Source organism: Mirounga leonina, unplaced genomic scaffold, assembly GCF_011800145.1.
Source record: "Mirounga leonina isolate KUSES-001 unplaced genomic scaffold, KU_Mleo_1.0 Mir_200, whole genome shotgun sequence".
NCBI lineage: Eukaryota > Metazoa > Chordata > Mammalia > Carnivora > Phocidae > Mirounga > Mirounga leonina.
The window spans coordinates 4,301,599-4,373,222 of NW_023270503.1; the positions used below are offsets into that span (position 1 = coordinate 4,301,599).

Genomic DNA, 71,624 nt, shown 5'->3' on the forward strand with positions numbered 1-71,624 from the left:
TAAACAAAAATCACTCAAAATTCTACCACCTAGAGATAACCATTGTTAACACTTTGGTACAGTTTCTCTCGGGCCGATTTCTATGTGTATGTGTGTGCAGACCCAAACACCCATATTATATATAATATATTATACATAACATATATACACATTATACAATATGTTGGTATATATATACAATACATGTACATACATATATATAATCCATATAATATATAATCTCTCTATTTAACACACACACATATATAATAGTTATCATTTACTGAGTATGCCAGATACTTTGGTTTTCTTCTTATGCATATTGTCTCTTATAATCTTCTCAATAGTTCTCTGAGAAGATATTATCATTCTCACTTTACAAGTGAGTAAATTGAGGATGAGAGTGTTAATTTGTTGGTCTAAGGTTATTAGTTGGTAAATGGTAGGTCTGAGTACAAATCTAGATCCAATTCTAAAGTTTATAATCAACCATTATGCTGCAGGACTGCCTGTCCATTTCTACACCTTCAATCAAATTGGAATTACTGTAGAAATAATTTTGATTACTGTAGAAATAATTTTGTAAAATATATAATTCTATAACATTTCATATCCTTTATTAACCTAATTTTAATGGCTTTATGATATTCCATAAGATTATGAAATAATAAATGAATGAAATACTGTTTATCATACACTGCTTTGGTAAAGGACATATTGAGTAAATGCTCTAATGTTTCAGACTCTGTCATCTTATATTCTTAATCTTTTTTTTCATATTCTGCATAATTTTCTCTTTTTCTTGTCTCTTACTACATGAACTATGTATTCTTTGCTTTTTAAATCCTGTTTAATGCTTTGGAAGTTATATATCCTGGTTTTTTTTAAAGATATTTATTTATTTATTTGAAAGAGGGGTAGCAAGAGAGAGAGAGAGAGCACAGAGGGAGAGTGAGAAGAAGAAACAGATTCCTTGCTGAGTGGACAGCCCAATTTGGGGCCCGATCCCAGGACCCTGAACTGAAGGTAGACACTTAACTGACTGAGCCACCCAGGCACCCCATATATCCTGTTTTTATTATAAAATTGTCTACCTTGGGGCACCTGGTGGTTCAGTCAGTTAAGCGTCTGCCTTCGGCTCAGATTATGATCTTGGGGTCCTGGGATCAAGACCTGTGTCAGGCTCTCTGCTCAGCAGAGAGTCTGCTTCTGCCTCTCACTCTCCCTGTGTGCTCTCTCTCTCTCAATTAAATACATAAAATCTTTAAAAATATATATAAATAAAATTGCCTCCCTTTAAGTTAAAGAAAAACACCTTCTTTTCAATATCACAATGAAATAATAGCTCTTGATTTCTCCAGTGCAAGTTGTGGTATTCAGCATACTTTTATTTCCCCTCATTCTCTTTTTTTTTTTAAAGTAAGGTCTACACTCAACACAGGGCTTGAACTCATGACTCTGAGATCAGGAGTCGCATGCTCTATCAGAAGTTGCATGCTCTACTGACTGAGACAGCCAGGTGCCCCTCCCCTCATTCTTTACCCTCATTCTTTACCTCCCACTGTCCACCCCTCCCTGCTTGGTTTTAGTTCATGCAATCTGGTCTTTTCTTTTTTTTTTTTTTTAAGATTTTATTTATTTATTTGACAGAGACACAGCGAGAGAGGGAACACAAGCAGGGGCAGTGGGAGAGGGAGAAGCAGGCTTCCTGCGGAGCAGGGAGCCCCATGTGGGGCTCTATCCCAGGACCATGACCTGAGCCGAAGGCAGACGCTTAACAACTGAGCCACCCAGGTGCCCCTTAACTAGTTCCCTATTAATAGCCTTCAGGAGATAATAGTGGTTTGGCACATTTGGCTTTGGAGTTGAGCAGAACTGTTTGAATCCCATCTTTATCACTATTTATTTATTTATTTATTTATTTTTGAGGGTTCATGAGCATTTTTTTTTTAAAGATTTTATTTATTTATTTGACAGACACACAGTGAGAGAGGGAACACAAGCAGGGGGAGCAGGAGAGGGAGAAGCAGGCTTCCCGCTGAGCAGGGAGCCCAATGGACGCGGGACTCCATCCTAGGATCCTGGGATCATGACCTGAGCCGAAGGCAGACGCTTAAGGACTGTAGCCACCCAGGTGCCCCGGGGTGATGATATATTTTACAGAAGTGGAATCTTGAACTGGCCCTTCCTTCTAATTGAGTCCTTTTACATTCTAACTAGCAGAAGTTCCTCAAAGTTTCTGGCACGTGGAAGGCTTTTCCTCTGCTTATTCCTTTGATCTTCTCTATGTAAATTTAGAATGAGGCAACTTAGAAGCCTGTCCTCACAAAGCCATTTTATTAAAAACCCCACAAAATAACATTTTCCCCCTCTATGTTAAGAGGGTGATAAAAAAATGCTCAAGACTCGTCATTATATGTGGTTTTGAAATGTTTCATAAAGGGTCTCAAACCCCATGTGGGAGTCAGGAGAATGGAATCTGATTGTGATAGGTCATTTCACTTGTGGCTTTGAACAAACGATTTGAACGTCAGGTTCTCTAATCTCAGATCTTCCTACGTCATAGTGTTACAGGGAAAGCACCAGAAAAAAACAAATGTGGAAGCTCTTTGAACTGTTCAAAGACAGACACTAAGGAAATCTGAGGATTTTTGGTTATTTGAATGCTATGATGGCTTTGGGGTTTTCAAGCTAGCCCAAAGGGTATCTGCTGGAGGGCTAGCAAAAGAGGTCTGGTTGCTGCGAAGCCCAGATATGGAAAGCATTTCTGAATTGTAGCTGGGAAGGAACACTGCTTTGGACCTGTGGCGTAAGACCCACGAGAGTAGTAAATGTGGACCCACTTTTCTATTAGGTCAAATTACCACGCATGGCTTATCTGAAATGAATTTGCCTCTCCTTTTCATGAAAATGAAAGCCTCTGGGTGGGTGAATCGTGCCTTAATAAACAACTTCAGTACTTCTGGCCAGCCTAGGCAGCACCTGTCTTTGTGAGATGATTTGGAAGTGTGCAAAAAGAAATATCCATACAGTTACCTGGGAAGCTTGAAGAAAATATCTTGTTGCCCCAGGGGAAAACTTTGCAGGTTCTACCTCTTCACAATGATTAATTCTTTTTGTATTTTATGATTCAATTTCTTTATGAAATTCCTATAAAATTCAGTATGAAATTTTCCGAATCATGGGAAAAAATATTGTCTTTGCTAAGATCCATGACACTGCAGCTGTTTCTGCACTATGGAGATAAATGGCTCCCTGTGTCATTTGTCTCAGACAAATGATTTCTTTTTTTTAAAGCAATGGACATGAAATGGAGAAATAAGAATTTCTCCCTTCTGTGCAATGTCATTCAAATTACACTTGTAACACATAGGCTAAAATAGAATAGGGCAGCTTAATCCGTTCAACAATTGATTAATCCCCTGCCAGGTATCAGACACTGCACGAGGAGCTAGAGGTACATCAGTAAACAAGACATAGTTCCTGCCCTCATGTAGCTTCACATCTAGTGGGAAAGACTAATCAAGTATTTTATTTTACTTTTTTTTTTAAGATTAAGTCAGGTGGTCTTTTTTTTTTTTTTATTGAGAGAGACAGAGAGTGAGAGAGAGCACAAGCAGGGTGAGGGGCAGAGGGAGAAGCAGACTCCCCACTAAGCAGGGAGCCTGACGTGGGGCTCGATCCCGGAACTCTGAGATCACAACCTGAGCTGAAGGTAGATGCTCAACCGACTGAGCCACCAAGGTGCCCCATTTTATTTTACTTTTTTTTTTTAAAGATTTTATTTATTTATTCATGAGAGACAGAGAGAGAGAGGCAGAGGGAGAAGCAGGCTCCCAAGAAGCAGAGAGCCTGATGCGGGACTCGATCCCAGAACCCTGGGATCATGACCTGAGCCGAAGGCAGACGCTTAACCATCTGAGCCACCCAGGCGCCCCTTATTTTACTTTTTAAAGATTTTTATTATTTATTATTTATTTGAGAGAGAGCACGAGAAGGGGGTTGGGGTTGAGGAAGAGGTAGAAGCAGACTCCCCACTGAGCAGGGAGCCTGATGGAGGGCTCGATCCCAGGACCCTGAGATCATGACCTGAGGCTAAGGCAGACGCTTAACCGACTGAGCCACCCAGGTGCCCTAATCAAGTATTTTAATTGGGATAAGATGCTATGAAGGAAATGTATGGGATACAGTAAACACAAATAAACGTAGGAGAGGAAAAATCTACTTAAATAGGGCAGGAAGGGAGTCTTTGAAGTGAAACTGACATTAAGGTTTAGAACAAGAAGGAACCTGCTAACGGGAAAGGCTGGAGGAAAAACATTACACCAGAAGAAACAGAATGTGCTAAGGTTCTTGACTTGTGCAAAGAAGTGAAAGGCACAACGGATGGTGTAACATGATGGTTGAGTAGAGAGTGACATTAACATGAGTTTGGAGAGAAATGCCATGATAGGATTTATATTTTAAGGTTACCCCACCTATTTTGCTAAGAACAGAAGTAGAGAGACCGGTAGCTTAGACTAGGAAGTAGCAGAGAAGGAAAGAAGTAAATGCAGTTCAAATATATTTGTAGGTCGAGCTGATAGGACTTGTGAATGAACTAACTGTGGGGGATGAGAGAAAGAGAGGAGTCAAAGAAGACTCCCGGGTTTCTGGATTAAGCCAATGGTGAATGGCAGTGTCCTTACAGATGGAGAAGGTCAGAGAGAAAGGGGTTTGGAGGAAAAAATAAGAGTTTGCTTTTCAGACATGATAAATTTGAAATGCCTATGGTATAAGGAAGAAGGTATAACAAGTAACAGTTGTGAGTTTGAGTTCAGAGGAGAGGACTGGGGACAGACATAAGGAATAACACCTGAGGGATAATATTTTAGTCTTGGAGATGGGGGAGATCTCCTAGGAAGGCTGTAAAGAGAGAAGGAAAGAGAGCTGAAGATTAAGTCTGGAGAACTAGCCAGGTGAATAGTTGGGCTACTAAAAGAAATACTGAAAGAGATTAAGAGGAGCAAGTGGTTTAAAGAGGAAATTGATGCTTTATCTTTCAAACTTGATAAGTTTGGGGTACTGACTGGATTCTTGTCATTTCTGGTATGGTGCCGAGACAAAATGTATAGGTCCCCTTCGTTTTTGTTTTTTTTTTAAATATTTTATTTATTTATTTGAGAGAGCGAATGAGATAGAGAGAGCATGAGAGGGGGGAGGGTCAGAGGGAGAAGCAGACCCCCCGCTGAGCAGGGAGCCCGATGCGGGACTCGATCCAAGGACTCCCGGATCATGACCTGAGCCGAAGGCAGTCGCTTAACCAACTGAGCCGTATAGGTCCCCTTCGTAACGCTAATGCTTTATTTATATTTTATTTTGCGATTCAGTCTTAGGATAACTGTGAATTTTCAGAATAAAACATTCCTAATCACGCCTAAATTAGGGTTTGGAAGAGGAGAAAACTCCACTAAGATCCATGACGCTGCAGCTGTTTCTGAATTATGGAGATAAATAGTTCTCTATGTCGCCAGTCTTAGGCAAGTGGCCATTTCTTTTTGTGTAATGGACATGAGATGAAGAAAGAATAATTTGTTCAATGTTTAGCAAGTGCACTTTACTGGTCGCATACATGCTGAGGAGAATGCAGTGACACTATGCATATATTGAGCACCTGCCATGTGCCAGGCACTGTGTTAGGCTCTGGGGATAACTCAGAGAATAAGACATACAGGACTTGGAGCTTACAGACTAATAAAGGAGATGAAATAAATTAACTTACAAATAAAATAACTACAAAGTGTGACAACTGCCATGAAAGAAACAAATATGGGAAATAAGTGCAGGGTGCCACTTGGAATCTAGACATTTAGGGAAATGTTCCTTGAGTAGGTGACATTTACTTAAATTGACTCCTAAAGGATGAGGAGTCAGTCATGCCAAGATTAGGGGGTGTGGCTGGCCACTGATGATCCACCAAATTGTTTTATGCAATACTTGGTCCTGAAAAGTTAAGGCAGGCTGAAGAGCTCATATTGGAATATTCAACAGTGGCATGCCAAGGGTAGGGGAGGTATTGGGAGTGGTCTGCCCTCATGGGGAGAATTTTATCACTGACATTGTTTAAAATTGCCTGCACGTTGTAATAATAAAAAGTAGACTGACATTTAGTCAGGTTTACTATGATTTTAAAATTCTTTACAGACAGTGCCTCCGTTGTGGGATGAATGGTTGCCCCCCAAAAGATGTGTCCATGTCCTAATCCCTGGAACCTATGAATAGCATCTTATATGGTAAATAGCATCTTATATGGTAAAAGAGTAAATGTTACCTTATGTGAAAAGATAGGATTAAGGATTTTGAAAGAGTATATCAGATTATTTTTTAGTTGAGCTGAATGCAGATATTAGACTGAGAAATTAAGTTACCCTGTTCTTAAGATAAATAGATATGTATTTTGATAGAGCTATAACTGTAGAATTTGATGCTGTGTTGTGAGAAATGTTTCTTACTTCTAAAGTTTGCTTACACCCAAGTAACTCAGCCTAACTTAAGCTACCTGCCTGGCCCATGTGGACATTTTATATTTCCATTCCTATTGTACAAGGAGGACCCCTGGCAGCTCACGTGGGCCCTCTCAAGACAGGACTACAGTCCTGGGCTGGTCCCAAGTTTTGGTTCAGTACTGATCAGTGTTAGGGACACTCAAACACACTAAGCAAACTAACAAAATTTGAGTGTTTAAGAATATTTACTAATTTAATGAAGAATGAGAAATTTGCGTATGCTATTAGTTTACTTTCTCACCTTAAAGGCAAGTCATATATAATATGCAATTATATTCAGAATATAGCTAGGTGATGACATCATAGCAAGCAGAATAAGTCTGAGGAATGCTTTTATCTCTGTAGTGGGAGCCTCCGAGTTGACCTTCAATGAGAGTGTAGTATTCATACCCTCCTGTGATCTTCTCCCCTTCTGTGTAGGTTGGACAAGAGAGAGAAAGAGAAAGAGAGAGAGCACAAGCAGGGGGAGCAGTAGGCAGAGGGAGAAGCAGCTCCCCGCTGAGCAAGGAGCCCGATGTGGGGCTCGATCCCAGGACCCTGAGATCATGACCCGAGCCGAAGGCAGACGCTTCACCGAGTGAGCCACCCAGGCGCCCCTTGAGTGCTCCCTCTTGTTCTATTATTGACTCGGAGGGAAGACAATTGCTATGTTGTGTGCTGCCTTTGGAGAGGCCTCCAGTCAACAGCCTGTGAGGAACTGAGGTCCTCAGTCCAACACACCATAAGGAACTGAATCCTACCAACAACCACATGAGTGAGCCTAGAAGGAGATGCTCCCAGTAATTTCCTGACAGTCAGAGGCACCCAGCTAAGCAGCATCTGGATTCCTGACCCTCAGAAATGATGAGATAATAAATGTTTGTTGTTTTAAGGCACTAGGTTTGGGGTAGATTGTTACACGGCAATACATAACTAAAAACCAATCATATAACTTTTGAAATGCAAATTTTAAAAAACACCAAAAGAGAGTGGGGGGGGGATAAAATTGATAAGTTGTCGTTTTCATGGCTATACTATTTATTTTCTTATAGCTTTTTAGGCATTCTAATCACACTGACTAGATTCCCTATTAGTGGTTAATTCCATCCAGTTTATGTGGAGTCTTACCAGTTTTATTCTTAGGGAGTGATGTTTTATACAACTTCTGGATGCATCTAATTATGGACTCCAACAAACTGAGGATACATACCGACAACTAAATATTTATTGATTCATTCAAACATAAATTCATCTACTGGGAACTCAAAAAGGAATCCAGAATGGCAGATTAATTCTCTTGGCCTTTTTTTTTTTTTAATGTTCACAGGATAGTTGGATATTGACAAACTCATTCATTTTTTAAAAATACTTTCTTCTTGGGGTGCCTGGGTGGCTCAGATGGTTAAGCGTCTGCCTTCGGCTCAGGTCATGATCCTGGGGTCCTGGGATTGAGCCCCCCATCGGGCTCCCTGCTCAGCGGGGAGCCTGCTTCTCCCTCTCCCTCTGCCTCTCCCCCTGCTTATGCTCTCTCTGTCTCTCAAATGAATAAATAAAATCTTTAAAAAAATTAAAAAAATACTTTCTTCTTTTCATAAAAGGAATAAATGCTCAATGTACAACATTTAGGGGCACCTGGGTGGCTCAGCTGGTTAAGCGGCTGCCTTCGGCTCGGGTCATGATTCCAGGGTCCTGGGATCGAGCCCCGCATCAGGCTCCCTGCTCCGCCTCGGTGGGAGGCCTGCTTCTCCCTCTCCCACTCCCCCCGCTGGTGTTCCCTCTCTCACTGTCTCTCTCTCTGTCAAATAAATAAAATCTTTTTTTAAAAAAAAGTACAACATTTAGAGAAAACAGAAAAGCAAAAGAGAAGAAAGTAAAAGTCCACTCTGCACGTGCTACTCCAAGAGGACTGCTATTGAGACTGAATGCACTATTGCTTTTAGTTGACATTTGCCTATCTTTTTTTCTTCAACATTACTAATAAGACTTTTGGTCACCATTAAAAGTCTGAATTTCAAACAGCTTCTTGGACTGGTGGCTCATATCTTTCAACTTCAGCACCTGTCTCATCCTGCGTCATTTTTTCATAACTACCACCTTCATCATGAAGCCCCATGAGTTTTCCCCATACACACTCAGGGTTTTCAGCATCTTCACTTTTCAAACAAAGACATCGTGGAGTGGAGAAACAGACTGGCAAGGCTTTTCTATGTCTTTTCCAGTGCTGTCTGGAATCACTTTATTGACCACTTCTTTCAAGTCATTTGTTTGCACCTGTCAGGTCATGATTTCCATCAACTTCTCCCGGATTTGGCAGACCTGTTGGTGCTTATCGGGAGAGGTCTTCCAAATCTGATTATTGAGATTTTTTTTTTTTCTTAAGGAGGCTCCATGCCCAGCATGGAGCCCAATGTGGGGCTTGAACTCATGACCCTGAGATCAACACCTGAGCAGAGATCAAGAGTCTGATGCTTAACTGACTGAGTCACCCAGGCACCCCTGATTATTGAGAGTTTTAGTAAAACCAACAACAAAATAGAGAAAATAACCATGGGTAGTCTTGAAATCAAAATGGGCTTCCACCATGGTCTGCCATTTTGACCACGGAGCACATTTTGTCACTGGTAAAATCCACTGAATTTTTGGAAGTTAGGCAGCTTTTGCCCCGAACATCCTCAGTAATTAGCTTGGATTTTCTAAATGCAACTTCATCGTTCTGCAGATCAGCAAGGCTTACTTCAAAAACTCCACCCTTGAGGCCATCAAATGCAATTTTGATTCCTTGAGTGCTCTAGACTAGTGTTTTTATTTCTTATATTGAACCCAGCTGGTGCTTTCACATCATGCCATATTCTAGAAAATGGATTAGCCACTTTCTTCTTGGCAACCTTTTTGCTGCCTTTCGTAAAGTGCTTGTTCTTGCGTACCGCCATGGTGCTGCTCATACAGCCAAAAGGGTTATTTGCCTATCCTTTCAAAAACTGGGAAAACACTCTATTCTTGGTTAACTTGCTAATTGATTTCTCTGAAACTCAGTTTCTTTAATGAAATATATCTGAGAGTTTACCTATATACGTCTAATATTTCATAATTTAGTATCACTAACATTTGATATTTGGTACCACTTACTAGTATTATAAACACTATACTCAACAACTTTGTTTATATTATCTTATTTAAACTTCACTATACCTTGTGAGTTAGGCAGTAATATTACTTCCATTTTTCAGCTGAGTAAACCAAGGCTTAGAGAGGTTAAATGATTTGCCCAAACAAGGTCACTAAGCTAAGCAGTCTCAGAATAGAAATCCCATCTCATTTCTGTCTGACTACAAAACTCAAACCACTCTGCTGTAGTTTCTCCCTCAAACTCTTCCCCTAATACTTTTCATAAAAGCAAAATGTCATTTTTAAAAAACTTTCATATTTAGAGAAGTTGTCATATTCCAGTTATTAAAAGACTAACCTAATTTACCCACACCTCTGTTCAATTCCTTTGAAAGTTTTTTGAAGTTAGTGTCTCTAGGCAAAAATATTAAGATCTAAAGGAAATATACATGAATAAAATTCTTTCCCTGCTGAAATAAAACAGTGGAGGTTACTAGTGATTTGCCTCATTTTGAAACTGGAACTATCATCAGAAAGCCAGTTTCCATTTATATAAAACTACATAATATTGTTTCTGATTATAATTTCTGTGAAGTTATAATCAATTGTTACAGTTGAAAAACTCAAATTTTATCAGCTAAATTTCCTGCTGTTGTATAGTTTTATTATAATGAATTAAAGGGCTAATCTGGGAAGAAATAGCAGAGCTCTATAATCATGACATGTTAGAATGGGAAGAAATTTGGAGGCCTCTTTGCCCATTCTCCATATTTTAGAGAGGAAAAAACTGAGGCCCAGAGACTTAAATATTTCTGTATCTCTTAAGTTGTCATAGTACACAAAGTGTAAGATTAAAGGTGTGTAAAAAGTGATTTCATTTGATAATTAAGACAGTCTTGCAAGTATATTTAACCAAGTTCCAAAACTGAATCAATAAGAGAAATGGATTAAAAAAACAAAACAAGGGGTGCCTGGCTGGCTCAGTCGGAAGAGTGTGTGGCTTTTGATCTTGATGTTCATGAGTTTGAGCCCCACATCGGGTATAGAGATTATTTAAATAAATAAATAAACTTTAAAAAATAAAATGACACAAAACAAATGACACCCAAATAACAAAAAGCTTAATACCTGGTGCATAAAAAATGCCTAGTAAATATTTGTGAATGAACAAATGAATAAAAAGATTTTATTGCTTTCATTTTTCAAGTTCCCTCATAGTCCTTGAATTCATATTTTATCTGCTATAATAATGTATATATGTAATTTGTTACTTTGCTTTTTGCACTTGAGTTATAGTGTCAATATTTTTCCATATCATTATATAATATGACTATAACCTTTTAAAGTACCTATTGAGGTTACAACACTTCTGAGATTCCCAAATGACTGTTAACCAGGGTGAACCTCAGTTTGGGAGCCCTCCCTCATTAAGGAATAAAATACAAAAATGTATTACTTTAAAAAATTCTTACAAAATAATGAAAAAATATCTAGCTCTTTCCACAGGTCATTTCTAGGGCTTTGGAGGGGCCTGTGCATTGAAGGGCCCTGAATCTTCATTAGCTTCATAGTATACCCGCCTCTGTTACTAACCATACTCCATCTTCATGGTGGTTATGATACAGCTTGAACGTTTTTCAGAAGTTTACTAAAATTTTAGAAATATACATCACTTTGATAGTGTTAGAAATTCTTTCTATCCAGCCAACCTGGAATCTATTTCAGACCTTGTTATAAACTTGGTGGCTTTTAATTATAAGCAAGTCTCTTAACTTCTTCAGGCCTCAAGTTCCTCATGTGTCGAATGGGCTTAGTGTCTATCTCAAAGACTTACAAACGAAAATAAAGATAAAATACTTGGTACAGTTCCTGGCACAGAGTAAATGCTCAATAAATATTAACAACTATGGTTATAGCAATAGTTAAAACATTAACTTACCACGTATAGGAAACTCCTATCTCCATTATAACTTCCCACGTTGACTGTAGGTAAAATAAGCTGTAAAATGAATTTCAAAGAATTGTGCAGATTCAATTTTTTATTACTTTAATTTTTAAAAATGTTATTATGAAAAGTAATAACTACATAACAGAACATTTGGAAAATAGAGAAAAGGAAAAAAAAAGCATCCATAATTTTACCAGACGTTATATTTTCTTGTTTTGTTTTTCTCCTTAGTGCAGATGTTATTTTAAAAATGCTTGAAATAAGTATACCCAATTATTATCTTTTCACAGAGGTTTGATATTATGGCATCATTGTTGTCATATACACGGCAGATCTCAAATATCTTTTACATAAAACTTTTAGAAAAATCAGAATGAAGAAAAGGTACATATTCTACTGCTGTATTTCCACACTTATTTTTAAATATTCATGTTTTGACAAGGTTATGATGGTAGCATACACAGAATTTAATATTCTGCATTTTTTTCTTACATTATATCACAAGCCTTTCTCCATACTGCTACATGCTAAGGCAACATTCATAGTAACCAAAGTACCTGAAGCCAAGGTTTAATTTCCCAAAATTCATACAACTGTATGTGAAGAAAGTAAGGTAGGCTAAGGTGTGGTAAGTCAGAAACTCAGAGTAAATGCTTTTGGTTTGCCTGCAACTGGAGATAGAGAAGTTAGAACTCAGGAATTCTTTTTTTTTTTTTTTTAAGATTTTATTTATTTATTTGACAGAGAGAGAGAGAGATAGCGAGAGCAGGAACACAAGCAGGGGGAGTGGGAGAGGGAGAAGCAGGCTTCCCGTGGAGCAGGGAGCCCGATGTGGGACTCGATCCCAGGACCCTGGGATCATGACCTGAGCTGAAGGCAGACGCTTAACGACTGAGCCACCCAGGTGCCCGAACTCAGGAATTCTTGCCTTCCAACTAAATGTCTAAGTCAGGAAAGGAATATATAGCCCTATCAACATAATTCTAACTTGTACATGCACTTTTATTTCTTAATTTAATTTAATTTCTTCATTTCTTAATAGATGAGAAAGTGGTGGAATACTACTCAGTGGCAAAGACTTACTTGTCACAATGCTATTATTGGGGTTTTAGCTCTCAAAACTGGGTAAATGTACTCCCCACCACACCCTAAAGGGTCTTTCTTCAAAATTTAGCAAAGCGACACAAATCCTCACTATAAAGAACAAGTCAAGATCTGGTCATGGTTGTCTGGATTCAGTGACATATGCTGTTGTAAAAAGGCTTTTACCTTTTAATTATGTTTTTGTGTTGATATTCATTAATTTCAGAGCACAAATTTTTCCCTTAAAGCTTCTTTATTCCTTTAATATTGTCCTGCCACAGTAAATCAAGCCACATTTTATTTATTTATTTAAAGATTTTATTTTGTTTTATTTTATTATTTTTAAAGATTGTATTTATTTATTTGACAGAGAGAGAGACAGTGAGAGAGGGAACACAAGCAGGGGGAGTGGGGGAGGGACAAGCAAGCTTCCCACTGAGCAGGGAGCCGGATGTGGGGCTAGATCCCAGGACCCTGGGATCATGACCTGAGCCGAAGGCAGACGCTTAATCAGTGAGCCACCCAGGCACCCCTAAGATTTTATTTTTAAATAATCTTCACACCCAACGTGGGGCTCAAACTCACAACCCCAAGGTAAATAGTCACATGTTCCACTGACTGAGCCAGCCAGGTGCTCCTCAAGCCACATTTTAAAAACTGTAAAATATACACTGAGGAATAATCCATATGTCCATTGCCAAATGAATGGATAAACAAAATGGGCCATATACATACAATGGACAATCATTCAGCATTAAAAAGGAAGGAAAATTTGATACATACCACAACACAATGAATCTTGAAGACGTGTTAAGTGAAATAAGCCAGACACAAAAGAATATTGTATGGTTCGACTTGTATGAGGTATCACAGAGACAGAAAAGAAAATATTGCTTAAAAGGGGATATGGGGGAGGAGAAAGGGGGAATTATTGTTTAATGGGTGCAGAGTTTCAGTTTGGGATGTAGAAAAAGTCCTGGAGATGGACAGTGGTGATGGTTACACAACAATGTGAATGTATCTACTGCCAATGAACTATACACTTAAAAACGGTTAAAGTGGTAAATTATACATGTTTTATGCTAAATTAAAAAAAAAATCCCCCCAATATAACATAAACTGAGAATAGTGTATTATACATACAAACATTTTCGGTTTAAGAAGTAATTCTAAAGCAAATACATGTGTCATTACCATCTAGGTCAAGAAATAAAATACTATCAAAGGGTACCCCTGCGCTCCTCCCCAACACAACCTTTCTCTTCCTTCCTGAGTAATCACTCTCATAATGTTTCTAACATTTGCTTTAAAAAAATCAGGTTGTGATGTGATAATGCAGGATAAATTAAGCCAACATTACAAAAGCAATAGAGTATTTAAATTCCAATATTTTCCATACATGGAAAAAAAATTCTTTAACTTAATAAGTTTTAAAGTGCCTTTTCTCCTGTCTTTCGCTCTTGAAACTTCATATTCTACAACTTATCATGGTTCTATAGTTGACCTCACCTGGAGTTAACAACAACAACAGCAACAACTCAACAACAATACTACTTCACTGTAGATTTTAGATTTTCATTCCTCCCGCTCTCCCTTGCCTCCAACTACAAAGAAACAATGATTTAAACCCTTTGTGCCCTTTTAGAAAATTACACAGATACCCCATTGTGGAACCCTATAATCCCTTCGTGGAAAGGAAGAGATTAGCATATGAATACAAAGCAAAATGAATCCAGAATACAAAATGATCTACTGAATTGTGAAGCTCTTGTATTCTTAAAAAATGTATTTATTTCCTCTTTTTGTATCGCCCCTTTAGTGGTCTCAGGGTTAAGGGAACTGATCTTCTCCTCCGGTTACCCGGAAAAGGATTTAAAAAAAAAAAGCCAACAGATTCTAGGAGGTGCAAAACCAACAGATGGCTCCCAGAGCCAGTGGAATTGCCAGTGGAATCGCCAGTGGAATCTGCTACACTCGACGTGAGTTTGCTTGCGGGGAGGAGTGTAGAAAGTGCTGTTCGCAGACTGCGCGGTGAAGGAGAGACAGCGACAGCAGAGAGCCATAGTGCTGACGTTGAAGGCCCGGCCCTGTGAGGTTGCACAGGGTAAGTGGCGTTGGCCAGGAGGCAGTGGCGAAGGGGAAGGAAAGAGGATTTGGGCTGGGGGCGGGGCCTGCGGCGCAGCGCGGCTCCTGATTGCTGGAGCGCCGCTGCCAATCTCGCAGAATCGCTCGGTTAACCAGTGCGCTGGCTAGACGCGCTCAGATATACTGAGTGAGCCCGGAGAAGCAGTCTCAGATCCTGACGGTGCAGCAGCCCGCAGCCTCAGCCAGGGAGTCCCAGCCGCTTTCAATGGAGGAGAAGCCCGGCCAGCCACAGCCTCAGCACCATCACAGCCACCACCATCCGCACCATCACCCCCAGCAGCAGCAGCAGCAGCAGCAGCCGCACCACCACCACCATTATTATTTCTACAACCACAGCCACAACCACCATCATCACCACCATCACCAGCAGCCTCACCAGTACCTGCAGCATGGAGCCGAGGGCAGCCCCAAGGCCCAGCCTAAGGCGCTGAAACATGAGCAGAAACACGCCCTCCAGCAGCACCAGGAAACGCCGAAGAAGAAAACAGGTCTGGGAGGGAGGACGAGTGGGGGAAGGGGAATGGGGGTGGGGGGCAGGGGAGATGGGGGTGGGGCTGGATGTGGAAAGCGCGGACGCGGTCCGAGTGGTTGTGTGTGTGTGTGTGTGCGTGTGTGTGTCTCTGTGTCCTGCGGGGCTGGGGAAGCCCCCTTCCATTCTCCCAAAGCCCGGCCTGGGCCGCGGGCTTTGCAGCGCCCTCTCCTTCCCCTCAGCACGGGAGAGGCCCAACCAGGCCAGTGTGACCTTCCCGGCCCCCGCCCGGGCTGGAGGGAGACCCGGAGGGTCGGCCTTGGAAGTCCAGCCTCATCATTCCTTTCCCGTTTACCTTCCCGAGGCCCCGGAGGAACCTTAATTTGGTAGCCCTGATTTGGGGTGTCCATAGCTCTCCCCCCCCAAAGCCTTCGGGGTGTATCTCAAGAAGGCCTAGCGAATCCCGACTTGGGTGGTGTCGCGAGACCCTTTTGCAGGCGGCGAGGCGAGGGTAGGTGGGCAGAGTTGAGGAAGTGTCCTCCCTCACCCGCCACCCCAAGCCCACCTGTGGCCTTGGGGTTCCCCGTCTGGGGGGGGCGGCCGGGACCCCTCGTCTCTCGAGTCATTTCCACCTCTAGACGCCCCTTTCGGGCACCAGACCCCGCGGTCAGCCCTCGCGGCTCCTCGCGAGGCCGGCGCCCGGGCCCGCTCCCCCCAGAGCCGGCGCGGCTGGAATGTTCTCTCCTCCTCGCGGGGCCGCTTCCTGTCCGCCATGTTGGAAGCCGATTCCTGTCACCGACTCCGGCCCACTGAGGAGCGGAGGGGGAAGGGTGCCGAGGGGGCTCGGCGCGGCGGAGCTGGGGGGCTCGGGGTCCCCACCCGCGGCCGCCTTGCCCCCCGCACTGCGGGGGCGCCGTCGCCCCCGGCCCGTGGCCGCCCCTCCCCCCGCCGCCGGCCGGGTTGTGTAACCCGGTGGCGGCCGCGCGGTCCCGGGCGGGTCCCTGGGGTGAGGGGCGGGGGCGGTTGGGGTGGGGGAGGGAAGCGGCCACGAGGGGAGCGGCCTGCACCGGGCCCCGCGCGCCGGCGGCCGCGTTTCCCGCTCCCGGGTGCGGCGGGAGGCGCGGGCGGTCCGGGCGGGGAGCCGGCCTGGAAGTGGAGCCCGGAGCAGGAGGCCGCGGGCGGCGGCCGCGGCGCTCCTTGGGCAGGAGGGCTGGGGGGGGGTACATTTTGGGTAGAGGCGGTGCCTGAAGGCCGGGTGGGGTACCCAGCGGGAACCAGGCTCCCCGGTCACGAGTTTCTCTGCCACAGGAACCTCGTCTCCTGCCAGGTTCGCTCACGACTCCGCCTCTCAGGCTTTCACTTGGGCCCTTTCCCTCTAGCAGCTCATTTTTACAAGAAAAGCTTGTTTCGCTCCCTCAAGCCCCCCAGCATTTACCTTCCGGGCTTGGGTAGTGATTTCGAGGAGAGCGATTAGAAAAATGATTGGATGGGGGGAGAGGGCGAGTTTTTCTTGACCCCTGTTTCTTGTCCTTAAAGGAGAAACGAGGTGGCTCATCCATGAGGTTGGTTCACTACCATCTTGCCTCGGACGAGGCTTTTTTCCATGTAAGAAGGAAAGGTGTTTTTCTATTTTCAAATTGATGGCGAGCCCCAACGTCTTGATTTGAACAAATGTTAAATTGAGAGTAAAAGTCATTTTAGAAAACATTTGAGAAGAAATGAACTTAAAAAGTTTGTAACCAGGCAGATTTTTACAAATTTAAAGACTCCTTATAAATTGAAGAGAAATGAAGGGAATGGTAAGAAAATGGATGTTAAACCCAGCATATCAAATGTGATACAAGCAGTTACTGAGAGCTGGAGAAAAATTGCTGCTCTGTTGAAGACTTAATGTAATTTGAAGACTGAAATTGGAATGCCAGATTTTCCACTTTTGGGGGCAGGGACATCAGGTGTGCAGTAGAAGTGAACATATATATTATTTAATCTTAACGGATTTGGAACAGCTTGAAAACTATTAGAAAGTATACAACACTAAATGTTTTAACTTTAGGTCTTTTTCAACTTAGAGGAAAGAAAATCTTACTTCATTATAGTTGCTTGGAATATAAAGCAGTATTACTGTTCAGATTGGAAAATTGTATTTCGTTGGTCAGGTATTAATATACCCCTGCAGGCATCGTCTCTGCATATAGAAGCAGCCCCTGAACCATTCAAGGTGGCATTCTTCAAATTAGTATGTCTTATCCAGGAAGAGGATAGAGAGGGGAAACTGGGCTTAGCAGTTTTGAGAGAATGTAAACAATTTGGGATGAACAGTTTTACATGTGTGGCCTGGTTACAGTATTGTGACTTCAACATGTATAATGCTAATTTACTAAGAAAACTAGGAGCATTTTTGAAATGTATCTGTAATATGTTGAAGTGGGCTTTTATGACTCATTACCCACAAACCTATAAAGAGGAACCTGTTTTCTTTTTCCAGAAGAGGGCGCAAGAGAGGGCCAAATGTGTTCAGTAATTCCGGTTTCTAATCCAAAAGCTAGATTTATCGGGACTGAAGTTTTGCAGAGTCCATTTGAAGTAGGGTTAGATGCTTTAGCATGACAAACCTGAATAGTGAAAGTGCAGAGAGCTCTTTGACTTCTCTCAGTGATTCTGTGGTGTTTGCATTTTTCTTAAATACCTAAGTTTCTGAAAGAAAATGTCTCTGGTACGCTTTGCATACCAACAAAGTTACTATAGAAAAAAAATTTTTTAAGACTTTATATGAGAAAGAGGGTAGCACGAGACTCGGACCCTGAGATCATGACCTGAACATAAGGCAGACGCTTCACCGACTGAGCCACCCAGGTGCCCCTGGAAAAAACCTTAGTTAAATGAGAAATGCTATTTGTTATTAAAACTTGGGAGTAGAAGTATAGTGGCTTTTGAGCTGTTATTAAATTGTTTGGTGATTCCTGATATTGGAACCACTAAATACTAGTAATTTTAGGAAAAATTATCCTGGTTCACTTAAAAGTTTTGGCTTTGGTCCAGGTTAGTTTGGATATTGGAATTTTTTTAAGACTGCTTGCTTACCTTTGAGAAAGTTACGACTAATGGGCCCAAGAGTACAGACCTTTGTTTAGCCTGTTGGCATGTTAAATGGTATATGTAGTTTTTCTTTTTAGTCTAGAGTTGTACACAGGTAAACTTGGATCTGTTAAAAACGTTGAGAGCCTCTATTTAGGAACTTTTTTAAGAAAAAAGGAACCTTTCAGAAAACACCCTAAGCAGTGATCTCTTCTTTACTTGTAGTTTCATAGTTAGAATTTTTCCACCAAAGTTTGATTTGATTGGCTGTCAAAAAAAAAAAAAAAAAAAGTCAAAAATTACAACTCTACAGAAGTTAAGAGCTTTAACAAAACATTTTTTATGGTACAAGTTTTGTGCCATTCAGTCTTAGAACGATTATAGTCTTACTTTCTGAAAGTTAATACAGTAGAAGAAAATGCCTCTATTTGTTCATTCTTAGCGTCCTTATCTTTTTCTCTGATATGAAATGAGTGCCTTAAAATTATAGTACATCCTGTTGTACATCTTCCCAGACTGTGTTCTATTCCACATCAAATTCTTTTAAAACAATGGTTCTCACACTTGTAAAAAAAACAAACAAAAAAAAATCCTAGATCCTTTATGTTTTTAAAATTCATAAAGAGCTTTTACTTTGGGTTATATATCTGTTGATTACCATATTGGGAATTAAAACAATTTCAAAACAAGAATATAGTTCACATTCCTTTTAGCCTTCACAGGCTAAAGGCCCACAATAATGAATGAAAGTGACAAAGGCAAATTACTTGGTATTCTTATTGGACACCTCTCCCCCAATCCCCTGAAAAGCTGCCTTAAATGAATGTGTGTGTATTCTTCTATTATGTATCTGTTTCTAATTATTTCTAATTACTTGACCTCAAAATGCTTTTGGGAACATTTCATAGAAAGGTGGATAACTAATACTACTATTTTACGGGTAAGGAAATGGGAAAAGCTGTTGTTAGCCTAATTGAATAATGTATAGTAGTAAACTCTTTATGGTAGTTGAAGGTCTTAAACTTGAACACCATAACACTTTTTTAAAATTTTTTTTTTTTTTTTTTTAGATTTTATTTATTTGAGAGAGACAGAGATAGTGAGATAGAGAGCACAAGTGGGGAGGAAAGGGAGAAGCAGGCTCCCCACAGAGCAGGGGGCCCGATGCGGGACTCGATCCCAGGACCCTGGGATCATGACCTGAGCCGAAGGCAGACGCTCAACCGACTGAGCCACCCAGGCGCCCTAAAATTAGATACCTTTCATTGTAGTTTTGTTTAGTAAATAATATTGCATCACTTGTAGGCAGTATTACATAGTGATAGGATACTATGTTATAGGCAGACTGGAGTTCAGATTTCCAGTTCTCTATGTTGTGACTTGGGCAAGTTAATTTCCCTGAGAGTCTGCTTACCCAGATGTAAAATGAAGAAAATATATTTTAAAAGAGTTAGAAACATTGGTACATAGCTGTTTTGGTTTCATACATTAACAGTATGATCTAATGTCTGGGAAATGTCAAAATAAATTCAAGACCACTGTAGAAAGATTTCATGAGTATTAGATTTTTGTTCAGCAGAATGTAGTAGAAACTGCTTATGGTGACTACCAGCCATTTATGGTTGCATAGAAAGGGATTTTTTTTTTTTTTTTAAGATTCTATTTGAGAGCGCTCAAGAGAGCACGAGCAGAGGGGAGGGGCAGACAGGTGGGGGGGAGAAGCAGACTCCCAGCTGAACAAGGAGCCCAATGATATGGGGCTCAATCCCAGGACCCTGAGATCAGGGCCTGAGTTAAGTAGCTTAACTGACTGAGTCACCCAGGCGCCCCTGGGAAGGGATTCTTTAATTTCCATGTACAATTAATGTATCAACATAACTTGATTTTTGCCCAGAGGGTAGCTCTGTTCTTAATTGTAAAGGAAATTTTATAACAGCTTTGTGAGAACAATGGGGAGGTTGGTTCTTTTAGGTGAGGGGTGTTATGGCGTGCTGTTAAGAGGTCTTGTTCTTTCTGACCTCAGACTTTGGTTTGAATTCCAGCTTGGTTCAGACTCTTGCTTGGTAGACTTCTGATTACTAATATGGGGCTCACAAGTGTTTTCTCGTAGTTGTGAAATAATAACAGATCGTCAAGCTAATGCTCATAGCATAGTGTCTTTAAATGTTAGGTACTACTGTAATGTATATATTATAATTGTAAAAAAAAAAACCAACACCTTTTTTTTCCGCCCTCTCTAGGCTATGGTGAACTAAATGGTAATGCTGGAGAAAGAGAAATACCTTTAAAGAGCCTGGGTTCTGATGAAGCTACCAACCCTATTTCCAGGGTCCTCAATGGCAACCAACAAATTGTAGACACTAATCTGAAGCAGACTGTAAAGGCCAGCACCTTTGGGAAAGCAGGAATTAAAACCAGGAATTTCATTCAGAAAAACAGCATGGACAAAAAGAATGGGAAATCTTACGAAAATAAATCTGGAGAGAACCAGTCTGTAGACAAGACCGATACAGTAGCAATTCCAAATGGTGTTGTAACAACTAATTCTGGCTATATTACTAATGGTTATATGGGCAAAGGAGCAGATAATGATGGTAGTGGATCTGAGAGCGGATATACCACTCCTAAAAAAAGGAAAGCTAGGCGCAATAGTGCCAAGGGTTGTGAAAACCTTAATTTAGTTCAGGACAAAATAATGCAACAGGAGACCAGTGTCCCAACCTTAAAACAGGGACTTGAAACTTTCAAGCCTGACTACAGTGAACAAAAGGGAAATCGAGTAGATGGTTCGAAGCCCATTTGGAAGTATGAAGCTGGGCCTGGAGGAACAAATCGAGGAAAACCTGCTGTGGGTGATATGCTGCGGAAAAGCTCTGATATTAAACCTGGTGTGAGCAGCAAAAAGTTTGATGATCGACCCAAAGGAAAGCATGCTTCTGCTGTTACCTCCAAAGAGGACTCATGGACCCTATTTAAACCACCACCAGTTTTTCCAGTGGACAATAGCAGTGCTAAAATAGTTCCTAAAATAAGTTATGCAAGCAAAGTTAAGGAAAACCTCAACAAAACTGTACAGAATTCTTCTGTGTCGCCATCTTCATCTTCATCCTCTTCATCATCTACTGGGGAAACTCCGACCCAGTCTTCAAGTCGGTTATCCCAGGTCCCTATGTCAGCGCTGAAATCTGTTACTTCGGCCAACTTTTCTAATGGGCCTGTTTTAGCAGGGACTGATGCAAGTGTGTATTCTCCAGGGGGTCAGCCACTGCTAACTACTGCTGCTAATACTCTAACACCCATCTCGTCTGGGACTGATTCAGTTCTCCAGGACATGAGTCTGACTTCAGCAGCTGTTGAACAAATTAAATCTAGCCTTTTTATCTATCCTTCAAATATGCAAACTGTGCTGTTGAGCACGGCACAAGTGGATCTACCCTCTCAGACAGATCAGCAAAACCTGGGGGATATCTTCCAGAATCAGTGGGGTTTATCATTTATAAATGAGCCCAGTGCTGGCCCTGAGACTGTTATTGGGAAGTCATCAGATCATAAAGTGATGGAGGTGACATTTCAAGGGGAATATCCTGCCACTTTGGTTTCACAGGGTGCTGAAATAATCCCCTCAGGAACTGAGCATCCTGTGTTTCCCAAGGCTTATGAGCTGGAAAAACGGACTAGTCCTCAAGTTCTGGGTAGCATTCTAAAATCTGGGACTACTAGTGAGAGTGGAGCCTTACCCTTGGAACCCAGTCATATAGGTGACCTGCAAAAAGCAGACACCGGTAGTCAAGGTGCTTTAGTGTTTCTCTCAAAGGACTATGAGATAGAAAATCAAAATCCTCTGGCGTCTCCTACGAACACTTTGTTAGGCTCCGCCAAAGACCAGAGATACCAGAGAGGCCTAGAAAGAAATGATAGCTGGGGTTCTTTTGACCTGAGGGCTGCTATTGTATATCACACTAAAGGTAACTCATTTGTTCTTCTATAAAGATTCCTATTGGTTGATTTAACTTACATTAGCTGGTGTATTAAGGGTGAATTTTGGAAATTACTATGAGATTCTTTAAGAATTTGGAAACTAAGTTGAGAATAACAGTGGATAAGCAGCTGATAAACTAATTCAGGGTCTTTGGAAATAGTACTATTAAGAAGGAATGTTTACGTTTTCAACTTAAAAGCATTTTTTTTTTAAATATGTACAAGTATATTTGACTTCCTACACTTGGTTCAAAGAGTGAAGAGGGGTGGGGTTGTGCCTAAAGGGATGACATATTTTCTCTTGGGTTCTTTTTAAAATTTTTCTTTGAACAGATGTTCGCTCTTCTTTGCTTTTTATATCATATGCTTCTTTATTAGTGAGCTCACTTGATAGTTCTAATTTGTGTAAAATGAGTAGGAGCAGTGTTTTTGAGGAGGAGTCCAAAAAGATGGAGTGTCAAACTATTTTTCCTCTTATACGAAGAAATAGTGGGTGCTGAATGGGAAATGGAAAATAATTTCAATAACTGCAACGGCAAGCCCAATTAGCATGGTAGGAACGAGGCTCTTGGAATCTGTACTTTCCATAGCCCAAAGCCTATGTTAAAAAAAGGAATCCGATATCTTTCAAGTTCCATGCGCATAACTTTTTTAGAATATGGTTTATTTGTGTCTTTTTTTTTAAGTCAAAATTTATATCAGAGAGAGAGCAAGCGTCGGGAGGGGCAGAGGGAGAATGCTGAGCAGGGAGTCCACTGCAGGGCTTAGTCCCAGGACCCTGAGATCATGACCTGAGCCAAAATCAGAGTCGATGCTTAACCGACTGAGCCACCCAGGCACCCCATTTGTGTCTTAAAAATAGGCTGTATGGCAGGGCGCCTGGGTGGCTTAGTTGGTTAAGCGACTGCCTTTGGCTGGCTCAGGTCGATCCTGGAGTCCCAGGATCGAGTCCCACATTGGACTCCCTGCTCAGCAGGGAGTCTGCTTCTCCCTCTGACCCTCTGCCGCTCGTGTGTTCTCTCTCTCTCAAATAAATAAATAAAATCTTTTTTTTTTTTAAGATTTTATTTATTTATTTGACAGACACAGCGAGAGAGGGAACACAAGCAGAGGGGGTGGGAGAGAGAGAAGCAGGCTTCCCGCCGAGCAGGGAGCCCGATGTGGGGCTCGATCCCAGGACCCTGGGATCATGACCTGAGCCGAAGGCAGACGCTTAACGACTGAGCCACCCAGGCAACCCCTAAATAAATAAAATCTTTAAAAATATATATATATATGCTGTATGGCATAACTTATTATCCCTACAGCAAATAACGAGGCTTAGTGAATGATGTTTACAACCTAGGTACTTTTGAGAACAGTGATTTTCAGTCTTCCATATTCCCCTCCTCCCCTAACAGAAATCTGTACCCCATGCATGCATACACACACCTAAGATATGCTGCACATTCCCATTTTTAACATTGGCTCTTTTAGGCAGTGACTTGCAACTGCAGGGAAGGGGCAGCATATCATATAGTGGGGATGAGGTAATTACCATATTCTCCCTGGAAGAATCACTGCCTCAGAGATGAATAACAAAGCTATTTATGTGACTTTTAAGCAAATTGCCTCCTCTGCATACCTTTCCTTATCTGCAAACTGGAAGACATTAGTAAAATGAACAGATGTCCTTTTTCTATTTTTCTTCCCTTTAAAAAATGGGAGTAAGTAGTAGTATTGCCTTATGGGAGTTTAGGAGTAGAAATCCTGGCAGATAAAATTACCTGTCTTCACTTTTTTCTCCAGCACTGCTATTTGGAAGTAAATGAATTAACCAGGAAGTGAATGTTTTTAGGAAAGTTAGGGCAAAAAAATTGCTTAGTTTCTTAAGACTTGTGGTTAATTATCAGTTAAATTCTGCTGGGGGAGTTGGCGTTTTGGGTGGTATCTTCTGTGCCATCTGCCCTCCAGAGACCTTTATTGGGAAAAGCTTTACCTGAGTATTTTGTATTGGTGGTCATTGTGTGAACCTGAGAGGATATCTGATTATGTTCTTCTGTAACCTGCAAAAAAAGTCCGGGACAAGTTGTTCCGTTAAGTGGCGGTTGGCTGGTGGTTTTATATAGATTTTTATTATGGAGAATTGTAAGCCTTTTTAAATGGGGGTATTAACTCCTGTATTTATTTCTAGGTATTGTGTATGCATTTTCCGTATAGGTAGGCTAACTAGATAGGAAATCAGTGGTATTTAGATGAGCTAAATGCCCCCACATGGGTGCAGTTATATTTAATTTTGCTGATATTACCGAATGATCTGCTTTAGTAAAGTGCATCAATTTGAGTTTTGTAGTTGGATATTACTGAGATTAAATTGGTATTGATTGTCGCCCCCCCCCCCCACCCGAACAATGGATAACATTCAGTTCAGTTAGTTCCCAGTGGCAGGTTCTTTGAATTACTGCCAAATGTGGATTGGTTCATTAGGTCACTAATTTTTCTTTGAATTTGTTTTGAATTACAACCTTTTGAAGATCTGCAGATCTTTCTCATAAGCGAAGGCTGGCTTTTTTTTCCCCCCAAGTTGTCTTAAACTCTAAAGGAGGTAATAATCAGTTTGGCTTATTGGAATACTTTAAAAGAGCACCTGTATTTTCTTGGTCCGTTAGTGTAGTCTTCTCTTTCAACTTTCAAAGGCAGTCGCTTACTGAGTTAAAGTTAGGCTCAGGAATAGAAGTTCTTAGGTATACCTCCTAACTTCAAAAATAAGCTCTTCAACAACTTTATTTGGAAATAGTAGGTAAGAGGGTGCTTGGTGTCAGTTCAGTAGGAATGGTGCATTTTTTAGATTAAACATTAATTACTTGCAGCCTTAGACTAATGTTCAGTACATTTTGAGGATATGAAATACAGATATGATGAGGTATAAAAAAAGATTGGTGGGAATTCTTGGGATTTTTCTTTTTACACATTATGTTATTAACTTAAGAAACAGGAGGGTTAATCTTTATATTATCTGGGGGAATATTGTACCATTACATAGCAGTATTAATATTTATGGTGAGATGTAGGTTCTATTCTCTATTATTCTCAAGTGGCACTTAAGGGGTGAACTTTAAAGTGATATCTTTTTAAACTGACTATGAAAAAATTTATATTCAAAAGTGGAACCTATAATGAACCCCAATGTACCCATCGTCTAGCCTGAACATTTAAAAAGCATGGTCATTCTTACTTCACCTGCCTACCTTCACGCTTTCTTTGGTAGCAGTGTCAAGAGCAAATTCCAGGTAACCTAACATCTTGCTAGTTGATACTTAATGTTAGAGTAATAGCTTTTAATGCACATACCCAGGACATATAACTGTTGCCTCCTTTAAAGCATTTACTTTTCAAGAGACTTGTAATACTAGACCCTTTAACTTTTTGAGGTGAATATTTGATTTTGAAATGGTCATTTGAAGTAATTTGATTAAAAAAAAAGTCATTTGAAGCCAAATCTGTTGAAATAGGTTGGTGTGAGTTGTGTGTTTGGTCAGTGTTTGTTTAAACCAGGTTGATTTATCTTGCCTAACTAATAATGCACTGAAGGTTATCAAGCATTCAGAATGCTGATATTTTGGAGTATTCATGAAAAAATAATTTGATATGGTAAATTTTACCCAGCATGTAGAGATGCAGGGGGAGATGAATAAAATAAGGTGTAATTCTTAATGGTTGAAGTGAGTCAACATGACAGTTATCTAGTATAAAATGTCCTTGAAGGGAACACTAGGCTATAGTATGAAACTTTAAGAATTTGTTTCTCTGTTACCTCCATAGGTTATTGGCATAAATGATTTGATTTACTAGATCTGGGCCACACCCTGGAATAAAAATGTGTTTTAACTCACTAGGTGGTGGTTCTCATTGCCAGCTAGGATTGGGAACTCCAAGTCTAGAGAGCTTTCTTCAGCTTAATCCTTTTTTTCTTTTTCTCTGCCACAGTTGTGCAGTAATATATATGTGTGTATGTTTTCCTTTCCCTTATGATGTACTTAGAGGCAAAGTACTTTGCTTAGTTATGGAAGACTTCGAAAGGGTGAGTCTTTTTCTTTGAAGAGCTTAAGTAGAGGTGAAAACAATACACAAGTTTACTAGGCAAGATTTTAAGTGTCATACAGATACAAATACCTAGAAGACTTCAGTGGAAGGAGAATTTTTAATGGAGTAAAGGTGGGAAGAGTAAATGTGGGTTTGTTTTCATGGAGGCAGCAGTATTTAAACTGAGTTTTGATGGATGGGGAAGATTTTTTGACTTACGGAAATGCAGAGAGGAGGAAGACAAAGAATAGATAAGTTGGAGAATCCTGAGTAAATAAATATTGGAAAGGTTCTTTTTTGGATGTGGTGAGGGAACATAGAAGGAAGGTAAGTTGCTACCAGATCATCAGATCAGTCTGGAGGCAGGTGGGGAGCCACTGAATATCAGGGAGATGGGCTGGTGGAATGGAAGTAACTTAACTGCACAGAAGACAGGTGAATGCTGAAGTATTCCTAATTACTGTGTACCTGAAAAAAAATCATTTGTCATTTTTAAGCCTGGGCTTCTAAATTTATAAAATAGCACATCAGCCTTTGTTTTATTGTACACTTTTAAAAACTGAGTTGGTATTATTAACCTTGCATTCGGCTAGATTAATGTGGCACCAATTTGTAAGATACATTGGAAGTCATTTTTCTTTTTTTTTTTTTTTTTTTTTAAAGATTTTATTTATTTGACAGAGAGAGACAGCGAGAGAGAACACAAGCATGGGGAGTGGGAGAGGGAGAAGCAGGCTTCCTGCCGAGCGGGGAGCCCGATGCGAGGCTCGATCCCAGGACCCTGGGATCATGACCTGAGCTGAAGGCAGATGCTTAACGACTGAGCCACCCAGGCGCCCCCCTAAAATCCCTTTTTAAAAATAAATGTTTATTGGGGTGCCTGGGTGGCTCAATCGTTAAGCGTCTGCCTTCAGCTCAGGTTATGATCCCAGTGTCTTGGGATCGAGCCCCGCATCGGGCCCCCTGCTCGGCGGAAGCCTGCTTCTCCCTCTCTCACTCCCCCTGCTTGTGTTCCCTCTCTCGCTGTGTCTCTCTCTGTCAAATAAATAAATAAAATCTAAAAAAAAAATAAAAAGGGATTTTAGGTTTGGGAATGCAGAAGCTGATCTACGGGGTATGAGGAGGCAGAGACAAGTTATGGTTAATCCATCAAAGGGAAGGGGGACTATGTATACAGTTTAGACTTTTGTTTACAGAAAGATCTGAATACTAAATTTTTTTTTTTTAAGATTTTTATTTATTTATTTGACAGAGAGAGACACGGTGAGAGAGGGAACACAAGCAGGGGGAGTGGGAGAGGGAGAAGCAGGCTTCCCGCGGAGCAGGGAGCCCAATGTGGGGCTCGATCCCAGGACCCTGGGATCATGACCTGAGCCGAAGGCAGATGCCCAACGACTGAGCCACCCAGGTGCCCAAGCTCCAAGTTTCTAATGTATGTATCTAGAGGTGGTCCAGACAGTTCTATTTAGTTTGGTGTAGCTCCAAATTGGGAATATAAGACTGAAGTTGATGCAATGAAAAGTTATATTAAGTATCTCCTAAAAAGGTGATGACTTCTAAGTACTTTAGTCAAATTGACTTGAAAATAAGCTGTTATCAGGATGCCTGGCTGGCTCAGTCAGTAGAGCATGCAACTCTCAGTCAGTCTCTGCTCCCACCATGGGGCTGGAACTCACAACCCCAGACCAAGAGTCGTACACTCCACTGACTGAGCCAGGCAGATGCCCCTAAAATTAAAAAAATTAAATAAGCTGTTAATTCTCTGGTATAGTCAAAATGGAAAAGAAAAGGGTGGGGAGAAGATTCTGACAGTCTTTGCAAAAGAATAGGGAGGTACTCCGGACTGACTGGTTGGGAAGGGAAATCAGAATAGCAAAACATGGTGCTAAGATACCCAGTAATGGCTTGATAGGGGATTGGAAGGCAAGATCAGTGGTAGATTGATCTGGGGGTTCTCAGTTGTAGCAGTCCCCTTGTTTGGCCTTATATTTGATTTGTTTCCTTTTGGGGTGGGAAGACATGCTTTTTATTGTTTATTTTTGTTTAGATTTTTTTTTAAACATTATTTAGAGAGAGTGAGAGAGTGCATGCATAGGGGCAAAGGGAGAGGGAGACAGAATCGCAAGGAGACTCTTTCCAGCACAGCGCTGGACACAGGGCTCAGTCCCATGACCTAAGCCAAAATCAAGAGTTGGACGCCCAACTGACTGAGCCACCCAGGTGCCCTGAGACATGTGCTTTTTAAAATGTTTAAATGTTTTTAAAGGATTTTTTAAGGTACTAATTTTTTTTTTTTTTTGAGAGGGAGAGAGCTTGAGAGAGTGTGTGGGCAGGGGAGGTGGGGAAGGGCAGAGAGAGAATCTTAAGCAGGTTCCTCGCCCAGCACAGAGCCCAGTGCGGGGCTCAGTCTCACGACCCTGAGATCATGACCTGAGCCAAAATCAAGATTCAGATTCTTAACCAACAGCCACCCAGGTGCCCCTTAAATGTATGTTAAACTGGGACAATAGTATCATTCAATTTTAAAAGTAAAAAAAAAAATAAGCCTCAAGTTGGTTTTAACCCTCTTAGCTTTAAGTCTTTTTCTTTGAAGAATTAAATGCTGAATTTTTGGTTGGACCATATGCAGTTGCTGTTTTTGTAGGTCAAATCAGTTTCAAATGGACCTAATACTACTTTGTTATATTATTACTTCCTGACTGATTTATGAGTAATATTTTATTGAAATGTTTACATATTGCACCGAGCTCTGTGTGAAGCAATTGTGATAAGTAGATGAAAAGAGGGGATTCATGTCTTTAAGGAATTCAGTCTAAAAGGGAAACATACATGGAAAGAAATACATGACTAGTGTGACTGCTCTGTAGAAAAATATATAAAACGTGTTTGGAACATAGAGTTACCCCTAAAGGGGGTGGGAGGGTCAGGAGAGGCAAGTAGGATTCAAAAGAGAAGTGGAAATTGGCTTATTTATTGTACAAGGAAAGTCATAACTATTTTAGGTGGAGGAAATGGAATAGTATTTGAACATGCTAGTCATTTCAGAGTGCTTCAAGGAAGGTGAGTGGTGCAAGTTAGAAAAATCTTTGATTTAGTCCTCCAGTTTATTTATTGATATACGGCTGTGTCAAATGCTGGAAGTTTTATACAAGACAAACAGATCTAGTCTCCCTGTAGGCAGGGAGAATCCATTGAAATGTTTTGGTCCCTTTTAGGTTTGTATTTTTATTTTTTATTTTATTTTATTTTTTTTTTAAGATTTTATTTGTTTTATTAGAGAGTGAGCGAGAGAGAAACAGCGTGAGAGAGGAGAGGGTCAGAGGGAGAAGCAGGCTCCCCGCTGAGCTGGGAGCCCGATGCGGGGCTCGATCCCAGGACCCTGGGATCACGACCTGAGCCGAAGGCAGTCGCTTAACCAACTGAGCCACCCAGGTGCCCCAGGTTTATATTTTTAGAGGAAGAGAATGATAGCCATGGTGTAGAAGATAGAAAGTGAGACCCGATTAAGGGCAAGAGAGGCCTGTTAAAAGATTACATTGCAGAAATGTTTGTAAGGTACCACTGCTTGAACCAGGCAGTGACATCTGGCCAGAGAGAAAGTGACTAGAAAGTGAACAGTGTCTTAACTTTGAATAAGAATTGCAGTAGTTGCACACTCCCTCCCTAAATTCTCTAATTTGCATTTCCTTAACTACACACTTTCCTACTTGTTACATCTTCAGCATAACCTTCCTGGTATCATTCTCTTTTTCTCAAGTGTTGGTGTTCTTTCAGTCTCCTTTTCATGCTACTCAAACTCCTCTGAGTAATCTCATCCAATTCTGTCACTGTGTATTAAGCTCAAAACTTCAACTGCTTTTACATTGAGTTCAGACCATGTATTTACAACATCACCACTCTAATTCTTTGTATATAAAACTGAATTCATTTTTTCCCAAACCCTAATTATTAGGTTAATGGATCCTGTCTCTAACATGCCCATTTTTCCCTTTCTATCTCTAATACAACTGTCCTGATTTCTTCACTTTTGCAGTAATATTTACTGGGCTCTTTTTCTGTACAGTAGTCCCACCTTATCCGTGGTTTTGCTTTCCGCGGTTTCAGTTCCCCGCGGTCAGCTGTGGTCTGGAAGCAGATGATCCTTCTGAATCGTCAGAAGGTCAGTAGTAGCCTAACGCGACGTCACAATGCCTATTGTCATTCATCTCACTTCATCTCATCATGTAGGCATTTTTTCATCTCACATCATCACAAGAAGAATGTTAAGTACGGTACAATTGAGATACTTGAGAGAGACCACACTCACATAACTTTTTTTTTTTACAGTGTGTTATAATGGTTCTATTCTATTGTTAATCTCTTACTGTGCCTAATTTATAAATTAGACTTTATCATAGGCATGTATGTATAGGAAAAAACAAAGTATACGTAGGGTTTGGTACTGTTTGCAGTTTTAAGCATCTACTGTTGGGGAGAGGGGTCTTGGAACCGATCTCCTGCAGATAAGGGGGACTACTGTATTATAACTTCATCCATACTCTTTAGTTACCTCAATCATTACTAGTATTTAGTACAATAATCTCATATTTTCAGTGACTTCTCTTCACCTATATGATGTAAATAGTAAACTTTCCTTTGTATGTGCCTTTGTGCTATCCCCTGAATAGCAGAATAGCATTTATCTTTGTGTGAATCTTTCCTTCTTAGTGACTTTTATCTCTGTTCCCTGAATAGTTTTGTTCTTTGTCTAAATCTTTTTGTCTTAGTGACACCCAGCCTTAGTAAATAATTGTGACCACCAAAGCATAGGTTAGTAAACTTTTTTTTTTTAAAAGATTTTATTTATTTATTTGAGAGAGAGAATGAGATAGAGAGCATGAGAGAGGGGAGAGTCAGAGGGAGAAGCAGACTCCCCGCCGAGCAGGGAGCCCGATGGCGGGACTCGATCCCGGGACTCCAGGATCATGACCTGAGCCGAAGGCAGTCGCTTAACCAACTGAGCCACCCAGGCACCCTAGTAAACTTTTTATATGAATGACCAGATAGTAAATATTTTAGGCTTTGTGAGCCATGGGGTCGGTCTCTTCCTTGCAGTTCTAGTACTTGATTCTGCCTTGTACACAAAAACAACCACGGGTAATATATAAAATGGGTGTGGCTCTGTTCCAAGAAAACTTGATTTGCAAAAACAGGCAATGGGTAGAAATCAGTTTGCTGACTCCTGCTTTAGCATACCTCATACTTATTAATTAATATCACCAAGCTTTGTTCATGTTGATGCTTCTATCTAGAAAAGCTGTCTCTTCTAAGCTCACGGAGGCAGAACCTTTCTGGTTTCACATCTATATCCCTGTCCCCTAAATAGTACTTTTTATTCCACTTGGAATTTAGAACTTGCAGGTTATTGGACATCTACTACAGGAAGCATTGTGATAGGGAGCTATGTAGGAAGTGTAGTAGTAGTCTGCTTTAGAAAATTGAGGGTAAATTTTCTATGATGAGGTGGCATAATTAAATATTTGAAAAATTTTATATAGTAAAATTTAACATTTGGATGGTGACCGTCTAAATTGCAGAATTTTAATAAAATTGCCTACTTTGGTATATTTTAAAAGCAGAAACCTTCACTTATGTTAGCAAATTCGGTCCTGTGCCATTTCTCAATAACTATTTACTGGGTGCTGGGATCCAACTTTAAAAAGAACTGGGAAGTAAAAGACCGTGTGGGGTGGGGGGCGAGGGCAGTATTAAAAGTAGAAAGATTAATTACTGTGTTATGATTTTGTATAGTTGAATGTGCCTTATTTTGTTCAGCTTCTCTTGTGGTAGTTAAAACAGTTACACAGAGTAACTTGTTTTGTATTTAGAATCTGCATGGAGACTTTTGTAACTTAAAAGAGGGCAAAAATACAATTTTCTCCTTTCCTATATATTCTCTTTTACTAGCTTATTAGTCTTAGTATGGTTGTTTAAGCATAACATGTAGTCGTGCAAACAATATTTGATTTATTTCCCCTTCTTTCTGATGTTCAGTTAAGTTTCATGGAAACTTGAAATTCTAATCAAGGACATCAAGTTGCTACTAGTTACAGAAGTATTTAATATTAAATAACTGGAAGGGGAATTGCATTCATTTCTCAGTTCAGCACTTCAGATAATGTTGATGTATTTCTTGGCTAGAAGCTAGGTTGGCCCATGGCTAATTTTTTAGCTAGGTCATACATCCCTTTCCCCTCCTCAAAAAGCATAATCAACTTCACTACTCCAGAGCCCTTATTTGAGTGTAATAAGACTTTCTTACCAGAAATCATTTAAAATCTACGTTTAAAACCTGGGGTGCCTGGGTGGCTCAGATGGTTAAGTGTCTGCCTTCGGCTCAAGTCATGATCCCAGGGTCCTGGGATTGAACCCCGCATCGGGCTCCCTGCTCAGCGGGAAGCCTGCTTCTGCCTCTCTCCCTGCTTGTGTTCCTGCTCGGGCTATCTCTCTGTCAAATAAATAAAATCTTTTAAAAAAATAAAATTTATGTTTAAAACCTAAAGCTGAATGTTCTAGATTAAGCTAAGGAAATGTCTTCAATCCAATGAAGACCTTGGGTGGTGCAAAAAGTTATTTTTGTCTTTAAAATTTATATGTTTGCCTTTAAAGTACTCTAGTTTTTATGGACTCTTGAGTGTAGTCCCCCCCTTCCCCCACCAAAAAAGGGTGGGGGGGAAGGGCAGGTTGAGGTTTGTGGTGGGGAGGAGAAAAGGAAATGTTACAGCATAGGTGGGTCAAAATGAAAAGTTGGTGTTTTTCTCAACATACAACTAAATACACATTTATCTTTACATTAAACAGACTTAATGAGCATCAGGTAATACATACAGAACTCAGGACTTTATTTGTTGCAAGATGTGAGATTTCTGTACTTTCATTAAAAGAAAAAATGTTTTTTTGGATTAATGTTTTTGAAGTCAGATCAACCAAGAAAAGGCTTATCTTTGGACTTCTTAAAGTATGCTATTCTGAAGTACAGAAATGTGTAGGATAACGGCTCTAATGACCATTTCAGCTATTCCTAATTGTCTGAAAATAATAGAAATTAGATTAATAGATATGAGTGCCATGACTAGACTAACCTTCCTGATACATCTTCTTTTTTCCAGATTAGATTGGTCACAGTTCTCTCCCCTTCTTAGACCTAGGAGATGGGGATTTTCCTGCCAATCTTTGGATGGGTATCTGTCCAGTGATTTTTTTTTTGAGAGAGAGAGAAAGAGTGAGCACAAACAAGGAGAGGGGCAGAGGGAGAGGGAGAAGCAGACTTTACACTGAGCAGGAAGCCCGATGCGGGACTTGATCTCAGAACCCTGAGATCATGACCTGAGCCCAAGGCAGACACTTAACCGACTGAACCACCCAGACGCCCCTGTCCAGTAATCTGAAGCCCATAGCATCCATCTAAGCTCTTGGACCAAGTGACAACTCATGTATTATTTCCCGGTCTTTGTTTAATCAGGCCCTTATTATGATACCTTGAATGCAATTTTATCTGGGTGATTACTTTATTTTGAATAATTAACCTGTTGTTCCAAACATCCAATTCTGGCAAATTTTCAAAACTTAGAAGTTTTTTAGGAGTGAATTTGGTGGGGGATAGAGGGGAGCAGGGAGAGTGTGATCTACTATTCTCTGATTCCAACAATACACATAAAACAAAAAAATAATTTGAGATTTATACACTTTTAGCCCTGAGGAGAGATTATGTTTTAACTTAACTATAACCCATGTCCAGATACATCCTATCTTAAGGAGCTCCAGTTTTATTTTTCATTAACTATAATTGGCCAGTGATAAATTATATGGAGTACAATTACACAAAATCCAGTTATACGGAAGAAAAATCACCTTTTTGTCTTTCAGAATGGCAGTTGTATGGCCATGGGAAGAGCACTTATTCTCTAGTCATAGTTCATTCTTGTTACTGTGTAGTCTTTGTTTACATTATAAACCTAGTAGAGTATTTCCTTTCAAGGTACTGTAGTTCCTATTTTCCTGTTCTTTGGTTCTTGTGGTATAGTAGTCATCTATTGTCTTATTCATCAAACCTTCAAATGAGCCCTCTGTGAAGCTTTCTGGAATGCTTACAGATAGAATTTTTCTTGCCTTTTCTCTGTAATACAGTCACTATAGTTCGGTCATGTACATATTTTCTTCACTGTAAGTTATCAAAGTAAGCACATTGTGATCACATTTCAATGGAATTGGAGCAAATGAAGATTGTGTTTACTAATAAATGGGTATGGATTGGCATTTTGACCTTATGGGTTAAAAATAAGAGTAGGTGTGGTTTGAAGAGCAGAATCACTTGTCTATAGCAAAGAGTTAAGTAAAATTTTAATAAGGCATTTTAAGCAAATTTGAATGCTTAATCAAATTTGAATGCTTCATTTAGAAGACTTGGGTACCCCATTGGGTTATGATGGGTGCCAAAAAATACTTCGTTTTTTTTAAATAACAATGAGCTGTTATAAGAAATACCATTGAGATTATCTATAGCATGCTTCAGCACATCTTTGCTATTTGTATAGATAGAATTGTTCTCTTGGTAGTTTGATTTCAGATGATAATTCACTTTTTTTTTTTTAAAGATTTTATTTATTTGACAGAGATAAAGCACAAACGGGGAGCGGCAGGGAGAGGGAGAGGGAGAAGCAGGTTCCCTGCTGAGCAGAGAGCCGAATGCAGGGCTTGATCCCAGACCCTGGGATCATGACCTGAGCCGAAAGGCAGACTTATCATTCACTTTCTGTAATTAACTTAAGGCAATCTGAAAGACACTACTTGAGAATTCCAAGAAAATAAGAGTGTTTTGTTTAAGATTTAATAGAACTGTGCTATTTCAACCCTACTTCCAGCCCAGCAATAACCGGTCTAGATATTTTAGGTTTAAAGTGAAAAGCATAGCTTTAAACTTTGCTCTATAAAACTTAGTGTATAAAATAATCTTTTTTTTTCCTTTCTTTGCAGAAATGGAATCTGTTTGGAATTTGCAGAAGCAAGGTAAGAATGGTTAGGTTACCTAAAATGTTAGTACTAATGACTAATTAGTGTATGCTATGATTGGGTGGGAATAACAAACAGTGACCCACCAAGTGAATAGGCTTTATATTTTGAATTATTTAATAACTGCAGTTAAAAGACATTGGCTGCCTTACCAGGATTGCTAAACATGGGGTAACACTGAAAAGAGTATATGAAAATACTCTTCACCTGCTAGGTGAAGAACGTGAATTTTTTCCCCCTCTGATTATGAAAGTAAGACAGAACATAAATATTTTTAATCTAGGAAACCAGCATGAATAAGTGTTTCCACTTATAGCCAGTCTTTATCTGTATTTGTGTGGTAGACAAGTGGTATCCTAAGAACTGAAATTCATAGTTCAGAAAAATATTAGCTAGCTGTTTTAGAAGCCTTATTTGGGCTGTTATATTCTCTGAAATAATAGATGGTTAAAAATCTAAAGAATAGCAAATTAGCTTCCTTCGTGAACCACATGTATAAGATGTGAATAGCAGGAAGGCAAAGGGACTGAATAACCCACATCTGGATTGTTTGGAATTTTCAGAAAATTTAAATTGGTTATCCTGATTATTGTGTGCTTTTCCAAATACATTAAAATGTGGTAGATACGGAATACCTGAAATAAAGTAAGTTTCAGTCTGGAGAACGTCACTAATAGATTTGGGCTTTTAGAACCCTGTAACTGAATTGCATCCTATTTCCCATCCACTTTGCTAGCTCATATAAGTGAGAGAGGTCACTATGTAAGCTAAAAAGTGGCAAGATTAAATGTAGGTTTCCCTGGGGGCTCCTGGCTAGCTCAGTTGGAAGAGCATGGGACTCTTGATCTCAGGGTTGTGAATTAGAGCCCCATATTGGGTGTAGAGATTACTTAAAAAATAAAAAATAAAATCTTTTTTAAAAATGTAGGTTTCCCTGATTTCCGGGCATTGCTCCTCCTTCCATCTCTCTATTGTACTTAGGCCAGGTCTTATTTGTCTAACACAGCTGTGGCCTGAAGATAGCTAGCAAGCTCCTAAATTATTTTGAGTTGCTTTCTGTGTGCCTTCTTATTCAAAGGCAAACAAAAAAATAGACTAGAAAATATACTCTGCAAAAATAGACCTCCTATATTTACTGTAAAATGGCTATTAACTATTAAGAAATAGTATTATCGGGGCGCCTGGGTGGCTCAGTCGTTAAGCGTCTCTGCCTTCGGCTCAGGTCATGATCCCAGGGTCCTGGGATCAAGCCCCACATCAGGCTCCCTGCTCCGCGGGAAGCCTGCTTCTCCCTCTCCCACTCCCCCTGCTTGTGTTCCCTCTGTTGATGTCTGTCTCTGTCAAATAAATAAATAAAATCTTTAAAAAAAAAAAAAAGAAATAGGGTTATCTTCATAGGTTGCTAGAGGATGGCTGTTATAGTCCTAGAAAGGGTATTATATTATCTCTGCACTAAATTAGATTGACTGTTAGGCTCAGGTGAGCATGAGATCTTTAATATTATTTTTAGGCCTTTATATTTAGCCATTAGGCGACAAGTTTTATTGGTTTCCTATTTTTTATTAAAAGCATATGTACTTTTAAAAGTTCTTAGATAGGTGGAAATGGTATGTAATAAAATTATTGCCTTCTAGAACAGGGGAGCATAATTGGAATTTAGAATAGCACCCAAATCTTAGCTTATGCACATTGCTGAGAATAAAGACTGGTGGTGCTATGGGAAATTTGGAGGAAGGAAGAAATAAGTCATGATTAGGACTAAACTGATCAAGTTTTGCCAAACTTAACCAGAAGTTTTTGGTGCTAGATGTGCCTTGAACAGTTCCTTACTAGACCGCCCCCACAGGTTAAAGTAAATTTTGAGTTCATTTTACTGAGAAGAAAAATAAATAAATCCAAGTGTTTTAGTATTGGATTATTGACGATTTAAGCTTTTATAATTGGGAGAAACACATAAACCCTTCTTAAATGAACTCAGACCCTCTCTAATCTGTAGGAGTTGAAGCCCTCACTGGCTAGAGGACAGTGTTGCTGGAAATCCTTTGGGATGCTGAACTATTTATTGGGTAGTGGAAAAGTAGATCATGTGTGTTAATACAAAGAAATGGTCTTTATTTTTTTTTATTAATTTTTTTTTTTAGAGGGGGAAAGAGAATCTTTTTTCTTTTTTTTTTTTTAAGATATTATTTACTTGAGAGAGAGAGCGAGAGCACAGGCTGGGCGGGGAGGCAGAGGGAGGGAGAAGCAGGCTCTCGCTGAGCAGGGAGCCTGACGTGGGGCTCGATCCCAGGACCCTGGGATCATGACCTGAGCCAAAGGCAGACGCTTAACCAACTGAGCCACCCAGGCCCCCAAGAGAGAGAATCTTAAGCAGTCTCCACACCCAGCGCAGAGCCCAAGGTGGAGCCCAAAACAGGGCTCGATCTTAACCCTGATATATGACCTGAGCCACCAAGGTGCCCCAAAGAAGTGGTCTTTAAATTGTGTTTTCATAAAAAAGGCAGCTAAAATGATGATGGTTATTTGGAATTTGTTATTGGAATATGGGCTTTTTGGCATTCCAGACCTTATTTTTATTTATGTATCTATTTTTTAACCTTCTCTCCAGATCCCAAAAGGATAATCACTTACAATGAAGCCATGGATAGTCCAGATCAATGAAGGACCAGACTGCCTATTTGTAACCTTTCTGCAGCATTAGAGCCACCGTTCATGGGGGACACAAGGCTTTTATGCTCCTAGATCTTCAACGCAGCAGAGGAACCATAAGTAGAATCACAGGATAATATATACAAATATATATATATACATATATATATATAGTTATTTAAAAAAAAAGGCAACTGAAAGTAATTAGACTTCTTAAGGAATCAAATTTATTTCAAGAGACTACACATGGTTATTTAATCTCCGGTACTGAATAGTTTTTGTTTTTTTTTTTTCTCCTTTTTTCTTTTGTTAGTTTTTGTTTTTAAGTGTGAATGCAAGTGATTAATGAATACAGACTTATTAACAAGCGTGGTTCTAAAGTTCCTGCTGTCATCAACTTGGGCAACAAATGACCCACTGGAAAGGCAAATCCACTTAAAAGATCTCTGTATCTTGTTCTGTGACTAAAGTGATACACTAATCACGGGGAACCCAGAATGATTCACCATTTTCCCCCACTCCTCCCTTGATCTTTTGGTTATACTTTGAGCCCTGCGAGAATGCTGGATAAATGCCTTGAAGTTTGCAAGGGTGTATTTTTTTTTTATTTTTATTTTTTATTTTTTTTTTAGCGAATATGATTTGCATGTCTTGCCAGGAGTTAAGTAGCCTCTGTGGGGTGTTGGGGAAATATTTTCTTTCTTTTCCTTTTATTTTTTGTGGGGTGGGAAAAGGGGAGGGTATTGAAGTTCTATAATTCCGGAATAGTTGGTGGTACATAGTTCACTTGGGTTTGGTTACATACTGGACTTTAACAAAGTGAAGAATCCATGAGTGTCATTTAAGGAAAAGTTACAGAACAAACAATTGGCTTTAGATATTTAACATGGAAAAATATTCCTTTGCCCATATTTTAATGTAATTGTATAAGTGGGAGCAAAAATATATTCTGCTTTTCAACTGTAGGTGCTCCAGACGTGCTCTCTGTCACTAACACTAAATGTGCTGTTTTCCTTGTTTTTCATTGAACATCTAAAGAGAAACTTCTGTACCTTTCTGTAAATTCTCTTTTAATTTCTCAGAAATATCTAAAAGGGGAAGAAAATTTTCCATGAAAACTATAAACTTTTCATGTTTTTAGCCAGTGAGGAGGTAATAAACCCTGCCTATAGAAGGTGTGTTTTCATGCAAACTATACTTCTGAGCTTATTAGCTTCTAATTATATCTTAATAAATATATTTTATTACTAGAGCAAAATGGGTTTTTTAAGGAAAATAATGTGAAATTCTGGAAATTTTCTTTTGGGCAGAGAAGAGCATTAGCCCTGTCTTATCATCACATTGCCATCCTGTTGCACTGCAGCTTGTATATAGCATGCTAAAATAAATTTTTTTGTGTGTGTGCAGAAACTAAGGGTCCAATTTAAGATTGGGTGATGTTAGTGGCATAAAAACAAGTTCTCTGGCCTGACATAGCATCACATCACACACACACAGAAATTAGTATATCCATGTATGTCAAATACAGGTTAAAATAGCAGGGCATTTATATAGAGAGGTGTAGTCTTCTAATAAAAGTAGACTGGATCCCCTGGGGTGTTTGGGGGAGAAGGTACCTACTTTTGCTCAAACCCTTTGCTTAAGAAATGTCCAGTTTTGAGCGATTGTAGTATGGATGAGTTTTCTTGTTTTGTTGATTATTTGAGACTTTTAACAAGTAGTTTGTGAACGAAGCTGTTGGACTCAACATAGAGTAGAGAAAATCTCTTTAGTCTGGATTTCTGCCCTGCTTAGATTTTAAAAGTATAAGCATGGATTGCCAATTCCACTTGATGTAAACAAAACTTTTTATACATAATATATATATATAATAACTTATTGTATCAGTCCAGGTTCAGAAACTTGTGGTAGGCCAGTTCCAGATAGTTTCATTTCACCTGTAAACTGTATCACTTTTACTGATATTGTAATTTTCAAATGTATAATATGTTTACAGATGTGCCCTGCATTTAGTCTGCCTTGTTCCTATTTTGATTTTTGTTGAGTCTCCTGCCTGCTTGCCAAAAGCTAGGATGCTTCAGGCCCATGTACAATTGAAAGCAGAGGCATCCTTGAGCTTTAAAGCATTGAACAAACTGGAAAATGCAACATACCACATACTGAAGTGAAAGAAGTCTGTGTTTTTGTGTTTTTTTTAAATAAAAATTTTCAAAAAGTTTAAAAAAAAGATATAAGGTGATTAAAGGACAAAAAGACTCCAGTTTGTTTTATAGGTTTTAAAGTTCTGCTGTGTGTTCAATTGCCTTGTGTAACCACTTGTCGCCTTAGGGCCAGATTCCCCCTGCCACCCCCCTTCTTTTTTTAAACGTCCATTTTGCTTGCCTGGAATTTAAAAGCTCTTCTGTCTCACAACTCACAAGAAACTTTCTGGGTTTGTGACATAGAGGTTGAATGAATATATATTTAAAAATAAAATAAAATTAAAAAAAAAAACAGTCCCCATCTGCACTGGGCTTTTTAATTTAGAAGCAACACTTAAAAAATGTCTTTAGAAATCTCTTGTTGCTTTCCTACTTCCCTTCCACAGCCCTCAGGCCTCCATGTTTAGAGAAGCCAAAAAAGAGAATGTATCCCTTATCTGTTTGTCCAAAGGTTTTTGAGAGTCTCAATTCTAAATGAAACAATGCAACATTTCACCTTGATTTTTCTCCACTGAAATTTCCTTAATTATATGGTTAGAGGTATATAGTTAGGAATGTCTCTTTCTGGGAACCCTAGTGCCCCATCATATTAATTGTCAGTATTTTTGGGCATTGGGTTAATGGACTTAATTGCCTAGGTACAAGCAGGACTTTGGGACAAATCTCCTTTGTGCTGTTTGGTAACACTTAACTCTACTTGTCGCAGTCTTTCTCCTTAGGTCCTCACACAATTCCTTACAGAGCACTTATTAAAAAAAATCTTAAGAGTTGATCTGTTTTCTGATTATTTTTGTGTAAGCTTCTAAACAAACTTCAGCTGTGATTAATTTAGCACATTTAAATAACATCAATGTGTTATTGTTTGGTATAAAGAATTTTCCTTCAACTCAGAGTATTAGTACTGTAGCATAAACCAAATACAGTCTAGAGGGGATTTTTAACATCCCTCCATTATAAAGACTGAAAAAGGGTGTGGGTGTGTGGGTGTGGGTGTGTGTGTGTGTGTGTGTAGTGTATGTATGTGTGAGGGACAGAGGGAGATAGAAAAAATTAGTAAATGTGTGTAAGACATTATATTAGTATTCAGAGAATGAACTTGTATTTATTTTGTGCCATTTGTTTTCATTACACAGAATAAAAGTCAGGTGGTTTTAATCCTTAAAAGGGTAGTATTTGAAAAATGGCACTAAGAATGAAATCATGACCTATTTTTTTAATAGCTATGAAGATACTAATTAAGGGTGAAGATTTCTTTTTAAAACTGTCTTGATTGTAGGCTTCTGTGTCACATACCACTCTTCTTGTAGATGTCTTGAATAATTCCCCTTCCCCACAAAAGACAGGGTGTATTTATCTTTCTCTTTATTCACCCCCACTTTGCTGAACTGAAGTTAATTGCATAGGCTTTCCTCTGACTTTCTTAGTAATGAACTTTCACATAAAGTATATTTACAGCATCTGTAGTTAGCCCTGCCTCCTCCTTTCTGGGAGGGGATAGACAATAATTAGGAATTTGTTAATGCCAGTTGTTTTTTCTTGGAATAAATGGCTGGAGAAGGTATATCCATTTTAGAATTTTGCTGTTCTCCTTAATCATCTGCTTACCTAGTCATTGAGAATCTGCAAAAACTTTATAAAGGAAAAAAAGTGCTGCATTGGTTTTTCAAATAACAGTTTCTAGGGAAAATACGGCAAACCTCAGTTATGAGTATTGTTCACAATACAAAATGTGTTTCTTCACAAAACATTACATAGCAGCGGTAGTTTCATACTTGGTTGTTAGTCTTGTTAACCCAATTGGAGGCATCTAATGGTTTATCTTCTGAAAACTTTCAAACACAAAAAGCCATAGTGTGAAATTTTATGTCCTACTCAATGGCCACAGACAAGGAAAACTGCAAGAGGACTTTGATTTTAAATTGTAAATAAGGAGGGAGTCATTCTGTTAAGGATTTTTTCAGAGAAATAGGTTTGAAAGTCCCATTTCCAAGGATTAGGAATATAGTTATGCCACTGGGCCGTATCCTCAGCACATGATCTTTGTATACCTATGCTAACTGCAAAATAGACTAGTAGGACAGGTACATATTATGGACAATAATTTTTATAATCAGGTCTGTTATGATGATGTTGTACTAGTTGAGTTAGATTCTGACTGGGCAGTGTCCTTTGGTAATCCTACCCATAACCAAACTGCTGCATTTTGAAAGAGGGTAGGATTTGCTCGTCTTTTCCTCCCCAAAGTATTGATCATTTGTTTAAAGGAGAGGGTCAGAGGACAAGATTAGAAGTATCTATAATAGCTGCTCTAAGTTTGCAGATGCGTAGGTTATCCTTAGTTCTTAATACCGATGTTATTTTTATTAATGTGATTAATCCAGAGCACCAGGATTTTATGGTGAGGAAGATGGGCTTATGGTTTGAGTATCTTAAAATGTTCTTTTTAAATACACTTAAATCTTTACAGATGCGTGAGAGCCAGGACCACCCTGGGTTGGTTTAAAGAATGATAAATCATTGGCTCCCCTCAAGTGCACTGCTTTACTGAGTTTTAAATTAAATTTCACACTGTTTTTGCTACTCAATAAGAATAAATAGGATTTTAAGTTGTCTGCATAATAGAAACACCCGGTGAAGCATGAGTGGTATGTTGCTTTTGCATTACTGGGAGTGTCAAATAGCAGTTGTGGGCAAGAAACCTATGGAACAGCCATCCTCACTCACATGTGTTGGGATTGCTGATTCAGACTTCCTATTTATCCATAAAATTTTGATTGTGTCCAGAGTTCTAAAGCCATTTTATACTGCAGTATCCCTTTTCTACAGCCTTACTAAAATAGCTACAAACATATTCCAATGCAGTATCCCTTTTCTACAGCCTTAGTAAAATAGCTACAGACATTTTCCAGTTCAGTTTCACTTTCGTTGTATATCAGAATTTTACTCTACAGACCAAGAAACCAACTTGAGGTAAATTATATAGCTTTCCATATGCCCTTTTTTCCTCAGGTGCTAAACAAAGGCTCCAAAAAATGGATACTGCTTTAATAATGTCTTTTATTCTTAAACATTTCTTTTGCTAGATGTAAAGATTTGGTGTTAAAAATGGTTTTAATATGTAAATATGAATGAATGCCTTTAGTTTGCCCCTGTCTGTTATTAGTCTATTTCATTTATCCTCTATAGAGGAGGGATTCATAATCTTGAATACATTTCATTAGGAGTTGTTGCATTTTTAGAGTCAAAATAAAACTGTTTTCTGTCTTGGATTAATCCTGCTGCTGCTATGAGAAACTGAAAATCAAGAATGTGATGCACTTTTTACATTACTATATACCATACCTTTATAAGTTGCTTTGAATACCTTTCCTGTAGCACAGCCACTAACAAAAGTGAATGAATTAAATTTTCTTCAGGAGGGAATCAGTACAAATAAACTATTTATGGTATTGGCCTATGAAGGGCAATAACTTAGGAAAATAAAAATCGTTAGTATTAACACTTTTTGGCCTTAAAATGTCTTCTACTACTGAAAATCTTTTAAATCTTAATTTTATTTCTCTTATTCCCTCTCTGCCTCGAAAAGAGGATTTGGGGAGAATGGTTTAAAGGAAGTATCATTGGTTTGTTGCTGATTTATCTTAGAGAGAAAACAATTGTCTACTATATAAGCTGGGGACTTTTTTGTTTGTATACAGAGGAAAAATAATGCCATCCGGAGCCAATCGAATTTGATGTAATCAAATCAATCAAAACTCAACTATTTTGCTTCTCTAGTATATTTTTACTTAGCAAAGATAAACTTCAGTAAGAATGCTACTTGACGAGAGGAAAAGTCATTTTCTCAAGCACATACCCAAACTTGAAGGAGACTGAACCCAAAATAATGGAGGAGAAAACACCAAATGGGGTGGAGGAATATGAGAAAGATATGTGGTCCAAAGCTATCTGGTTATATTTTGATGTTGCCAATATTGCCAAGCCAAAATTTTAATTTGCTTATTTAATATGTTTGTTGGCCAGAGATCTATTTTTATATCAATGTGCCTTGCATGTATATTAAAAAAAGTTTGGAAAGGCCATGTAGTAATGCCTGAGATAGTTGATGGGTCTTACCACCTCACTAATTTTTATGCAGTATGAAATGCTCATTCTGTCGCCCAACTGGTGCTCTCTGTTTAAAGTTATAGATCTTGTCACAAACTGGAACTATTTTATAAACTGGGGAAGTGATTTAATTTAGTTTTTTTGTTGTTTCTTTTTTTTGTTCTTAATCTGTTAGTGGCTGTTCTGTAGTGGGAAATAGTAAAAGGATTCTTCACTCCCTTTCCCTACCCCCTCAGCACCTTCTTCAAGTAATGTGATGACACCATTTCTTGTGTGCTTTGAAAAAAGTTTCAGCTTGCGGTCTCCTTTAGTGTTATAAAAAAGTGTTATAAAAAGCATTGTTTGCAAAATCTAGGGAGATAATGGAGTCCACTTTAATTTGGAATTCTTTGTGAGCTATGATCCAAGTTACTGGCTCTTCCCAACTTAAAAATTTTTACTGTTAAAGCACCTTGGCTTAGAAAATTTTAAGTATTTATGTCTGCAACAATTGTCTCAAAATAATGAACTGTGCAATTCTTGTCATTAAAAAAAAAAAAAAAATCTGAACTCTCCCTAATGTGACTTGTTAGTTTCTCTGTATTTCCTGCCAGTGTAAATGTGAAAAGCTTTGCTTGCATTACGTTTTAGAAATGCATTTTGCACACTCGAATTTTGCTGAAGCTCCATGGAAAGGTTAGATCTAAGTAGATGAATAAAGCTATGCACATGTTTTGAAAGTTTAATTTGTGTGTCATTACCAAAAGTGACCTATCCTTATTACTTTGCTGTTCTTAGCTTTACCATCTTTAGAAACATGGCTCAAAGTAATAGTTCTGGTCTAGCTCATCAGTAGAACTAGAAGAGAGGAAAACTGGCACCTATTTTAATAAACTTTAAATGAGAGCTGAATTTGTATCTACTAAAGGGCTTTTCTTGACACAGGGCAGTTTTATCAGCTTTACAAACTTTTGGATGCTCTTCCTCATGGAAACGTTGGTTTATTTGATCAAATAGAAATGGGAGGTAACTCATATAGGAGGGAAGGACCTTTACCACATGGAGTTCTGTGACGATTCTGTGTCTTAAGCCTGGTTTAAAGGTAGGATAACCTTTTTCCCTTTATTGCTTTAGTGTATGTTTGGTTTTACTGAATGAATGACTTGAGATTAGGATCATTCAGCTGTTTAAAGATAAAGCACAGGTTGTTTTAAAGATAATGTGTATCTTTTAAAAATTGCCCAAGCTGATTAGAATAAAGTTTAGAAACTGGGCGAATTTGGTTAAATTGCTGCAGTCTGCATGTACTAAGTAGCTTTACTTCACATATATGTGTACTTTAAACGATTATGTAGATGTACTGGCCAGGTTTGTCAAATCATCTTTTAAAAGATTGTTTTTTAATCTCCTTAGAACTTTTATAGAAGAGGCTAAATAAGTTTAAGTAGAAGATATTATTAATGGTATTTTCCCCATGCTCCTAGATATAAAAGGAATCTTTCTGATTGTTGTTTTTTCCTACGTTTAGAAGAGGGTTACTCTCTGTCATCAAGTGTGCCCTTGATGTATGTTGTTGACTTTGAAAACAGCAAAACCCTTCCTTCTGAAAGTGACAGTCAAAAACTAAATCTTATAGTCAAGATTGGAAAGGTAGCCCATCATGCCTGGCCTTAAAAGGCAGAAATGCAGGAGTGCAGCATCATCTTAGATGACTGTGGCTACTCCTCAGCATCTGTCAGTTCACTTATGTTCAGTCTTAGAACATGTTGAATGAAGGAGCAAAGTAATTTCTGTCTTGTGTGCATCAGCACTTAGGAGCTGAGTTACCTCTTCTTGATATTCGGGAAAGGATAATTAGTGGACTACAATTATGTTGGAGGATGTTTTTCCTTCCCTCTCCCAATTAAGATTTTTTTTGTGTGTTTGTTTTGCCCAGTCAAAAAGATAGGCCTTTTCTAGGTAAAAGAACAGTGGCCAGAAATTTACCCTTTTGCTAATTGCTTAAGTATTTGCCATAGCTGTTTCTGATGTCATGGATTCTGAGGAAGTGTCAGTTACATGATGATCTTCCTTTATTGATGTCTTACTCCATGTTCAATGTTTCAAAAATATAAATTACAAACACTACATCCATACCCAGATTTACTTATTTTATCAGGAAAAAAAACCTTGAGAAATTTGTAGATCAAATTAAGAGACAATAAGTGTACATTGTTGAATAAAAAATTTTAAAGTTTCTGAGGTGTTTGTGTTATCTTTTGTGTGCTTTTTAAGTTTTTTAAAAATCTGAAATCTATGATTGTGACATAATGATATTTTTTCAAAGGGTCAAATGTACAAATTAAGTCTTAAGTGTACCATGGGTCATATGTCATTGCTTTAAGACAGATCATACAGGTTATCAAAGTGCTTAGAATTGGCATATTTAAAAATGATCTGTGAGAATAGCTATCCTACTTTTTTGCATGCACACTGAACCTTATGTTCTTCCAATTAAAATAAGCCAAAACTGAGCTAAGCAATTAAGCAACTAGAATAAGTTGCCAAGATTCTGGATTTATTTGTAACTTTATGTAGAAATCCATGGCAATGCATATTTTTTTTAAAGATTTTATTTATTCATTTGAGACACAGAGCTAGCATGAGCAGGGGGAGAGGCAGAGGGAGAAGCAGGCTCCCCACTGAGCCAGGAGCCCGATGTGGGGCTCGATTCCAGGACCCTGGGATCACCACCTTAGCCGAAGGCAACCCACCCAGGCACCCCTGTGGCAATGCATATTTGAGACACTTCCTAAGTTTGTGTATGATTTGTCACAAGTTGAAAAAAATCAATGCTAACATCAACATATTAGAGTAAGGAATGAGGGGAAGAGATGTAAAAACACTAGATTGATGCATTTCATATGCTTTTATGTTCTTTGAGTTAGGGAGTAATTGTCCTTGGCCTGGTGAGTGACTTGTAAGGATACAAAAGGGAATTTGGGGTTTTATTGGTTTGTCTTTAAAAATTCTCAGCCCCTTGGGGCACCTGGGTGGCTCAGTTGTTAAGCTTCTGCTTTCGGCTCAGGTCATGATCCCAGGGTCCGGGGATTGAGCCCCTCATTGGGCTCCCTGCTCAGCGGGAGGCCTGCTTCTCCCTCTCCCACTCCCCCTGCTTGTGTTCCTTCTCTTGCTGTCTCTCTGCCAAAAAATAAAATCTTAAAAAAAAAAAAAAATTCTCAGCCCTATAGATGTGATTTATATAAAAGTATGGTGGGATGCCTGGGTGGCTCAGTTGGTTAATCGTCTGACTCTTGGCTCAGGACTTGTTCAAGCCCCACGTTGGGCCTGGGTGTGGAGCCTACTTAAAGAGGCACCTAGTGGTGCGGTTAAGCCTCTGTTTCCGCTCAGGTTGTGATCTCAGGGCCCTGATCTCAGAGTTTTGAGATGGAGCCCTGAGTTGGGCTTTGCACTCAGATTTTTTTTTTTTTTTTTAAGATTTTATTTATTTATTTATTTGACAGAGAGAGACACAGCGAGAGAGGGAACACAAGCAGGGGGAGTGGGAGGGGGAGAAGCAGGCTTCCCGCAGAGCAGGGAGCCCGATGCGGGACTCGATCCCAGGACCCTGGGATCATGACCTGAGCCGAAGGCAGAGACGCTTAACGACTGAGCCACCCAGGCGCCCCTGCACTCAGCTTTAAGTCTGCTTAAGTTTCTCTTTCCTCCTGCCCCTCCCCCACTGCACGTGCACACTCAAATCTTTGAAAAAAAGAAGTATGGTAGTTAATTCAGTCTACACAGTTTTTTTTTTTTTAATGACATTTATTGTGGATTTCAGCAGCTAACATAAAACTCATTCTAGATTGCTTAGCAAGGTTTCTCTTACTTGGAGCTTTTAATCCACTACTGTTGGATACGGCGAATTGATTGAATCTGGGAAGTCTGGGCGTGAGAACCCCACTCTCTCCAGTGTTTATAGTCTCCTCCATGATGGTCACATTCCAAGATATATTGATAACCACGGTATCCAGGATACTGGTAGCAGACCCAGCTAGAAAATCCAAAGCACAGTAGATTATTAAAACCAGTCAGGAACGTGGTCAGTACCCTAAAACTTGAGCCTCTTTCCTAAACACAATCGGTACAGAATGCTTTTAGGCTTAGAAAACAACAGCCATCCTAAATGCCAGGCTCTGTGAGCATAATATGGCTACAGCTAGTTGAAAATTAATCTTGATTATGAAGAAACCTTTTTTTTTTTAAGATTTTATTTATTTGACAGAGACACAGCGAGAGAGGGAACACAAGCAGGGAGAGTGGGAGAGGGAGAAGCAGGCTTCCGGCTGAGCAGGGAGCCCGATGTGGGGCTCGATCCCAGGACCCTGAGATTATGACCTGAGCCAAAGGCAGACACTTAACGACTGAGCCACCCAGGCGCCCCATGAAAAAACTTTTAAAAGAGGGTGCCTGGGTGGATCAGTTGGTTAAGTGTCTGACTCTTGATTTTAGCTCAGGTCATGAACTCAGGGTCGTGAGATGGAGCAACATGCTCAGTAGGGAATCTGCTTCTCTCCCTCTTCCTCTGCCCCGCCCCCTGCTAATGCACATGCACTCTCTCTCTCAAATAAATGAATCTTTTTAAAAAAGGTAAAAGAGTAGTCAACGTAATTCCACAGAGAAATATTTGAGAGGGGAAAAAACTGACCTTAAGTGATAGTTGGTACCAACAACTTGAAATTTGAAAATTAATAACTAGAATGTGCCAGCCAAATCAATATACTAATGTATGAAATCTGATAAGATGTAACCATTGATGTATTAATATTCACAAGGTCTACATTTGCAAGAGTTACTTTGAAAAGTGCCCCAACCCTGTTTTTGCACTTACGCCCCACATTGTATCTTCATGGAACCAACTTCGTTGTTGAACCAACCCATGGCTTGCAAGGAGGGGTAGTCATCACAGATCTCCCACTGGCGTCCAATGAAGTTTTCCTTCTCAAAGATGGTAATCTTAGACTCCTTATGATTCTGTAATCCAGAAAATTTTTTAAATTATTAGGTACCACTGTTAATGGCTGTCTTAATTCTTTAATTAGCATATTTTTCAAATTCAAGACACTTCTGGTTTACAGAAGGAAGTACATGATCATTGAATGTAAAAATATTTCAGGCAATATGGAGGTAAGAACTACTCAATCCTGTCCAGTCCAATGTCATAACCATTAACATTTAAAATGTACAAATAACTGATGGAACTATGGGACAACAAAAGATCGACGAAGAAAATATAAGAGCGGGAAAAAATACTTGCAACACACAGCTAACCAAGGGATTAATATTGACTAATGTGAGAAAAGATCACAGAAATTACTAGAAAAAGCAAGCCTGTGTGTATGTGTGTGTGTACGGTGTTGGAAATAGCCTAAAGTCCACTAGGGGATATGAATACTATGCAAGCATTAAGGCAGAGACTAACCCGTATGAAGTACAAAAACAGACAACTAGCTCTCACTAGTTATCCTACTGCACTTTTGAAGATGTGGGCTCTTGAGCATCCACTTCCTGCCACTCTTTTAGCTCAATGAAAATACCTTCTACTAGGGAAAAACCAAATGGCAGATTTAGAAACAGAGGGACCAGTGTTTTTCTTTTCTCTTTTTTTACTTTTGTCCTTCCTGCTGCATTTCAGCATAACTGATGAGAAGTAGCACTAAGTGTCAGGCCATATGCACCCTCTCTTGCCCCACCCCCCCACACGCACGGAAGTGAAAAATGCAGGGACTCACAGCTGAACAGATGGGGCGGAAGGACATGAGGCGCTCAATGTGGTAGGCATTACTCCCGCTCCAGGCGTCCCAGCGAGGGTATTCTCCTCTCTCCAGGATAAACTGTTGCCCGCAGAAGCTGGTATGCTCATAGCCAACCCAGCTGCCAAAGACAAGTAGTGGCGTTTATTCATGGGTTCAGAGCCTATGTGGCCTCAGGGAGAAGGCATCTTTTGTTTTACATGTTAAAAGTCCGGTAAAATATCAAGCCAATTCCAATAGAGCCATGTCACAAGAGGTGGGGAATGAGCTGGCAGCTACATTAATAGGTTTGTAAATGTAATATTTGTTTTGGGATTATCCGCTGAAAGGGTCTGCTTCACTGACCTGAGCAATGTGTATGAGCAAAGTCAGTCTAAAATTATATTTCCTTTCTCTCCAAGTTCCGTTATTCTCTACTTGGGGCTCCAGGTTCAGGATCTAGTGACTGACTATCGCTCTGGCTCCAGCCAAACCTACTGGCTTCTTCCTAAGGAAGCAAACCGGCAGCTGATGGGTTACTAGTCTCTTGTTTCCTTTTAACTTTGTGGGTTCTTACTCCTGCTGTTACACACCTATTCCTTATTTATTAAAACACCTCAGATCAACTTTTCACAGCCAAGTCTCAGTTTCCAATGACACCTTAAAGTATTTTACTCCCTTTAAAGGGTTAGCTCAATTTGGTGGCCCACAACTTGTGGAAGCTTCTCCAAGTGCAAAGCCCGTTTAGGCCTTAGGCCTTAGGCCAAAGGAGAGTCCTTTCCTTGTGTTTTCAGGCTGATGGTAAAGGTCTCAACTATCCTGCCAAAGAGTCAGAAAACAAAACAAGAGTCCAACTCGTCAAAGAAATCAATCATCAACAAGAAACTCCTCAAAGACTAACTGGGACCTAATATGGCTCTTAGGTCCTGGGGTTGAGATTCTTTTTACACAGAGAAATTAGGGAGTTAGCGGGAAAGAGGTTGCAGCTTGAAGGTTTCCTCTATTTTCTGTAGGCAAGACAAACTAAAGGGTCCTGTGGCTATTCTGAGAGAATCCTAGGTAGCAGCATGTGGGCTCTAGAGGCCCCAGATCTGATGACTGTCACTGTCCCTCCCCATGGTCTACATTTCTTTAAAGCCTCCCCCACCCAAAGCAAATACTAAGCCACTAGGAACCTCATGTTCCTTCTAGCTTTGAGTTACTAAATTACACATATAGTGATTTCTTTTGAGATTACTTCCATACGGAGGTCTCTCCCAGAACGGATTAGAATATGGGGGGACATCTTTCTTCCCTGAGCCCCATCTTTATGGCTGCATGTCTACAGAGACCACAAATAAGGGCCCTGGGTTTCTGCTGAGGTCCATACTCACGCGCCACATTCCACCTTGAGAGACCGGACATTATCAAAACTGCGCTCAGAGACATTTGGGCAGGAGCTGGTGAACTCCATCCTCTTGCCCTGGAAATTCTCCTGATCGTAGATGGTTATCTGAATGGAAATGAATGGGGAAACAGAGTTAGAACGTGGTACATCAGGAAGAACAGAGGCCCAGGTCAAGAGCTTAACTTTTGTCCGACCCTGTGTTTTTCATCACTGGCTATAGCCCAGGATGTCTGGTAGGGTCTCTTCCGGTATAGACAGGATAGGAAGGGGCTTGGATTAATACCACTGGTTGGTGGTGTTTACATGCCTAGGCCAGGGATGAAGTGTGGGGATGGGTTTATGATAGGAATGGTTTGCCAGGAACAACACCGGGCCCAGTGGACAGACCAAGGACTTGTGGACTCTTCTTCGACCATACTTCCTATGTAAGTGTGGCCCAGAGGCCCGGACTCTGGGACTCCCAGGCCTTCCTGTGGATTATTTCTTATCTTCTCCAGCCACATCCACTACAGAAACGCACAGTGTAAATGGAGAATTGTGATAAACCCCTTTCATACCTTAAACTAGAACTTGGCTCTTGAACCTGGCTGGAGGACAAACACCCAAAGCTGTAAACTGTCCTCAGAGTTGACCCAGTGAAGAGGGTAGGGGTGTTGAGGAAAACAGCGAAAAGCTGAGGATCGGCCACTTCAGGCAATGGGTACCATCAACCTCATGTTGGGAGTCAGGAGACCTGGTCTGGGATCTGGTGGCAAATCTGGACCCGTTTCTCCACGGCAGCATATTCAACTCTGGGCTGCTCTATTTTTTTAAATTCTTTTTGTTATTATTTTATTTTCAAGTAATCTCTACACCCAACGTGGGGCTCCAATCCACAACCCCAAGATCAAGAGGTGCATGGCTCCACCTACTGAGCCAGCCAGGCGCCCCTGGGCTGCTCTGTTTTAAGATGACTTTAGGGGCACCTGGGTGGCTCAGTTGGTAAGTGTCTGCCTTCGGCTCAGGTCATGATGCCAGGGTCCTGGGATCGAGCCCCGCGTTGGGCTCCCTGCTCAGTGGGGAGTCTGTTTCTCCCTCTGGCACACCCCCTGCTCGTGCTCTCTTTCTCTCTCAAATAAATAAATAAAATCTTTTTTAAAAAAAGATGGTTTTAGTAGTGTGGAGGAGAGGTGACCTAGAAAACTAGGTATCATCTTCCACCCATCATGGGCTTCCAGGGTCATCCTTCTGTCAGAATGGGGCATTCTGAAAGCTCCTTCCTGAGACAACATCTGGAAGTTGGGTCGACTCTTCCCCTATCCGTGGGTCATTGTCCCATGGAAAAGCACAGGCCCGGGGCCTGCACTGTGGCCACATCTCATGCCCTGCCCAGTGGGACTGCTCAGTATTCCGCGTGATGGGAGTGAGCTTACCTTCCATGGCCCCACGGACCCCGGCATGGGGTTGGTTTGAGCCATCTTGGTGGTTGGAAGGGTTTCTGGAAGACAAGACACCCATCAGTGACATGGCCTCTGGGGTGGAGGATGAGGTGACAGCACAGGAGGAAGCAAAGGGGACGTCGAGTCCAGTAGATAGACTTTGCTGGGGCCCCGGCTGGGCGGCTCGCTGGCTGAGCCTCCGTTGTTTCCCGGAGACAGAGCTTCTACGCGCAGTTACAGTTACCGGGAGGATTCAAAGTGACAATGCAGGTGACTGGCCGCCCAGGCCGCGCGACTTCTGGATTTATGTGGCCATCGCCCCCTTGCCTGTCTCCAGGTGCCCCCTGTGGGCGGCAGCACTGGCTCCGTCTGGCCTGCCCCAGTGTAAAGTCCTTGGCGACCATCCAGTCCACCCGCGGTGTGGGGTCCCCTCCCCCTGGCTCCCCCCAGCCTCATGCCGACCGGCGACCGGCCGCACGCGCCACCCCGCCGCCATTCTCTCCCGGTTCCCAGCACTCGTCAGAGTACCAATCTGTCTGTCCATCGAAGGTGTCCCGGGTGGACCCCTCAGTGGCAGGGCCTGGGTCTCCTGACTGAGGGGTGCGGGCCGTGCTGGGCCCAAGTCCAGGCCGTTCGGGGTGGGGGTGGGGGATGGGTGGATTGAAAAAGAATTACCGAAGGAAAGTGAGCAAGAAAAGTGGGGTGGGGGCGCCTGGGTGGCTCAGTCGGTTAAGCGGCTGCCTTCGGCTCAGGTCATGATCCCAGGGTCCTGGGATCGAGCCCCGCATCGGGCTCCCTGCTCAGCAGAGAACCTGCTTCTCCCTTTCCCTCTGCCTACCGCTCTGCCTACTTGTGCTATCTCTCTGTCAAATAAATAAATTTTTAAAAATCTTTAAAAAAAAAAAAAAGAAAAGTGGGGTGATGATCGCTAACAATGGCTCACTCTACGCCAGGCCCTGTTCAAGATGCTTGATACGCATTAATACATTTAATCTTGACACCAAGCCTATGAGGGTAGTGGTGTCATCCTCTCTATTTTATAGGTGAGGATGCTGAGGCTCACAGAGGTTAGGTAGACAGAAAAGACGGTAGCAAGGGTAAAGGAAGGAAGGATAGGAGGGAGGAAAGGAGGGAAGAAGACAGGCTCAAAACAGCCTATTTGTAGCCCTTCTTTCTGGCTGGTATCAGGCCCAGGGGCTGATGCATTTGTAAACTCTGCGATAGATCTTTCCATTCTGCACCTCTGACCTCCCTCTTCCCCCAGACCTTCTCCCTATGCCCTGGGAGCCTGCTCATTTCCTGGAGCCCCAGGCACCCTCCCAGCCCTGATGGCGAGGCCAGGGCTCACTGCCATATAAATGACTCTTCTTGGGGTGGCAAGAGAAGGCTGCCTTCCCCCAGAGTTCCCCACTCTTCTCCAGCCAGGCCAGGAGGCTCGGAGAAAAACCGGGCCCCCTTCCTGGGCGTGTGTCTGTAGGGGGAGGAATGGAAGGGCCAGGGCACCCTGCAGGGCTTTACTCACCCAGCTCCTGCTGCACAGTCTGGGTCTCCATCTGGTGCCACTTCCTCTGCGGCCCTGCTCTTTATAGCCCTGCGGCTGAGGGCCTCAGGCCCTGTCAGCACTCTGCTTTCCCTCGGCTTTTGTTCTCCCTGATCCCCAGAGCTTTGGTGGCTCAGCCTGCTGGGCAGGCATCCCTCAGGCTTTTGTTTAAACTGGAGAAACAGAAATCCAAAGGGCGAGGCTGGGGGCTGCAGACCTTGGCGGCCGTGGTCTTGATCCCAGGAACAGCTGCGAGGTGAGGACGGGTCTCTGTGTGAGTGCTGGTCCCTTACCCTTCTCCAAGTTCCTCGTGCTGCCCTGGGACCTTCCTCGGACCCCACATCACGGCCAACATTTCCCATCCACGATAGACATTTTTGCTTTGAAAAAATGTGAAAGGGCTGTAAAAATTCTGACCTTTATTTGGACCAAAAAAAAAAAGGTTCACTGTATTCTCAGGAATCTTTATTATAGTATATTTATATAGAAATCTGATAAGACTGGTGAATCACAGACCTGTATCCCTGAAACAAATAATACATTATATGTTAATTAATTGAATTTAAATGAAAAAAAGAGAAATCTGTAAGAGTTGAATTCAATAATGGTTGACTAGTGGACATGAATCTCTCTGTGGCTATTGTATCAAATATTCATTTTAATTTTGCAGTTTTATTTTAAAATTTGGGGCCAGTGAATCTTTTGGGGTTGTTACTATATGGTTTCAGGACCTTGGAAATCCCACAGTTCCCAAGGTGCTCTGCCTTTAGTACCCTAAAGGCTCCGATGATTTCTCCCTGGAGGTTCAGGGCATTTGGGGAGAGGAGTGCAGGGGAATCATGGGCTTCCCCAGGAGCCCCGAGGTGTTGCTCAATTATCACAGCTACTATGAGAAGCAAGGGTGAGGAGAGCTTTGAGGCAGGCAAACATGGGTTCGGTTCCCAGCTCTCCTGGCTAGGTGATTCTGGGCAAGTCACTCCACCTTTCTCAACCCTGCAAAAGGAGATCATATCGACCTGACACATTACAGGTTTATTGTTTATTACCCTCCTCTCTTCTGGTGACAGATAATGTAGAAAATTCCATAGCAGCTTGGAGAGAGGAAGAAACTTTTCCCAGTAAAGTTTTCCCAATCCCTCTGCCAATCGGGTCCAGCCTGTGACTCAAGATTTGTTGGAGAGCCCTTTTTGTAGAACCAAAACCCAGGGGGCGAGTTCTGATATAGACACAAGTGTTTGCAGATTTGAGCAGAACATTCCAAACACCTAGGCCTGATGCTGGTGTGCCACCCTGGATGTTTTTGCTGCTTGATTAATTGGGGATGTCTAGATCAATGGCTGGCAAGGGACAGAGTTGCCTTGGGGATCATGGCAGGCTCTGGCTGGCTGGTGGCCGTGCAAGGGATTAAGGGACCAGCTGTCCGTGGCTGGTGGTTCTTCCTCACCTTTCCTTCTCTTCATGCACAGAATTAGGGTCTTAGGGAAACACCTATCTGGTCATTTGTTCACTCGTTCGTTCCCTGGCCCCCTGGACTGGCAACGTGCTCTCGTGGCACCCTGTACTTCAACTATTGCATTGGTGACGCTGTAGAAAATACTTTAAAAACCAGAAATATTGGGCTCCAAGGAGGGCAACTGAGGCACCAGGGGCTCAGGTAGAGGATAAAACTTTTCACAGTATATTTGTCTGTACTTTTTGAGTTTTGAACAACGTGAACACAATTGCTATCAAAATCACTCAGGCTTTTTTTGAAAAGAAAAAAGCCGAATTGTTTAATTATCTGCCTCTTCTACTGGACTTCATGCTCTGGGAAGGCAGGGACTTCCTCTGTCTTGTTCATCATTGTATCTTCCGTTCTGGGCATAGGTCCTAGCTGGGTAAATATGTTTTGAGTGAATGGATGAATAAATGAATGACATCCTCTGATGAGGCTTTGTACCTCGGCGGGCACAGAAGTAACTGAAGTAGTCCTTACCTTGTGACAACTGACCTGCTTGCGTTGTGTTTGTGCTTTGTATACTCTCAGTGTCTTCATTTGGGAGCTTTACACCCCATTTTTTTAAAAGATTTTATTTATTTGAGAGAGAGTGAGAGAGAGCATGTGGAGGGGAAGGGGCAGAGGGAGAGAGAGAGAGAAGCAGACTCCCCGCTGAGCAGGGAGCCCGAAGTGGGGCTCGATCCCAGGACCCTGAGATCATGACCTGAGCCGAAGGCAGATGCTTAACCTACTGAGCCACTCAGGTGCCACCCCATTTAAGTGTTAGTACAACAAAGACTGATCGAGCCATTTTTACTTTTTACAGAAAAGTGGGGCTCTTATGTTGGATCAAAAAGCCCAAACACACACATACAAAACTATTGTGCGTGTAGGGGGTGGGGCGGGAGTTGGGGTTATTGGGTGAACCATTTACAAAGATCCATCCAATATGGCTGGCATCATGAGCCGCCCTAGCCTGTCCTGCTTTCCTCAATGACCTGAAGCCTGAGGAAGCTGGAGAAGATATGATTTGTAACCAAGTTCTAGAGGATTCTCCCTCTGGCATTGTCTGGAACTGTTGCTTCCCCTGCCCCTCTGATGGTTACAGCCTAGGGGCTTCAGCCACCTCCACAGTCTCTTTCCAGGAAAGTCGGGCAGAGCCGCTCCAGGAGTGGAAATGAGCGGAACAACCAGCTTGCAATTCCTTCTCCCAAGCGGGATGTCAGTCTCTCCCTGTTCAGTCTTAATAACAATACCTACAGCGTCCTGAGCATTTACTGTGATCTAGACAGGACTTCCTTTATCCTCACAACAACCCCATGAAGGAGATCATTATAATACCCACTTTACCTACGAGCTTACTGAGGTTCTGAGGGGCCACGTCCTGGCTCAGGGAACCCAGCAGCAACTTGGATGCACGTCTGACTCCAAACACCATATTCCTTCCTCTGGGCAGCCCTGCGTCTCTGGCGTAGAGGAGGGTAATACCACCTACCTGAGTCACTGTCATCGGACGGAGGGAGACGAAGTCTTTAGGGCCGCGTTAGGTACTCAGAGCTCAATAAGTGGCAACTAGGTTATCGATCGTCCCAAATTAGATACCGTCTTGTGCCAGATTCTCACGGAGACAAGTGGGAGCAAGCAGCAAAGATCTTAGAAAAATGGAACAGCTGAATGTTTTCTTTGAATTTGGAAAAGACCACATTCGTTCAGTTTTTCTTTTTTCCCAATACTTTTGTTTATATGGGTTTTGTTGTTGTTGTCGGTGGTGGTGTGTGTGTTTATTTGATTTTAGCAGTACATTCTGTCAAATTCTCTGAGGGCCCTGCTCTACTGGGGACGTGGATTGTGAACTGTGTTCTCAGCACCCTGGGGCAACTGGCTGTCCAGTGGGATGGGCCGTTGATTCGAAGGTGATGAAGGCCCTTCAGGGGAAAGAGACAGCCCTCCAAATGCCACCTGCTCAGTTTAAACGTCGCGCTCCTCAAGACTAGGGCTGCAAACGATGCGTGGAAGGTGCTCAGTAGAATCTTATGGATGGCTTGGACTGCTGGCCTTGCCTCTGGATGAGGATGAGGATGAGGCCCAGCGCAGAAGGGGTGAGGTCATGGGGCCAGGGCAGCCCCTGGACTCAGCACTTTGTGGCAAGAGCATAATGGGGCTGACCAGGCGGCTGAGCAGCACTTCTGTTGTTTGGGAATAAGCAGGATGGGTACAAAGCAAAGGGCTCAGTCAGCGTTCAGCCAGCACCTACCTCCCCCACAAGGGGCTGCTTCTGGGGGACCCGTTTTGCCCTAGCCCTAGCGGGAGAGCCAGGGCCTGGCTGGGCCTGAGAAGGCACAAGTGCTGGGAGAGAATGTGGGGGGAATCCCGAGCCTCCCATTCGTTCTGACCACTTGCTTTGGGCGCACGTTCCTCTGCATCCAGGAGCAAAGAATGCCCACCTGCTTGGGATGCTGTTGTCCTGAGGGCCAGGCTCCCTCAGTGTGTAGCATTTCAGTTCGGTTCAGTCTCACTAAATCTCATGACACTGCAGCTTAAGTCCTGTCCTCTCAGCTGAAACCCCACAAAACTTAGAAAACAGGTAAGAGGACAGGCCTTCTCCTAATGGGGGACGCCCAGCCCACTCTGTTCCCCACGGCCCAGCAGCTCAACCCAGTCTCACTGAGGGAAGCCAGAGTTAGCAAATCAAAATACAGGACACCCACTTAAATAAGAATTCCGGATAAACAATGAATATGTTGTATAAATAGGTCCCAAATATTTTTGTATACTAAAAGCTTATTTGCTGCTTATCTGAAATTCAAACTTAACCAGATGTCCTGCCCGTTCTCTGCGAATCCTGGTCTCCCTTCATCTTTGTCTAGAGCATCCTGTGATGCCCCTCTGCCTCTCTGCTTCTCTTCCATCCTCTGGAAAAGTCAGTGCAAAAAGTCACTGTCTTTAGAAAGCCTTCCCTGGCATACCCGGGCCCACATCCCATAACGAAGAGGAGAATGGAAGAGAATATGTTTTTGTAGGGTTTTTTAAAGATTTTATTTATTTATTTGACAGAGAGAGAGCGCGCGCGCAAGCAGGGGGAGTAGAAGGCAGGGGGAGAAGCAGGCTCCCCGCTGAGCAGGGAGCCCGATGCCAGACTCGATCCCAGGACCCCGGGGACCATGACCTGAGCCGAAGGCAGCCACTGAACTGAGCCACCCAGGCACCCCGAGAATATATTTTTCAGTGTTTTCCCAAATGTTATCTTATATAATCTTCCTATAACTTCCAAATAACTATGTGAGATTAGCTTAACTAACTCTTCTTACACTAGGAAAAACAGACTAAGAGAGGTCATGTCCCTTACCCAAGGTCACATAGCTAGGAAGTGGCAGAGCCAAATTACAAACTCATTCCTCTTTGGTGCCAAAATCTATATTCTTTACCATGTTGCAGTCCCTTGCCTTTCACTCGTGTGAACAAGCGTGGCTCATGGGGATAGCCATAAAAGCAACTTTGCTTTCACCTGCTCTGCTCCTTCCTTTTTTCTTTCTTTTCTTCTCTCTCTCTTTTTTTTTTTGCCCTCCTCCCCCCCACCCCCGCTTCCATCCCCACTCCTCAGAGCACTAGTTTCTCTCCCTTGTCTCAGATGGAAACTTGGGCAGTGTCCTGAGTTTTCCGGTCACTTTCGGGTCATAAAAACTTGGAGGGTGACTTTCAATCACAAAAGACAGCCTCGCTTTTCAATTAGAACACTCAGTCGTAACCCAAACCTCAATGTCTTTTCAAAGGCGTGTCTTCTCCCTGCCATCCCAGCCAGGACCCACCTTAGACAGAGAGCCTGCAACCCGGGGAACGCGCGCTCTTTTTTCCTTCTTCCCTTCACTCACTGGTTTCTGATCCTCCCAGGGCTGGAGGGAATGGGAGAGGAAGGAGAACAGAACCTTTCTTCCCTGATGGTCCTGTGGTAAGATGCTTCACACTCTGTACCTTCTAACACTTCCGAGCTGCCTGTCTTGTGGGCGCTGAGTGGTTCTTGGGAGAGCCCCCACCTGCAGTAGCCTTGACCTCGGTCTACACATCTCCACTAGGGGCCTAGACTCATTCTGACGAGGACCCATCAATCCTCCAGGACATCTATTGGACTAAATCTGCTCCAGCCCCACCCCGGTTCCTTCTGAGGCACGACCCACCTCCGGTCTACAGGAAACACTCGCGTGTACTTTGCCAGGGCAAATTCTTTCCCTCATCCCTCGGCAGTTGTCCGAGGGACACATAGCAGGCATTCCCCATGGGCTTGGGAGCCTTCTCCTTTTCTTGAGGTGAAACTCTTCCCACTCCTTCCCCTGAAGGGTGGTGGGGTTCACAGCACAAGCTTTGTCCAAAAACTGTCTCCAAGTTCTGCCTCTCATCTCTCTGAGTCTATATACCCTCAGGGTAAGAAGGGAGGGTTAAGAGCCATCAAATCAGTTCTCAAACACCTCCTTTGAAATTTCTGCAGAGTGGTCTCTCCAGTAAGTGTCACATAACAGAAACCCATAGCGGGGTTTCTGATATCTATTACTTTAACGTCTCAGCCAAAATGTCCCTGCTTGCATCTTGTTCTGTGTTCCCCTCGTGCTGTTCACCTACCTATACTCCCTTTTCTTCCAGCCAGAGACCTTATATCCTGTTTCATCAGCTACGGCCTTCTTTCGCTGCCCACCCCTGGAGCCCACAGTACCTGCAACCCCAACACTGTTTCTACAGCTATGCTCGCCTCTTCACCGCCTGCCCCGGACGCTCACTGTTTCCTGTCCTGGATAACACCCTTTCCATCTTCTTAAGAACTTCATTTAAGGGGCGCCTGAGTGGCTCGGTTGGTTAAGCATCTTTCTTCAGCTCAGGTCATGATCTCAGGGTCCTGGGATCAAGCTGCACATCTGCTCTTTGCTCATTGGCGAGTCTGCTTCTCCCTCTCCTTTTCCCTCTGTGATCTCTCTTGCTCTTACTCTCTCTCAAATAAATAAATAAAATCTTTAAAAAATACAAATAAAAAAGTTGCTAAGCTTAAAAAAAAGAACTTCATTTAATCAAGTAGCCCCCTCTTGTCTATAGTATTTTAAAAAGTAACTCCTGGGGCTCCTGGGTGGGGCGCCTGGGTGGTTCAGTCAGTTAGGCAGCTACCTTCGGCTCAGGTCATGATCTCAGGGTCCTGGGATCGAGTCCTGCACTGTGCTCCCTGCTCAGTGGAGAGTCTACTTCTCCTTCTCCCTCTGCCCCCTTCCCCTCGCTCATGCTCTCTCTTTCTCTTTCTGTTTTTCTTTCAAATAGATAAATAAAATCTTTAAAAAAGTAACTCATCTATTTTATTACAGCATAAGTAACTTAAATCATATATTAATAAAAGATGTATAATAAATGTTTTTTTACAAACTCAGCAGCCCTACTCCTTAGAGGCTCACTCTGTCAACTCTTTTTGTTTTTCTTTTGGTATTCATTGATTTTAGATGTTATATATTGATTTCCTATCTTGGCAGGTAGGATTTCAGCTCTTTTCCCCTCCCCATCCTCCTACAGATATATTATAAATTTTGCTTAAATCAATATTCAGTGGATCTGTTTCTGTGACTTTGTAAATATTGTTTATTACTGGACCAAATAACACATGATAACATTTCTTCTTTTTTTTTTTAAGCAGGCTCCACACCCAGCGTGGAGTCCAATGTGGGGCTTGAACTCACGGCCCTGAGAGCAAGACCTGAGCTAAGATCAAGAGTCAGTTGCTTAACTGACTAAGCCACCCAGGAGCCCCACATTTCCTGTTTTGAACCATGTTTTGCTTTTCCTGGAGTTAAAAATAAACTCATTTTTTCATAGGTTCAGTTTTCCAGCGTTTTCATTAAATACCTCTTAATACAATATTCTGCATGTTCGACCTTCTCAGATCCTCTGTTGGCTCCATCTTTTCCCCCTGGAAACCTCTGTCGTTCTCTTACAGTCTAAAGAAATTTCTTTCTTCTTCTTCTTTTTTTTTTAAAGATTTATTTATTTATTTGAGAGCTGGGGGGAAGGGGCAGAGGGAGAAGGAGAGAGAGAATCTCAAGCAGACTCCCCACTGAGTGCAGAGCCCAACGCGGGGCTGGATCTCACGACCCTGAGATCACGACCTGAGCCAAAACCAAGAGCTGAGCCTTAACTGACTGAACCACGCAGGCGCCCCGGAAGAATCTTCTTTCTATGCTGGTGCGCAGGTACTGCCCAGAGACTTCTCTTGGCAAACATCTTGGGAATCCCCTGTGCTGTGCTCCAAGATTGAATTCCATATCTTTCTCTCATAGTTTACTTTTTTGTTTTTATTTTATTTTAATTTTTTTTGAAGTAAGCCCCACACCCAACGTGGGTCTCGAACTCTCGACCCCGAGATCAAGAAGTCACATGCTCTGCTGACAGAGCCAGCCAGGTGCCCCTCATAGTTCACCTTTTTGATTTGGTAAAGCACATTCTCTAATAGCATCCTGAGAAATGGTGCATGGAGATGAATGTTTTAAGATCAAAATGTGTAAAAATGTATTTTTGTATAGTCACATTTGATTGAAGGTTTGGCTGAGTATAGATGACTAATTCTCTACAAACTGAGAGGGCATTTCTCCTTTGTCTTTTATGTGTGGTGCCATTTTGATTCCTGATCCTTTGTAGGAGACTTTTTATTTTCTTTCTAGAATCTTTTGGAGTCTTTTTTTTTTTTAATCCCCAGTAAGATGAATTTCTTGAGCCTTTGCCTCGGTGAAAATCTTTTTGCTTTATTTTTCTGGGCATTTGGTAGACTCAACCTTCAGGAAATGTATGTCTTTCAATTATGGGAAATGTTCCTGCATTATTTTCTGATCATTTTCTGACCTCTGTTTAAAATGTCTCTTTGTCTGCAACTTCTATTGGTTGGACGTTGAACCTCCTGACCCGATACCCCAGCTTCCTTATAGTTCTGTGTTATTTTTCTGTCTCTTTGTCTTTTTGTTCTGACATCGAAGAGATCTCTTTGATTTTGGCTTTTGCTCCGAAGTTAGTTTCCCCTCACTGCTATAGCAAATCACCACAAGCACCGTGACTTCCAAGGACGCAAATTTTGGATCTCCCAGCTCTGTAGGCAGGGCTGCATTCCTTCTGTAGACTCTGGGGGAGAATCTGGTGCTCGGCCTTTTCCAGCTCCCGGAGCCTGCCTGCTTTTCTTGGCTCAGGGTTCCTCCAACTTCAGAGCCAGCAGCATCACTTCTTCAAATCTCTCTCTCTCTCTGACTCTCCCTGCCTGCCTCTCTCACAAGGACACGGTGATTACATGCCCAAATAATCCAGCCTACTCTCCCCACCTCAAGTTCCTTTATCATATCTGCAAAGCCCCTTTGCCCTGTGGGATCATGCTCCTATACTCCGGGGGCTAGAGTGTGAACATTTTTGGAGGTCTATTATTGTGTCTACCACAAACTCTTTTACCAAAGCTATTATTTTAATTATCACGTTTTTAATGTCCAAGAGCCAATTTTGTTCTCTCTGATTGTTTCATTTTAAAAAGCATTCTATTCTTGTTTTATAGCTGTAATATTTTCGTGTATCTCTCTGAGGATATTGTTCCTTCTTTGAAGTTTTCTTCTTCATCCTCCGTTATCTCTATTCCCTTTGGGTTCCTTTACTTCTGTTTGTTTGTTTTATGGAGGCTTTTTTTTTTTTTTTAAGATTTTATTTACTTATTGGACACAGAGAGAGCAAGAGAGAGAGAGACAGAGATAGCGCAAGCAAGGGGAACGGCAGGCAAGGGAGAAGCAGGCTCCCTGATGAATAAGGAGCCCGATGCGAGACTTGATCCCAGGACCCTGGGCTTCATGACCTGAGCCGAAGGCAGCCGCTCAACTGACTGAACCACCCAGGCGCCCCTGTGGATGTCCTTTCTTATTCAAGAAAAATCTGGCTGGAAGCTGCTTGGGAAAAGCTGATTAGAAGTGCTGGATGCCTGGGTGAATATGGGCAACAGGAAAGTTTCATCGTAGGACAAGAGGTGGTCAACCTGTTTTTTTGTTGGGATCAGTATCTGTAGGTATTTTCCTTGGGTTGGTTCAGTCTCTGCTGAGAATGATTATCTCTCTGGCTGTTAGTTTCTGGAGCTGGGTGGAAGGGGACAGGTGTAGCACAGACTCTCACTTCCTCTTCCTGCTCTCAGCTCAGCAGCTCGCCTCCCCCCTCCTCTGTGCCTGGTGGGCTGTCTCCAGCTGCCCTTCTGATTCGAAGTCCACACAGTCTTATCTCCCGGAAGGTTTGAACCACACAGTGGGTGGGAAGGTGGGGCAACTGAAAGCTAGCGACTCTTTCTACAGATCTTCACAAAGTCCGGCTTTGAGCCTTCTCGAGTAACCCAGCCTCCTGTGGGTAGTTGGTGCCTCCAATTCCAGGCCCTTTTCAAAGTTCCAATGGATGGTCCTCACTGCCCTCTTAGATTTGACTGTCCTTTCTGTTGTCCTTGTTGGGATAGTTACCATTCCCCATTCACTTTTTTTTTTTTAAAGTAGGCTCCTTGCCTAACATGGGGCTCAAACTCAAAACCCTGAGATCAAGGGAGGAGTGCTTTACTGACTGAGCCAGCCAGGCGCCCCCATTCCCTTTATTTATTTATTTACTTATTTATTTATTCATTCATTTAGTTAGTAGACTCCACGCTGGGCATGGAGCCCAAAGCAGGGCTTAATCCCACAACCCTGAGATTAAGACCTGAGCTGAGATCAAAAGTTGGACGCTTATCTGACTGAACCATCCAAGCACGGCTTCCCTTTTTTTTTTTTTTTCAAAGATTTTTAAATTTTTGTTTATTTGTCAGAGAGACAAGGAACACAAGCAGAGGGAGAGGGAGAGGGAGAGGGAGAAGCAGGCTTCCCGCGGAGCAGGGAGCCCCATGCGGGGCTTGATCCCAGGACGCTGGAATCGTGACCTGAGCCGAAGGCAGACGCTTAACGACTGAGCCACCCAGGCGCCCCTTGGCTTCCCTTTTTTTTTAAGTAAGCTTTTTAAAATGTCAGAATAGGGCGCCTGGGGGGCTCAGTCGGTTAGGCATCTGCCTTCCGCTCAGGTCATGATCCTGGGGTCCTGGGATGGAGCCCCACGTGGGACTCTCTGCTCAACGGAGAGCCTGCTTCTCCCTCTCCCTCTGCCCTGCTGCTCCCCCTGCTTGTGCTCTCTCTCTCTCTCTCTCTGTCAAATAAATAAGTAAAATCTTTAAAAAAAAAAAAAAGAAAAAAAATGTCAGAATAGTTTTAGATTTACAGAATTACTGTGAGGACAGTACAGAGAATTCTCAGATGCCCCACCCCCAGTTTTCCCTAGTATTAACTTCTTACATCAGTTTGGTACATTTGTCACAATTAATGAACCAATAATAGTACATTATTATTAACTAAAGTCATACTTATATAGATTTCCTCAGTTTTTCCCCTAATGTCTTTTCTTCTGTTCCAAGATTCCAGCATGGACACCATATTACACTTAGTTGTCATGTCTCCTTAGGCTCCTTTTGTTTGCGACAGTTCCTAAGACATTCTTTGTTTTTGATGACCTTGACAGTTTTGAGGAGTACAGATCAGGTATCTTTATAGAACGACCTTCAGTTAAGATTTGTCTGATGGGAGGCGCCTGGGTGGCTCAGTCGGTTAAGCATCTGTCATCGGCTCAGATCATGATCTCAGGGTCCTGGGATCAAGCCCTGTGTCGGGCTCCCTGCTCAGCAGGGAGTCTGTTTCTCCCTTTCCCTCTGCCACTCCCCCTGCTTGTGCTCTCTAGCTCTCTGTCAAATAAGTAAAATCTTCAAAAAAAAAGATTTGTCTGATGTTGTTCTCATGATTAGACTGAACTAATGTGTTGTGGGGAGGAGGGCCCACAGAGGTAAAGGGCCATTCTCATCATATCATGTCAGGGACGTATACTATCAAATGACTCATGACTATTGATGTTGATCTTGATTACTTGGCTCGAGGTAGTGTTTGTCATTTTTCTCTACTTGTAAAGTTTTTTTTTTTTTCTTTTCCATACTGTACTGTTTGGAAGAAAGTCACTGTGCACAGTTCACATGTAGGAAGTGGTGACTTTTTTTTTTTAAGATTATTTATTTATTTACTTGCCAGAGAGAGAGTGTGTACAAACAGGGGGAGTGGCAGGCAGAGGGAGAAGCAGGCTCCCTTTGAGCAAGGAGCCCGACGTGGGACTCGATCCCAGGATCCTGGGATCCTGACCTGAGCTGAAGGCAGACGCTTAATCGACTGAACCACCCAGGCGTCTTGGGAATGATGACTTATGTTCCATCTCCTCAAATGCTCCCACTCATTTTTTGTCTTCAAGTTCTAATTAGATATCCAAAATCTATAAAGAACTTACCAAACTCAACAACCAAAAAGCAAAAAAAATCCAGTCAAGAAATGGGCAGAAGATATGAACAGATAGTTTTCCAAAGAAGACATCCAAATGGCCAACAGACACATGAAAAAATGTTCAACATCACTCAGCATCAGAGAAATACAAATCAAAACCACAATGAGATACCACTTCACACGGTCAGAATGGCTAAAATGAACAAGTCAGGAAATGACAGATGTTGGCGAGGATGCGGAGAAAGGGGAACCCTCCTACACAGTTGGTGGGAATGCAAGCTGGTGCAGCCACTCTGGAAAACAGTATGGAGGTTCCTCAAAAGGTTAAAAATAGAGCTACTCTATGACCTAGCAATTGCACTACTAGGTATTTGTCCAAAGGATACATAGTGATTCGAAGGGGCACCTTCACCCCAATGTTTATAGCAGCAATGTCCACAATAGCCAAAATATGGAGAGAGCCCAGATGTCCATTGACAGCCAAATGGATAAAGAAGATGTGGTATACTACAATGGAATACTACTCAGCCATCAAAAAGGATGGAATCTTCCCATTTGCAACAACATGGATGGAACTAGAGGGTATTATGCTAAGCGAAACAAGTCAGTCAAAGACAAATATCATATGATTTCAGTTATATGTGGGATTTAAGAAACAAAACTGAAGAACATAGGGGAAGGGAAGGAAAAATAAAATAAGATGGAGACAGAGAGGGAGATAAACCATAAAAGACTCTTTTTTTTTTTTTAAGATTTTATTTATTTATTTATTTAGAGAGAAAGAGAGAGAGACAGAGAAACAGCATGAAAGGGGAGAGGGTCAGAGGGAGAATCCCGCTGAGCCAGGAGCCCGATGTGGGACTCGATCCCAGGACTCCGGGATCATGACCTGAGCTGAAGGCAGTTGCTTAACCAACTGAGCCACCCAGGCGCCCCCATAAGAGACTCTTAACTCTAACAAACTGGAGGGGAGGTGGGTGGGGGGATGGGGTAACTGGGTGACGGGCATTAAGGAGAGCACTTGATGGAATGAGAACCGGGTATTATATGCAACTGATGAATCTCTAAATTCTACCTCTGAAACTAATAATACACTATATATTAATCAAATTGAATTTAAATAAAAAAATTTTTAAACGTTCTAATTAGAAATTATGTATGTCTTCTAGTTTCATCAGTGATGGAGTTTTGGGCACCTGGGTGGCTCAGTTGGTTAAGCGTCCGACTCTTGATCTTGGCTCAGGTCATGATCTCAGCATCCTGGGATTGGCTCCATGCTCAGTGGGGAGACTGTTTCTCCCTCTCCTTCTGCCCCTCCCCCTACTCATGTTTTTTTTCTCTCTCTCTCTCAAATAAATAAAATCTTCTTTAAAAAACGACGGATTTTGTGTCTCTGTTTTCCAGTCTCCATGTTCTGTTCCTGCCATTTTTAAACTTTCTCCTACTGATTCTTTTCCCTCAACCTATAAATAGGCTTAAGGCTCCATCTCAAACAAAACCCCAAACCCACCCAAGACTCTGCTTCCCCTTCTGGACATCACCCCCTCCCCTCATCATGGCCAGAGGCCTTTAAGAAGTAGTGACTATTTCAACATCTTCACCCCCTCTCACTCTAAATAACAGCCATCTTGTTTATGTCCTTGCCACTCTTCCAAAACTGCTTTGGCCAGGGAGATCAAGGACTTCCATATTGCCACACCCAATGGACTCTTTTTTCTCTACAGTATCCATCCCACTAAGCATGTCCTTTAGAAACACTCTTCCCTTGGCTTCCGAGTCACCACTCTCTGCTGCTCCTCCTCAATCTTCTTGGTCCATTCCGTTGCCCCTTCCTGCTCCTCCTTCTATGGCAGTCTTCCTTGCAGCCCATTCTTGACCCTCTTTTCTCATTCTACACGCTCCTTGGCTAATCTCATCTATTCCCAAGACTTCAACAACCACTTTATGTTGATGACTCTCAAATCTGTATTTCAAATTCAGACATCTCTCTTGGAATTGGTTTCCTAGGGCTACCATACAAGTTCCCATGACCTTGGCTTAACACAACAGAAACTTATTTTCTCTGAGTTCTGTAGGCTAGAAGTCTTAAATCACAGTGTTAGTAGGGTTGGTTCCTTCTGGAGCCTCTGAAGCAGAAATGGTCCCATGCCTCTCTCATTGTTTCTGGTAGTTGCCAGCAGTTCTTAGCATTCCTTGGCATGTAGATACATCACCCCAGGCCCTGCCTCTGTCTTCACATGGTGTTCTCCTCCATGTGTCTCTCTGTGTCATCACATGGCCTTTTGAGAAGGACACCAATCACAGGATTTAGGGTCCATTCTAATCCAATATGATCTCATCTTAATTTATGTGATTTCATCTGCAATGACCCTATTTCCAAATAAGGCAATATTCTGAGATTCCAGGTGGACATGCATTTTGGGGAGACACTCTTCATTATTTAACTCCAGTTTTGAGTATTTGGCTACCTCCTGGACACCGCCGGTGAGATGGTTTCCAATCAAGTCCTCAAACCAATATAGCCAAGCTGTTCGGATTATCTCTACTGTCACCCCCACCACCCTCAACCTGATTTTCCTCTGATTTTCCTTATCTCAGAGATGGCACCACCATCCACATTTACCCAAGTCAAAAATTGGGGAATCAATCTTGACTTCGCTCTCTTTCTCACCTTCATATCCAGCCTTTGGCTGAATCTTGTTAATTCTACCTCCCCAGTAGTTCTATAAATCCTTGCTTCTGCATCCCCACTATATCAGTTACTAGTAAGTTCATTTGCAAGTAATAGAAAACCCTAGTAATGCAAACTTATGCCGGGACAATAAGAAAATTAATTTAGTTTACTTAACAGACAATAATGCAGTAAGGTAATCTTCAGGCTTGGCTGATCCAGTGATTTTTCAAGACCTGGGTTTTTTCCATCTCTGTTCTACTGATTTTCGTGTTGGCTTCATTCTAAGCCTGGTTGCTTTCATGATTGTTGGATGTTTTCCAGTAGCAATTGGGGCTGTGTGCTTCATTGTTCACATCCATCAGGAGAGAGAGAGAGAGAGAGTAGCTTCCTGTGACTTTCTAAAAAGCAAGGAAGAACTTTTCCAGTAGCCTCCAATAGCCAAACCTCATGACTTACCAGACATAATTAACAAGAGTTAACAGTTTGTCATATTTACTTCAGATCTTTTTTCTTTTTGAAATAAATCTTACAGATAAAATGGAAGATTTCTTTGTACTTCTCCCTAGTCTTATTTTCCCTTCCCCTCCTCAGAGGCAACTGCTATCCTGAAGTCGGTATGTATGCCTTCCATCTATGTTTGTATATTTTTACTACATGCTTATAAAACATATGTATAGTTCTTGTGTGTGTTTTGTAAAAAAAATACATTAAAAATGTACATGTAACTTGTATACATGTAAATGTACATGACATAAATTCTGTAAATCACTTTCTTCTTTCAACATTGTATTTTTGAAATCCATCCGTGTTGATACATGCAGATCACGTTCACTCATTCTATGGACTGTATAATATCCACAGTACGAAAGTACAACAGTTTGCCATCTTACTTTGTGTCTTGTAGTTATCAGGATTTTCTGTGCCTCTCCCCACCACTCCTACCTCTGACTGAGTTCTTTAAATTCTTTTTCTCTCTCCACTGGTTTGAAAGGTATGCATTCTATTTCTGATGTTTTAATAATTAAACTTTCATCCTAAAAGTGTCCAGCTTCTCTATCCTTCTGAATAAGATAAAGATCTTCATTCTAAACTTCCAATTCCCATCTTCTATGTTACTGTTCAGTTCCTCATTTTATTTTGCTTTCTTAGTAATCGATACATGTTTAGATTTACTGATTTATTTACTACCATTCCTTCTTGCATTTTACTCCTTCCTTTTAGATTTTTCTTCCTTGTTAATAAAGTAATCCTTTAATAGTTCTTTCAGCACTTTCAATACTTATCTATAAGTAATAAATTTTAAAAATCTCTGTATGTCTAAAAACAACTTATTTTAGCCTTACTTTTTTTTTTAGATTTTTTAGATTTTTTAAAATTTTTTTAGATTTTACTTTTAAGTAATTGCTGTACCCAATGTGGGGTTCAAACTCACAACCCCAAGATCAAGAGTTGCTCCACCCACCGACAAGCCAGCCAGGAGCCCCATTACCCTTACTTTTGAATGTAAGGATAGCTGGGAATAAAATTCTTGGTTGACAGTTATTTCCTTCAGTATCTTGATAATTTTATGTCATTTTCTTCTGGAAACAGCAGCAATGATGAGAAATCCACCATCCTTCTGAATATTGTTCCTAAGTAGGTAGTCTGTTCCCTTTTGTAGCTTTTAAGATTTTCTATTTATCGGGCAGCTGGGTGGCTCAGTTGGTTGAGTGACTGCCTTCAGCTCAGGTCATGATCCTGGAGTCCCAGGATCGAGTCCTGCATCGGGGTCCCTGCTCAGCAGAGAGTCTGCTTCTCCCCCTGACCCTCCCCCCTCTCATGCTCTCTCTCTCTCTATCTCATTCTCTCTTTCAAATAAATAAATAAAATCTTTAAAAAAAAAAAAGATTTTCTATTTATCTTTAGCACTCAGCAATTCCACAGGCTGTATTAGATATGGACTTAAAACATCTACTCAGGATTTGTACTTCTTCAGTTGGTGTGAACTCATGCTTTTCTTCAGTTCGTGAAACTTCTCTACCACTACCAGTTTGTGCACTGCCTCTTTCTTCCACTATTGTCAATTTTTTCCCCTCTGAACTCCTATTTAGAGCTTCTCATTCTATACCCCATGTCTTTTATTCTCTGATTCTTTATCTCCATATCTCTTCATACCACATCCTGAATGATTTCCTCACATTTGTCTTCCAATTTATTAATTCACTCTCTAGCAGGATCTAGTTAGCTGTTTAATCTATTAAATTCTTTTTTAAAAAATATTTTATTTATTTATTTGACAGAGAGAGAGAGAGAACAAGCTGGGGCAGTGGCAGGCAGAGAGAGAAGCAGGCTCTCCTCTGAGCAGGGAGCCTGATGTGGGGCTCGATCCCAGGACCCTGGGATCATGACCTGACCAAAGGCGGATGCTTAACTGACTGAGGCACCCATGCACCCCTAAACATAGTTATTTTAAATTAGCTTTCTTTTTTTTTTTTTTTAAAGATTTTATTTATTTATTCATGAGAGACAGAGAGAGAGAGAGGCAGAGGGAGAAGCAGGCTCCCAAGGAGCAGGGAGCCCGATGTGGGACTCGATCCCAGGACCCTGGGATCACGACCTGAGCCGAAGGCAGACGCTTAACCATCTGAGCCACCCAGGCGCCCTT

At 41.4% G+C, this 71,624-nt stretch overlaps 2 protein-coding genes and 1 pseudogene across 2 annotated transcripts; 1 reads left to right on the forward strand and 2 right to left on the reverse strand.

Moving 5' to 3' along the window:
• Window positions 1-8,514: 8,514 nt before the first annotated feature.
• On the reverse strand, window positions 8,515-9,705 carry LOC118025265 (annotated as a pseudogene).
• Window positions 9,706-14,908: 5,203 nt separating this feature from the next.
• Window positions 14,909-46,589, forward strand: NUFIP2 (nuclear FMR1 interacting protein 2). Its single transcript, XM_035027673.1, has 4 exons — window positions 14,909-15,272; window positions 20,569-22,293; window positions 35,381-35,413; window positions 38,025-46,589. Exons 1-4 carry the CDS (start codon window positions 14,990-14,992, stop codon window positions 38,075-38,077), a joined length of 2,094 nt encoding a protein of 697 aa, XP_034883564.1. The 5' UTR covers window positions 14,909-14,989; the 3' UTR covers window positions 38,078-46,589.
• A 1,648-nt stretch (window positions 46,590-48,237) lies between these two features.
• Window positions 48,238-52,982, reverse strand: CRYBA1 (crystallin beta A1). The gene is made up of 5 exons (XM_035027338.1): window positions 52,923-52,982; window positions 51,497-51,615; window positions 50,124-50,265; window positions 49,223-49,365; window positions 48,238-48,385 (listed from the first exon to the last, which is right to left on the reverse strand). The coding sequence occupies exons 1-5, from the start codon at window positions 52,965-52,967 to the stop codon at window positions 48,238-48,240; spliced, it is 597 nt and encodes a 198-aa protein (XP_034883229.1). The 5' UTR covers window positions 52,968-52,982.
• Between the last annotated feature and the right edge of the window lie 18,642 nt (window positions 52,983-71,624).

Coding starts and splice junctions, on each gene's coding strand:
- NUFIP2 (XM_035027673.1), top strand. CDS start 14,990: ATGGAGGAGAAGCCCGGCCAGCCACAGCCTCAGCACCATCACAGCCAC. Junction 15,273..20,568: donor AACGCCGAAGAAGAAAACAG/GTCTGGGAGGGA, acceptor CGCCCTCTCTAG/GCTATGGTGAACTAAATGGT. Junction 35,414..38,024: donor TTGGAATTTGCAGAAGCAAG/GTAAGAATGGTT, acceptor CCTTCTCTCCAG/ATCCCAAAAGGATAATCACT.
- CRYBA1 (XM_035027338.1), bottom strand. CDS start 52,967: ATGGCTCAAACCAACCCCATGCCGGGGTCCGTGGGGCCATGGAAG. Junction 50,266..51,496: donor CTCAAGGTGGAATGTGGCGC/GTGAGTATGGAC, acceptor TGTCTTTGGCAG/CTGGGTTGGCTATGAGCATA. Junction 48,386..49,222: donor ATGAAGATACAATGTGGGGC/GTAAGTGCAAAA, acceptor TGGATTTTCTAG/CTGGGTCTGCTACCAGTATC.